This window comes from Gossypium hirsutum, chromosome D06, assembly GCF_007990345.1.
Source record: "Gossypium hirsutum isolate 1008001.06 chromosome D06, Gossypium_hirsutum_v2.1, whole genome shotgun sequence".
NCBI classification, from domain to species: Eukaryota; Viridiplantae; Streptophyta; class Magnoliopsida; order Malvales; family Malvaceae; genus Gossypium; species Gossypium hirsutum.
Window position 1 is genome coordinate 9,721,638 of NC_053442.1, and position 72,089 is coordinate 9,793,726.

Consider the following 72,089-nt stretch of genomic DNA (forward strand, 5'->3'; position numbering starts at 1 on the left):
TTTTTTTTCTAGTTTTGTTTTTTTTTCTCTTAATATTGAGGGTTAATTTTAAAATAATAAGAAAAAACAAAAATTATTATATAGGATTTTTGGGCGTTTTCTTTTTTTTATATATTTTCAATCAAATCAAGTGAAGTTTTTTTTTGAGTTAATCGTGAACGAATTCTATTTTATTATCCTAATTCGATTTAAAATTTTTCAAATTCAGTGGAATCAAATTGAATTGAGTGAAATTATTCGAGTTAAATTAAGAAAATTAAACATGTCAAATGAAAATCTTATTACAATATTTCAGAACTCTTTCAAAGCAAAATAAGAGAGAAAAACAATACTTTAGTATGATAAACTTTAGTTAATTTACGTATTTAGGTCCCATAAATTATTATTTTGAGAAAATTTTAAAAATTTTCATACATTCTTTATAATCTTTTAGAATGTTTTTATAATTTTTAAAATATACATGTTGGAATTTTTATAAATATATTGAATGTAATACCCAATTTTATCCCGGGCTCACATATGGAAGGATATGCAATCTTAGATATGATATATGCAATCTTAGATATGATATATATACAAGCTTAGAAGATATGATTTTGTAATCTTAGAGATTTAATTTGTACATACATTTTAATCTTAGCCGTTGATGTAATTGATCTGTACCGTTGAATTTGGAGAGGCTCAGCTATAAATAAAGGCCTCTCCCTTCATTGTCTAGAAAAAAAAAGAATCAATAAAAAAGGGAGAACGATTGGCAATTTTTTAAAGGTGGCTTACTGTTTTCTTTTTTTTCTTTTTCGATTATTCTTTACTTATTTACGATTTTAAAAAATGGAGAAGGTGATACCACTGCAAATTTTGTTTATTTATTTTATTTAGCCCTAATAAAGTGACGCGTTTCAAAGGATGGAGATATTTTCCCATTCGAGCCCTATAAGTTATTCGCGCCTTTTAATTGGAGCCCTTCATTTTTTTAAAATTATGTTGATTTTCAATTTAATCCTTAATCTTTCATTTTAGGTTTTTAGTCTATTTTATTAATTTTGTTATTATTATTATTATTATTATATTATATATTATTAATTATTATACCTACATATATGTGCGCATATGCATGTTAATATATATACATATATATATTAAACGTTTTAATATATATACATACTTTATTATTATTATTTTATTTTCATAGTTTTTTATACATATATATATATACACATTTATATTTCATAATATTTATACATTTGCCCATGTTCTATGATTTTTATATGTTTATACATTTTTGTAATATATACATATATATTTATACTCCATTCAAAGCTTATTATAAATATTTTCCACGTTTTAGATTATACTTATATATTTCATTTTTTTGTAAATGCATGAATATATTTTATATGTATATATTTATATTTTCCTTGTTTTCATAAATGCATTATGTATTTTATATATGTATAAGTTTTATAACCCAAAATTTTATGAGTAAATTATCTTTATGTCTTTTATTCTTCATAATTTCAAATGTATATATATTTTGTACCTTTTTCTCTTTATATTTTTTTGTTTATTTCCTTCATTTGCTTATTGATTTATGTTTTCATTTATATTCATTTGATATTTTACATGTCGTTGTTTATGTACATTAATTTCGTTTATTTCTATGCCATTGTTGTATTTATTATTACATTTTATATTTAATGTAGCATCACATCATTTTTTTTTCGATTTTAAAATTTTCAAAATTGAGATAACACTCGTATTTAGGATTTTCAAGGAAATTGAGCCATAACGTATTGGGTTCTGATTTTCTTTGTTAAATCCAACGATCGAGGGTTGCTCATTAATAAAAAAATATATAAAATAAAAAACTTGTTGTTGGGGAGTTAAATATGTTGTATCCTAACGTATTGGATGTGACATATTGATTTCTCGAGACAAATTTTTTTTGAAAAAAAATAATAAAGGAAATATTTCAAGTTTGGGATTTTGAGGAATTGTGCCCTAACGTATTGGGCCACGATTTCTTAAATCTTAAACAAATGAATATTCTTTTAAATTTTTATTACACGAGTTTTAGACTAATTCATTTTTGAGGAAATTAGAATGTTGTGCCCTAACGCATTGGGTGTGACATTTTCTTTCTTCGAAATGATAAGGGTCTTAATAAGTAACGTTTTTAAGTTTTTGCTAAGAATTATATTTTTCATATTTTCAACATTAAGACACTAATTAATTAACTAGGTACCAATTTTGGGCGTTACGAGGGTGCTAATCCTTTCTCGTACATAACTGACTCCCGGATCCATTTTTCTAAAACTCGTAGACCAAAGCCGTTTTTTTAAGTGATCCAATCACACCTTAATAAAAGATTGGTGGCGACTCCCAATTTTCATTTTTTAAAGTCGACAACCTAAATTTTTTGTTTTTAAAAAAATGGTTTCGACAGAATTTAAAAATTCATTTCGAATCCTTGAAAATTATTTTGTATTTTTTGTAATTTTTATTAAAAGAGACCAATTTACTCATTTCCAACATTAATAGGAATCAAAGGGCATTTACACTAATATGTTATTTGAATTATTCAAATTATAAAATTCAACTCAACTTGCACTTGAAACTCAAATTATGTATTTGATTTGACTCGAAAAAAAATCAAATAGCTCAATTTAATTAACTCGAAAATGAAAAATCATTTGATTTTTTTGAGTCAAATTAAATTTTACTCACCCATAGACACAATGTATAAACATTGAAGGCTAAAATTGATATTATGTCAAATTTAAAAACTATCACCATTAATCATTTGGCAGTTGAAAACTAAAAAAGAAATAAAAAATTGAATAATTATTTTATAACTTTTAATCATTAAATCTCAAAAAATTATTAATAATTTAATAACTACTTAAATATAAATGAAAAAAATATGTTGGAGACAAAACACATGGGAAGAGAAATGCACTGAAAAAACGATAATTAAAATTACACTTGAAATCAAAATAATGCAATGAGATAATTTATTTATACACATGTTAGGCTGCTCTCAACCAATCAAACCAATTAACCGAATCATAAATAACACACTTTCCTAACTTCACATTAACCGACTGCTAACTATAGTTAATTAACTGGCTACTCTATTACCACTACCGTAGTTTATCCTATAATATTATATATATATCAACGCACACTTTGTTAGAAGTGGTGTAATTTTGACTTTGAAAAACATCGGGTACAGTATATACATCCCAGTTCAGTTCAGTTCAATTCTCTCCGATTCTATTCTCCCCAGTCAAGAAGAACAAGAAGATGGAGAGAACTCTAACCCACTCATTAATCGCTGTTGTAATCTCTTCCTTTGTCGCCATTCGATCCTACAGAAGGAAGTCTCTCGATTTATCTGGAGCTCTTGCCGGATTTCTCGTCATGACTATTCATTTCGTTGCCGGATACAGGTCCTTTTCTTTTCTTTTTACATTTATATGGTGTTTCTTTGTTTGGCATGCCAAGAAAGTTATTAATTTATGGGAATTTTAGGTTCGGGGCAATGTTACTTGTCTTTTTCTTCACTTCATCGATGCTTACCAAAGTTGGAGAAGACAAGAAGCGGCGAGTTGATGCTGATTTTAAGGAAGGTGGACAAAGAAACTGGTATTTTTTTTATAATTCTCTCTTCAAATAAACCAATATACATCTTAATTTATATTTGAAGATTGATGAACTAACTAATTTAGTTCAAATGAAAAAAAAATTAGAGTTTTCTTGATTGGTTGTGAAAGACAAGTGGGAACAAATCAGTGTTGTTAATGGATAGAAGTGGAAATCTTCTTTGAATGCTATGGTTGGAGTTTTTTCTTTCTTTCTCCCCCCCCCCTTTCTAGGATTTAAAAGGGTATAGAAATGTTGAAATTCTGATGCTCAAAAGAATTTGGCAAAAATCAAATGAACTAATTTTGGTGGGTAAGGGATGAAACTTTTGATGGGACAAATAAGAGGAAATATTCAGGGACAATGATTTGGACTTCAATCTGTTGATGAATAGAAGTAAGAACTTGCGATATGTGTAGAGTAGCAAGGTTATATTGGATTGTAGATTCTTTATTTGACAGGGTAATTCCCAATTTATTCATTTCAGGATACAAGTTTTATACAATAGTGGTATTGCAGCAGTTTTGTCTGTTCTTATTGGGAACCTGACTGGATGGGAGGACAAGTGCCTAGACTCGAATGATTCGGTTCTTATCACTTCCTTAATTGGTGGTATTATTGGTCACTATTCTTGCTGCAACGGTGACACTTGGTCGTCGGAGATCGGAGTTCTTAGTGATGACCAGCCACGGCTGATCACAACTTTTAAGGTTGATATTCTTTTCCCTAATTTGATTTAACAACATATTGTTTTGGATGGTTATATATCTAGTCACACTACAATGTCATCACATCCTGTTCAAACTTAGCGACAACTTTCCGATAATATCCTGTTTCTCTGAAGATCAACTCAGCTGCTTAGATCTTTCCTCATAAATCAAAGCAACTATCTAGCTTGCATTCTACTCTAGGCATTTATGGTTGCTATGCAAACCACATAGTTGATAGTTATGATGTTTGTAACTTTTATTTTCATGTTATTCATGAAGTTGATTTGTTTTTTTCAAGGAACTATTAGAAAGGATTAGCTTTCTTGATCACTTAGATACGGTCTTAATGCATTTATCTTACCCATATAATTAACCTGATATAGCGGGTAAAGACTTTGCTTCTTTTTTTTGTGTGTGTATTTACTAATATTACTGTAAATGATTATCAGTCTGTTCGAAGGGGCACCAATGGAGGTGTGACAAAAACAGGATTTTTAGCAGCTTTGGCAGCAGGGAGTGTCATTGGTTTAACATTTGTTCTGGTTGGATTTCTCACTACAAGATGTTCAAATGAAATGGCCATGAAGCAGCTGTTGGTAATACCCCTTTCTGCAGTGGCTGGACTTTTAGGAAGTATCATAGATTCTCTGTTGGGAGCAACCCTTCAATTCAGTGGGTTCTGCTCTGTCCGAAATAAGGTTTGTTGAACACAATGCTGAAGATTTTTAGGCCTTCAAAATTGAAAACAAGCTCCTATCATGCCATGATAAACGAACCGTTCAATGCTGCCCGCATTGTGAATATTTTTTGTTTGATCTCTTTGCAGGTTGTTGGAAAACCTGGACCAACAGTGAAGAGGATTTCAGGTCTTAACTTTCTTGACAACAATGCGGTGAACCTCGTCTCGATACTACTGACCACACTGCTGACTTCATTTGCCTGTGTGTACATTTTCTGATTCCTTAATACTCTTCAGACAGTTTAGACAGTGTATGTTTTGATAAAGTCGAAACAAATCTCAGAAAAGGATCCAATTCCCATAAAAAACTTCGTATGTGATGTGTAATCAACATAAGGGGAAACGGTTTACCATTTGTGCCTGGAAATAAAGATTACCATGTTGGTCCACTGGCTAGGTTAGAATAAATTGAGAGGCGAGTTGTTCTTATCGTGGAATGATCTTTTGCAACTTCTTTTTGTGCTATGCTTCTCAATGTTTTAATTTCTCAATACAACCCAATTTTAAGGGAAAACAGAGAGAAACATTACATGACAATGAAATGCTTTGATCATAAAGGCTACACTACCCAATATCTTTTCCTTCAATGAACATGTGAAAGTATATTATTATGAAACATAGCTTGCCACATGGTACATAGTTTTGTTGGGGATTGGAATCTCATTTTTGAAAATTTTCAGAATATTCATATACAGGTGTGAACTGAAGATATAGATTTGTTATAACTAGCTTCTAATTAAATAGTTTGTGATAAATAGAAAAGATATTTAAACTAACTTAATAGTGATTAAAGAAAATTGTTGAAATTTGATTTTCTTTTTCAAATTAAATTCACAGAACATTTTTCACTTTGTACTAAATAAATAACATATAAATAAATAAATAAATAAATAAATTAAGAGCTCTTGCTAGTATAAACTTGTAGAAAAGTTTTTAAAAAAATTAATATCATAATATCATAACCAATTAATATGATTTTCAATTACTCTTCGACGCCATTGTTGTTCGAATATGATTTGAAAACAATTTAAAAATTTAAAAAAAATTAATATCATAATAATTTTATTTTACATAATTAAAAACAATTTAAAAAAACTAAAAATTATAAATTAAATTATAATTATTACAATTTTTTCTATATTTTATGCTTAGTGTTCTTTTCAAGTAATAAATTTATTTTAAAATTAATATAACTATTTTAATTAATATTTTAAATTGAATTATAATTATTTAGTGATATGATAAAAAATAAAAAATATTCTCGTCAATTTTTTTTTTCAAACTCGTATTGTTATATATTATAGACTATAAATAAAAAGAAAAGGAAAGGTAAACTAGTTTATAGTTTATATAAGTTGTACTGGATTTTACAAACTTTTATGGAATAGAGACATATATATATATTAAGTGGGTTAAGTTGGGTTTAATTATGTATTTCAATAATAGATAAGCAATCGATATAATTGACTCAACTAAAATTGATAAAATTGTATGCCACTTTTACTCACTTGGTGGAAATCAAGAAGTGAAAGGGCTTACAATTATTATTTGACAAGAACAACATGCAATGCAGTATTGAAGTACATGACCCAACTTTCTTGTTGTGCTCGCGATCCACTAGCATAAGAGAATGCCATCACAGACAGGATGAAGAAGATCAAGAATTTTCAGCAAATTTTAGACATGGAGTTTAGTTGGAGGAAGATGAGGTTTGCCCCTTCAACATTTAAGCATAAGTTGGCAGGGTTTTACTAAAGGAGGCATTGCTGTTCATATGAAGTTTCATTGCCTGTAATTTGTATGGCTTTGAATGTATAGACAAAAGAAAAATATAATGGATACAAGAGGTGTAGCAGATACATATGCTTGAAACCCAGTGCGTCTAAATCTTTTGATGGTGATGACATACAAATCCTATTGACTCGCCAAACAACATCCAACAATCAGGGCAGCTACAAATATATTTACGTTTATTTTCTTTTCTTTTCCCAACATGATTACTTGAGTGTTCAACAGGCAACCGGGCATGCAGCGGAAGGAATCACGTTGGCAGCAGTTTCCAGGCGTTCCCATATTAGTTTCCTCTTCTCAGTTGCCTCACTCGACTGGGAGTTTTCCTCCTCCATCTTCTGCCGGCAAGCAAGCACAAGTTCTTCATCCATCTCGCACAACATCTTCTTTATGCTTTGTGTCAGGTTAAGCACTGCTTGGTTCCAATGGTTCTCAGAATTTCGCTCGAGGGCGGGGAAGATAAGAGGAAATATCACCTGACGGTTATGTGTTACAAGATTAAGGATGTGCTCATTGTTCCATAGCAAGTGAGTTCGTTCAGCCACCTGAAAACAGTGGAAAGAGAAAAGTCGAAAACAGTTTCATATTGCCCTGTTGCCGCGTGACATAATGATTTCAATCAACCAAAAACAAAAGCAACACTCATAATCGATAAAGATACAGTCCAACTTAAACATTTTTCTCAGAGTGACTAGAAAAAGGAAATTATACCTGGTAATGGGAGCTGTTTAAGCAAAATGCAATACGCCGAAACAGTGGAACCATGATCTTTAGGAACTCGGCCATGCTAGTCATCTCCAAAACCTCTTCCAACTCGCTAATAAACATTAACTCCTTCTGGCTATTTGTAACTGGCCAATATTTTAACAGTCCCTTAATCACGCTATCGGCTAACTTCGGATCCTTATCTATAAACTGTACAACACAAAATGTTAATTGCTGATGATAAACACCCACCAGTTTCGGTTTGTGTAAAGGAATAAGGGATTTCCACAAAAACATCTTGTGTTCCTCTTTCAATGGTACAGCAAAACCACTAATAATACTTCCGAATATCTCGAGGAGTTCAGCAATACCATTATGCCTTTCAGTTTCAAAAACAAAACGATAGATGATATTGCTAACAGCTTTTCGTACAAAGGGCCTGTGCACCATGAGTTTCCCGTAAATTCTGTGCAGAATTGTTTTCAAACAGTCCCTTTCCCGGGGGTCCTCAGAATCAAAGAGGTCAAGTAACCTCGAAATAAAAGAATGATCTACGTACTTCTTTGCCACCTTTGCATCAAGAGAACTATACGTAATAAACCCAAGAAGTAGATCATATACGAGTTGCAAATTTGACCATGAAGGATCAAACATTGGCTCTTCATCTTCCACTTCACCACTAATGCTATTAGACCGATATTTAGGTGGAAAAACTCTGAACAGGTTAACGGCGCACATTTTACACATTGCGGCAATTGCCGGTTCATTGAACTTTGCAGACCCCGTAGAAACAAAATCAACTAGTTCTATCAGTGTTTGATGTTTAAGATCTTGCTCGGCGCTAGTTTTATCAGGATCACTGAAATCAGAAACCTCGCAGCACAGATTCAATTTACTAATAAAGAGGCTCTGTTTCTGCAGACTTGAAACATCTGTGAAAGATAAATAGGGTTCTACTGCCTCCACACCAACCATGATGCTAGCAGGAAAAACAGCTGAGGACACCCGTTTAACAACACTTAGACGACTTGATATACTATTCCCGATATTTGCACATTGAACTCCATTCCCTGAGTTAGAAGTATGGTTTCCAGAATCACTTCCAGATGAATCTAATAGGTCAGATTTTTGTAACTTCAGCGGGAGTTTGATTAAAATTTGTTTGAGCATTGTAGCAAAGCAACTTCCAGCAACACAGACTGCCGAAATCGAATTACAGTAGTTACAGACTAATAGTGATTCAATCAAAGTATACAATTGCAAATTGTAAGTGGAAATAGGGATGGCATTGATATTTGATTCAGTAGCTGGAAAGAGAAATGATGCTAAGGTTCTTAACAAGTTATAATTCTGATTGACAAGTATATTTTCAAAGGAAATACCAACAAAACACAATACTCAATGCAGCAAATAACAAATTCAGTAAAGCGATTGATATTACCCCCAAATCACAGTGTCACAACTGCCACCATCATTATTGTTTAGAGATAGCAAAACAAATCATGGTAAAGCACTCACTTCAAAAAACTAAGTTTCCCAGAAAGAAAATCATACACTTTTAGGAATAAACAAATAAGGGGCATAACAACGGCAATATTTTGATGAATTATAAAAGAACAGATAGAATTTTTGTTTCAATACAGAACAGCCATAAGAAAACCTTCAGATCCGATAAAATAAAGCGAAAAAAGAGAGTAAACCCACCAACGATCTAGTGCCAAATCACGATCATATGACATATGGAAAAAAGAACCCAGATCTTATTCATAATAAAACATTAATATAGCAACTTTTTAACTAACACAAAATGTCATCATCAAGCATAATAAATTTAGCTAAATAATTGGCCCAAAAGCACCAATAAATGAACGAATCATGTAGTTAGGCCAAAAGGAGGGGGGAAAACCTGAATCGGTTGAGCTGTCAAAGGATAAGCTTGGGAGATGGAAGACCAAAAAGGAAGTTTTTAAAGTCCCGAAATTGCTTTAGAGTTTAGATTTTATATAAAGACAGCATTTTGGTTTTTCTTTTGGGTGGTGTTGGGTGGCATGAAAGATGAACAATTTGGGTTCCTGAGTTGAAGAGAATGATTGGTGAGGCATTTTCTGAGAAAATTGAAGGCACTGCCAGTAATCACCCTCCACATGGGACATGTGATTTCCATTTCAAAGATGAAATTATTATTACAATTAACTACACTTTGTACTGTTAAACAGTGTTTAAATATAAATATTAAGAATTTTAAAATATATAAAAAAATACAGTTCTAAAATAACATAAAATCAAATAATTTAAATAAAATAAAATCTAAATATAGATTCTTTTTCAATGAAATCGTGAAAGCTTTCCTTTCTCTTTTAAGGAAAACCAAATCTTCTTCTCATCTTCATAATCAAAATCACATCAATCTTTTTGCCTTCACTTTTTCTTCCTCTTAGATTTTATTTAACCGGAGAAACCTAGAAACTTTTCCTTTGATCTTTCACTTTCTTTTTTCTCTTCAATCAACACCAACTTTCACAACAGAGGCCAATTTACGAGATGGCAGGGGCTGTGACATTTTCTTTAAACGATTTTAAATTTTTTTTATTTTGATATTTCAGTTAATGTTATTAAAAAGGGCCTTTTTTTTAATTAATTAGACATTTAGGTCAGTTTTAAAATTAATTAGGGAAGTAGACTGATTTAAAAAAACTAACTGCTTTTTGAATTTTATCATGCCAACAGTAAAAAAAATTAAAAAAATATTTCTAATGGTTAATTTTTTTTACCCTATAAATACTCCCAAATTTTCATTTTCTTTCACGTCCATCTCTCAACTCTCTCGTTTCAAAATTTTCAATATTTTAATTTAAAAATATTATTTTTTAATTGTAATAGCCAATTTTAACTCGGGCTCACATATGGAAATATAATTTTCGAGGATATACAATCTTAGAAGATATGATTTTGTAATCTTAAAGATTTAATTTGTAAATACCTTTTAATTTTAGCCGTTGATGTAATTGATCTGTACCGTTGAATTTGGGAAGGCTCAGCTATAAATAGAGGTCTCTCCCCTTCAAAAAAGGGGAGAATAAAAAAAGGGAGAACGATTGGTAGTTTTTTAAAGGTGGCTTACTGTTTTCTTTTTTTTTTTCTTTTTCGATTATTTTTTACTTATTTACGATTTTAAAAAAAGGAGAAGGTGATACCACTGCGAATTTTATTTATTTATTTTATTTAGCCCTAATAAAGTGACGCGTTTCAAAGGATGGAGATATTTTCCCATTCGAGCCCTATGAGTTATTCGCGCCTTTTAATTGGGGCCCTTCATTTTTTTAAAATTATGTTGATTTTCAATTTAATCCTTAATCTTTCATTTTAGGTTTTTAGTCTATTTTATTAATTTTGTTATTATTATTTTTATTATTATATTATATATTATTAATTATTATACCTACATATATGTGCGCATATGCATGTTAATATATATACATATATATATTTTAAACGTTTTAATATATATACATACTTTATTATTATTATTATTTTATTTTCATAGTTTTTTATACATATATATATACACATTTATATTTCATAATATTTATACGTTTGCCCATGTTCTATGATTTTTATATGTTTATACATTTTTGTAATATATACACATATATTTATACTCAATTCAAAGCTTATTATAAATATTTTTCACGTTTTATATTATACTTATATATTTCATTTTTTTGTAAATGCATGAATATATTTTATATGTATATATTTATATTTTCCTTGTTTTCATAAATGCATTATGTATTATATATATATAAGTTTTATAACCCAAAATTTTATGAGTAAATTATCTTTATGTCTTTTATTCTTCATAATTTCAAATGTATATATATATTGTACATTTTTCTCTTTATATTTTTTTGTTTATTTCCTTCATTTGCTTATTGATTTATGTTTTCATTTATATTCATTTGATATTTTACATGTCGTTGTTTATGTACATTAATTTCGTTTATTTCTATACCATTGTTGTATTTATTATTACATTTTATATTTAATGTAGCATCACATAATTTTTTTTCGATTTTAAAATTTTCAAAATTGAGATAACACTCGTATTTAGGATTTTGAAGGAATTTGAGCCCTAACGTATTGTGTTCTGATTTTCTTCGTTAAATCCAACGATCGAGGGTTGCTCATTAATAAAAAATATATAAAATAAAAAGCTTGTTGTTGGGGAGTTAAATATGTTGTATCCTAACGTATTGGATGTGACGTATTGATTTCTCGAGACAAAGATTTTTTTTAAAAATAATAATAAAGGAAATATTTTAAGTTTGAGATTTTGAGGAATTGTGCCCTAACGTATTGGGCCGCGATTTTTTAAATCTTAAACAAATGAATATTCTTTTAAATTTTTATTACACAAGTTTTAGACTAATTCATTTTTGAGGAAATTAGAATGTTGTGCCCTAACGCATTGGATGTGACATTTTCTTTTTTCGAAATGATAAGGGTCTTAATAAGTAACGTTTTTAAGTTTTTGCTAAGGATTATATTTTTCAAATTTTCGACATTAAGACACTAATTAATTAACTAGGTACCAATTTTGGGCGTTACGAGGGTGCTAATCCTTTCTCGTACGTAACTGACTCCCGGATCCGTTTTTCTGAAACTCGTAGACCAAAACCGTTTTTTAGGTGATCCAATCACACCTTAATAAAAGATTGGTGGTGACTCCCAATTTTTATTTTTTAAAGTCGACAACCTAAATTTTTTGTTTTTAAAAAATGGTTTCGACATTAATTATCTCATTTTTAGTCGTTTAAATCGATTTCCCACGAATAACTGCATTTCTAATCCACTTCGATGACAAACATATTTCTGCCACTCAATTAGCAATGGTAAGTCAAAAATTTAAATTTCGTTAATTTTAATAATGTTAATTTTTTTAAAAAAAAATTTAAATTGTTTTTATTATATAAATAGACTAATCGTGTTCTAGAAGGCTTCATTCATAATATGGGAAAGCCTGTGATCCTTGAAATTCGTGGCCACTTGCAAGCGGTTGGAATCTTACATACGTCTCGAATGTCCAAGGGCTGCAAACTTGATTTGGCACTAATCAGCGCGTTGGTGGAAAGAAGAAGGTCCGAAATATAACGACTTGATAGTTATGGGTATCGAAAAGTGTATTTTCGAGTCTTTGTTTTTGAAAAACAGATTTGTAAATATTAAAAATATTTACGAAGTTAGTTGTGTCGTTAATTAGACTTTGATTAGGTGAATTTGCTTAATTTAAGAGTAATTAGGTGTAAGGACTAGATTGCATATAGGAAGAAAGTTAAATTGTAGATTAAAGAAAAGTGAAGGGACTAAATAAGCAATTAAACCTCAAATTAATAAGTGTGTGGTATTGGTATTTGGTAATAACATGTGTAACATTTAAATATATACATTTATAATAATTATTACTTATTATTTAAGTAAATATTATTATATTATTATATTATATTGTTATAATAATTAAAATATAAAATAAATGAATAGAAAATGAAGAATAAAGTAAACGAAACAGAGAAGAAAAAGAGAGAAAGAAAAAGGAGAAAAAAATTAGGGTTTTCAAGAGTTCAAAGCTTAATTGGTAAGTTAATTTAGTCCTTTTTCTTGTAATTTTTATGTTTTTAGAATCCTAGTATTAAATACTACTTAACCTATGTTGAAATTTTAGAAAATATTAAATTTTTAGATGTTGTTCATGTTGAATAATTTAAGTATTTGTGATTAAATTGATAGAATTTTAAGTTAGAAATGAAAAAGGGATTGAATTGTAAAATAAATTATAAGTTTTGAGTATTATGGACTAAATTGTAAAAAATTCAAAATTTAGGGATTTGAGTGAAATTAGAGAGTTGAATTTAGTCTAAAGTGAAAATTGAATGAAAATATGGAATTAGTTTTGAAGAAATAAAGTTAGTCTCGATTTAGGGACTAAATTGGAATTTAGACAAAAGTTGAATAAAAATTGAAATATTCAATGTGAAATTGTATTGCGTTGATGAATTTTAATTGTTTTAATTTTTGTAGCTAACGCTGTACCAAAAACTTCGACTAAGAAAGGAAAATATAAAGTTGACGAGGAGTAGCTTAGAAATTCTGGTTTGTATTTTTGTAATCCAAATTTAATTATTAATTGTTGTATTTTGATTTAAATGTTTATAGTAAGTAAATAAGGTAAGTGTTAGCATTTTTTTTATATTGAATTGAATGTATGTGAAATTGTGATTTATGTGATAATTGAGTATTGGATAATTGTGGCATTTGAAAAGTGAATTGAAACCCTATTAATTGTATCGGGCTGAGTCGGATATAGATGGCATGCCATAGGATGAGAAGAGTTCAGGGATACTTCGACTTCGAGTCGATGAGATACTGGGTGTCAAATTATTACTTCGGATAAATTCGATGAGGTACCAGGTACCAATTTACTTTTACATGACCGATGAGACTCTGGGTGTCAACTTATTGCTTCAAATTATCGGATGAGGCAATGGGTGCCAAACTGGTGTGTTTTGGTTGGATTCGTGTATCCGTCTGAGTCCATGTCATGTTAATAGGGGTTATTGAATAAAATAGTGTTATGATTGATATTGAGTAGAGATGCTCATGGGCCGGGTCAGGTTCGGGCCGGGCCCAAAAAATTTTTTTGGCCCGGGTCCTAGGACCGGGCCCGGCCCGCCCCAAAATATGGGCCTAGAACTTTGCCCAGGCTCGGCCCGGGAAAAAATTCATAAGCCCGGGCCCGGCCCGACCCGACCCGTTTTTTAAATAAATACCAAAAAATTATTTTAAAAATTAAAACAAAAATTAAAAAAAGTATTTTAAAAATATTTTAAAATTAAAAAAATTAAAAAAGTATTTTTAGAAAATTTAAAAACTTTAAAAAATTTAAAAAAAGTATTTTAAAATAAAAAAATAAAAATATTTATTATATTCGGGCCGGGCCGGGTCGGGCCCGGGCCAAAAAAGTGGTGCCCGGGGCCCGGCCCGTTTTTTAATCAGGCCTCGTTTTTTTGCCCAAGCCCATATTTCGGGCCTATATTTTTACCCAAACCCTCCCATATTTCAGGCGGGCCGTCGGGTCGGGCCGGGCCGCCCAGCCTATGAGCACCTCTAATATTGAGTGGTGATTTGAAATATGGTTAGAGACACATGATTTGTGTATTTATGAATTGAATATGAATGAACAATATTGTTGTTCAAATGATTTGTGTTCATATTGTGAAAAGTTATCTGGGATAGTAAATGATAAAAATTGAACGTGCTATAAATACCTTATTTATGAATTGAATAATTATATGACTATAGTTATTGTATGTTATAATATTTTACTTTTAAGCATTCGGATTATAGAAATACCATTGAGTTTATACTCAGTGTACGATTTGTTTTCCGTGCGCATGTTAGGTTAAAGTCAGTGTAACAACCCAATTTTCAGTGGTGTCAAAAATAGTGGTTCGAGACCACTAAATCCGATAAGTGAGCTCGTAAATTTTATTATATAGTGTTTATGAGTTGATTGTGAATTTAGGAAGGCTTATGAATTAAAGAATTATGCTTTAGAAATATTTGTTAGATTAATTGGTTTTGAAAACGAAGTATCGAGACTTCAATTTTATAAACCAAGCTGTAAATATTTTTATAAATATTTACGGAGTATCATTAAGGTAGTATTAAAGTTTCGTTAGAAAATTTTATTGTTTCGATAGTTAATTAATTAAAAAGGACTAAATTGAAAAATGTGCAAAACTTAATAAAATGATTAAATGGCATAAGTGGTAAATAATGGAGTACTAAAAGGAAAATTAGACACCCAAGGAATGGCTGAGGCGGCATAAGCAGAAAAAAATCTTGGAATTAGGTGATTTAGGGGCAAAATTGTAAATTTGGTAAAATTAAGCTTAAATAAAAAGAAATCAAAAGATTTCTAGGCAATTCTTCTTCAATTCTCAGCCAAAACAGCCATTAGAGAGCTTTTTAAGCTGGTTTTTATATTTTTACTTCATGTAAGTTTAATTCTTGCTTTTCTCTTGAAATTTTTATGTTTTTGAGACTTTTACAATTAGGTCCAACTATCTAATTCATTAGTTTTTTATTCTATGGGTAATTTTTAAAGTTACCATTGATGAGTGCTGGATGTTTATAATGAATTAACATGTATTTTAAGTTTTAATTTTGTTATATGAAGATTTTATCAAGTAATTTCAATATAAATTGATTTTAGGACCAAATTGTGAAAAAGATTAAATCTTAGGGTTTGGTATTAAATTATGTTTATTAAGGTCTGTGTAATAGCTTATAATATTTAGATAAAGTGTTAATTGATAAAAATAATCTCATTTGATGGGTTAATTGGTGAGGGACTAAATTGAAAAAAATGTAAAAGTTGAGATAATTGTGTAATTTCGAAATTTAAGGGGTATAAATTGTGAAGTGGACTGAAATTAAAATATATGCTAATGAAAGAAAAAAATTACATTCTAGATCAAGAGCTCGTAGATCAACGAGAAAAAAGGAAAATTAGCCGAGTAGTCTCAAACTATTACCAATTTTACAATCCAACCAAGGTAAGTTCATATGGTAATACTTTCATGATTATTTGTTAATTTAGGAATGATATAATATGTTTATTCATATTTTGTTGGTGAAATTAAGATTATTGTAAAAGTATGAAAATTGAATTGAATGTTTAAAACGAGTAGAACGCAAGATTGAGTACGATCGTTCCATGGAAAAGAATGAATTGACGGATAAGGTCATGGTTGAATCATGGTAATGTTTAAATGTAAGACCATAGTTGGGCTATGGCATTCTGATGATAAGACCATAACTGGGTTATGACACTATAAATGTAAGACCATGGCAGGGCCATGGCAATGCATGTGTAAGACCATAGCTGAGCTATGACATTCTGATGATAAGATCATAACTGGGTTTTGGCATTATAAATGTAAGACTATGGTAGGGCCATGGCAATACATGTGTAAGACCATAGTTGGACTATGGCACAAAAAGAACAATGTACTCATATTTGTAAGCCGTTCTTCGATTCAGTAAGAAATGGTGAGGGACTTATGTGATTGAATTGAAAGATTTATATTGAATTGAAAGATTTATAGATTATTATTGATATTGATCTGAAGGAAGTGTGTTTATTGATTATATTGTATTTGACAGGGAAAAATGTATGATTTATTTAAAATTTAATTTATTATATTATATTAAGTTTGGTAAGATTAATGTTTAACCTATTGAAATTACTAAGCTTTATTAAGCTTAGTCGTGTTATTTAATGTTCTTGTAGATTAACATGTAGTCGGATGATCGGATCAACACATCAAGCTACACTATCTAGTTTATTCCGGTAGTTTTTGCAATGTAAATTTTGGTTTATATGGCATGTATAGGGTTGGTTTGACAATGAAATAGTTTGAATTGTGGTCGTGAATATTAAATGTTTTTATGCATGTAATTAGTAGTAGAATTTGATAAATCAATGAAATGAGTTAAATAGGTAGGTATAAGTAAATGATATATTTATGATGTTATGTCATGTTGAGAACATGTCTTAGCTTGTATTGATTGCTTGGTTGGGATATATTGGTGTATGTAAATGTTGAGTACAGGTTAATGTCAAAATGGGTGAGAAAAGTGGCCTTAAAATGACCTATTTTCGTTCACATAGGCAGAAACACGAGCATGTGTCCCCTGCTTCTAAGAAAATTTTAAAATTTTGGAAAAAATTCACTGAGTACCCGGTTTAGTCGCGATTCACTTCTAAGGTGAATATTGGGCCTCGAAGGTCCATCTAAGGGACAATATGAGTGTTATATAATTGATTCTTAATATGTGTACCAAAAGTTGGGAAATGTTTGTATTTAATTCGTAAAGTTTGGTAATGCTCCGAAACTCTATTCCGGTAACGGATAAAGGTTAAGGGTGTTACAGTCAGATTACCGATTCAGTATCCATCAACAATCTTGAACTCAAAACGTCGTGATGTATATTTCTTTTGTTGTTGGCATGTACCTAGGATGTCTTATGCTTGTCATTTTGGGAAGTAAATGTAAATGATGTTATAAGATGATATTGGTTACTTATATACTTGATTATACGTGTTAAGTTGAGGTTTAATATGGAACGTTTAAGTTGATGCATAAGTGAGAATGATATAGGCAAATTTGGGTTGAAATTGGTATGAATTTAGAATTTGCTTAAATGGTATTTTATTTGATTGTTTTGATAATATAAGTGAAGTACCTATGAGGGTACATTAGTTAGGAAACTAGGATGATTGTTTTGACATGTTTTAAAGGTATTAAATTGTGTTTTAAAGTGATTGAACAATTGGTTTTTGAGTTTCTTGGTGTTCAAGGTTGCAGGGAAAGGTAAATTTGATGTTTAAGGTTCATTTTGAGTCCACATGGCTAACAGATGGACGTGTGTCCCTTGCACCTAGGAAAGTTTTTGAAATTTTGCAAAAAATTCTTAGAGTACTCGATTTAGTCTCGATTTGTTTCTAACACATATTTTGGGCCTTGAGGGCTCATAAAAGGGACAATATGATTAAATTATGATGTGTATGCTAGATGATTATATAATGTTCATATTTGATCTGAAAAGTCTGGTGATGCTCTGTAACCCTATTCTGGCGACGGATAAGGGTTAGGGGTTGTTACACGAAACAAACACTTTCTACTTTCTATGCGGTGAGTGTAAAATCACACTCAAAGACGTAACGCTACAACTCGGTCTGCCAGTGGATGGGTTAGTTATCGTGGGATCAGCGATCGTTACTGGTAAAGTGAGCCTCTGCCAATCGCTATTGGGAAAGGACTCGAACAAGTTCGAAGGTGGTTGGATATCGATGAACGAGTTGAAGGATAATTTCAACAAGCTCCTTAAAAACCCTTAAGATCGAACGGAGGAGGTTATAACATAAGGCACAGTTCGTTCCTGATTCTATACCTTAAGGCTGCTAATTTGTGTTTGATTGGGTGTTTTTTGGCAGCAAGTGTTATTCACTTTTCGGCAATGAAAAGCACGATGACAAATTTATGGCATCCGGTTATAGGGGTCCAGATTTTAGATCTAGGGGAGGAAAGATTTATGTTCAAGTTTTTTCATAGAATGAGTTTGGAGAGAGTCATAAAAAGTTCTCCATGGACCTTTAACAATCACCTCTTGATGCTATATCTTCTTAGCGAGGGAGAAGATCCATTAAGAGTGCCACTAATTCTTGTGGTTTTTTGGGTTCAAATTCATGGAGTTCCCCAAGGTTTTTTCACTGAGTCATTGTCGCATCAATTAGGGGGTTTTCTTGAGACTTTTTTTGGAGTTTAATGGTTCTAATTTGAGAAAAGGGTTTTGGTAATTATTTGCGAATAAGGGTACAGTTAGATGTTAGACAACCTGTAACACCCCGACCCATGTCCATCGACGGATTAGAGTTACGAGGCATTACCGATCAAAATTTAATATCATAAATCAAGCAATTATCCAAACATTTATGTCATTTCAATTTACTAACTATACTACATATAATACAAATATTATTTTCAAATTAGGCTTAACTATACTAATTTATAAAACTATTTACAAATATGCTAAACACATCACACTACCATATAAATAACCGAAATTTTTGCATAAGCTTAAACATCATATATATATCAAATAGATCACAACCATAAAACCAAACTTAACCAAAATGAATAAGCCATTTTCGCATGGCTCAAATTCACACATCCCAAAATTAAACATATAAAGTAGACTATACATGCCATAGGTTCGAATTCAAAATTTATAAAATACCAAAGACAGTCGATAATGTGATAGACTATACTGATGATCCCCGAGCTCGTAACGCAACTCCAAAATCTATAAAACAGAGTAAACAAATACAAACACACATTAAGCTATTAAAGCTTAGTAAGTTATACGCAAAAAAATTTAAAATTCATTTATATATAAATGCATAATAATACTTATTCCATCATTAAGATAAAATAAACCAAATATCCTAATATTTCGTACCATCTAACACTTTAAAAAAAAATCACATTGTATTTTCATATAAACAAACCATATGGCCAAATACACATAAATATTTAGCAAAGCCAAATATTCAATAAATCATTATGTAAAAACATGCTTATATTCAAATGGTAAACTCATACTATATATTTCATTTGAAACTATTATCAAATTATAACAATCAACTTACCTTAACACTAATTAAGCAAATGGCTAACACATACCTGAATAATTTAGCTTTTACTATTACTCACATAAGATTTTTATAACATAGAGACTTGTATAAAACACCGGCATAAAGCCTGCTAGGCACAAAGCCCGATACATTCCACCGGCACAAAGCCTGCTAGACATAAAGTCTGATAGATTTCACCGGCACAAAGCCTGCTAGACATAAAGTCTGATACATTTCACCGGCACTAAGCCTGCTAGACATAAAGTCTGAAGTAATTCACCGGCATCAAGCCTGCTAGACGTAAAGTCTGAAACATCTTATTTTCAAACTATATATATAGTATATAAAATCCATGTATAGAGATTCAGCTCAAAATTCATTACTTATATTTTTAAAACACATGGATATATAAATCTCCATCACCAAATCTAACTTGATAATTCAATAATTCAACCAAAACATATTTGTATATATAACCTCATACTTTTGATTCTACTACTAATATCATAAGATTTAACTTATAATATACTATGTGTCTTTAACATTCAAACATATTAAAATAATCTAAGCTAATAATTTCATACCATTTATTCAATACAAAACTTGTACATTTGCATATACGTTCACATTTGACTTCATGTATACATATATAATTCCAAACCTAATTTCAATTCAAGAAATTATACATGTACATTTATACATATTCGAATCTACCATATAAATATATAAATTCATACTCAATTTCAAAACATAAACTTATACATATATATATATGACATATCTAAATTCAATACACAACACATATATCTGCATACTCATTCGAATCTATATATATATACAATTATAACATACATATACCACAAATCAAATCCAAGAGTTTATATATAAATGTACTTATATAATCATTCAAACCTTATACATATATATATACATATGCCTTATACATATCTTTGATTAATCTAATAATTTATACATGTATATACTTATACATCGTTTATACTTCAACTAAATTTAAAGGTTTATATAAGTATAAACCTATATATATATTCAAACATTAATAATACATGTATATCATTCATACTTTATTTTATTTCAATCAATATGCCTTTAAATTTAAGTTCAACAAAATACAATACATTTACATACCTATATATCAATTTAACAACATTAAATAGCTATTAGACTTACCTCGGATATCAGCGGACACGATCGACTACTCGACTACTTTCGTTTTTCCCCGATCTAATTCCGTTTTCCTCGTTTCTTGATCTAAACACATTTAAATTTAACCTTTTTATTCATCAAAATATTCAATTAACTCCAAAAATACATAAATGGAAAAATTACTATTTTGCCCCTGACATTTTACAATTTTTACAATTTAGTCCATTTTTGCACAAAACACAAAATACATAAATTTTGCCCACATTATGTTAGGGCCGAATATTTCATAGACCCATATAGATCCTTGCATGTCATTTATTTCACCTTTTAGTCCCTCAATTAAATATTTTTTACAAATTAATCCAAAATAATTAAATTCATCAAAAATTCAAGAACACACATTATAATCTATCACATATCTTTCATATTTCATCATCAACTATTACCAACCTCAAGTATTCATAAATGGCATGTCTCAAAATCACTATCAAATTCTAAAATTAAAGCATGGGCTAGATATAACACGAAGCAACGATCACAAAAACATAAAAATCATCAAAAACCGAAACCAAACATACCTTAAATCAAGCATCAAAGATGGCCGAATAGCTTGGTTGTTCTTCTTTTATTTTCTTTTCTTAGTTTCGAATAGATGATAAGGAAATAAAAGATGATGGTGGTCTTTATTTGTTTAATTATAATATTATAATATACTATATATTATAACATTTATAATTAATATAAAAACTATATATATTATACACATAATGCCGCCCACTATTCTTTTTAATGGTTAAATTGCAAAACTAAACCTCCATATTAAAAGAACAACCACTATTCAGCCCCTTTTTAAAAATAACCATTAAATTTTTATTTTACGCGATTTAATCCTTTTTATTTAATCGGACACTCAAACGGCGAAATTAAAGCACGAAATTTTTACACTAGTAAATTCACACATAATAAACACAGAAAATAATATTAAAATATTTTTTTGACTCGGACTTGTGGTCCCGAAACCACTATGTCCGATTAGAGTCAAAACCGGGTTGTTACACAACCTCTTAAAAGAAAGAAAAAAGTGATTTTTTTTGCTGGAGCATGTTCTTATGTCAATTTTAAGTATGAACATTTCACTCTGTTTTGTTTCTTCTGTGGACGGTTAGGGCACAATGACTCTTTCTGTTAGGCTAAAATGACATTAGGGTTTGAAATAGTTGAGATGGATCGTGACATGTCTTTGAAAGCTTAAACTCATAGAGCTCTTGCAATGAGTAGTGTGTGGTTACAAGAAGATAGGGAATGGGTGAAATTGGGTACTACTTTTGGAGATAATCATTTGGACATGAGCATTGATCCTATATTGGGTGTAAATCTAGAAGGGGATGGGGGGTCTTTAAAAATACAAGGATAATCAACAATGGGAAGATGTGTGATTGAAGGGGGGATGTAAAGAAGAGACCTAAATGGGAGGGCGATAAATCTATTGATAGGGATAGAAAGGGTTCTTCGATAGTTAGGAATAGGTAGGTGTTGAGAAATAACCATTTTATATCGGCGGTTGCTAAGGGGCAAGCCTACCGGTCGTAATGAAAATTATAAGCTGAAATGTTCGTGGGTTGAGGAGTCCACGGACTGTAAGAAGACTTCGGCACATGCTGAAGAAGCATAATCCCCAAATAGTCTTCTTTATAGAGACCAAGCTCTGTAAAATACAGATGGAACGTGTGAGAAGAAGTTACGATTTTTGGAATGGTATTGATGTCTTTGTTGTTGGTTCAAAAGGAGGTCTTTGTTTGGTTTGGAAGGGTGATATTACAGTTAATCTCAAAACTTTTTCCTCTAGCCATATTGACATCGAAGTTGTTACTGATAGGGTGAAAAATTATTAGAGGGTTACCAATTTTTATGGTTTATCGTATGCGCAAAACAAAACTGATTCGTGAAGGTTGCTGAAAGATTTGGGGTGCGTTCAAGATCTCTCATGGTTAGTATGCAGTGATTTTAATTAGATATTGTATGCTTTTGAGAAATTAAAGGGTTGCCGAGAGATGAAAAGAGAATGGATGCTTTTAGATGTGCTTGGGAGGAATGTCAACTATTAGATGTGGGTTATTCTGGGGTTTGGTTCACATGGGAAAAAGGGAATTTACCAGAAACTAATATTCGAGAACGGCTTGATAGATGAGCGGCGAATGCTAATTGGATGTCTATGTTCCCTAATGTGTTGGTTAAGCATCTCCCTAACTCCTTTTTTGATCATTGTCCACTCCTTATTCATACGACTCAATCTAGAAATAGGCGCATAAGCAAAAAATTTTGTTTCAAGTCATAGTGGGTGCTAGAGGAAGCTTTCCTTAAGGAGGTAAAAATTATTTGGTTCAAGCGATTTATTGAGTAAGTTGGAAACCCTTAAAAGAGGTTTGGAAAATTGGGCTCAACAAATTAGACTTAGTAGGGAAGGTATCAAGGAAAACTTGTCTATAAATTAGAAGAATTAAGTCATGGAGAAAGAGATGATGAGACTTCGGCGAAGGTTATTGATACAAAGGTAGTGTTGAATTTCGAGATTGAGAAAAAAGAGGTGTATTGAGAAAGATGAGATGCATGTGGGCTTAATTGGGCTCCTTGAAGTGTAATGTATAAGCTTGTTAACATCTTCCACATGTGCTTGTCATCATGGATTGAGATTTTAAGCCCACAAATAAACTTGGACCCTTTTAATTCATCATCGATCCATATTGAACTCCAAAGTCTATCATCTTGAAGCTTCAACTTTTCTTCACGAAATTTCTTTGTGATAAAGTTTTGGCTGAATAAGTTGAGTTTTGACTTCAACTATTTGGATTTGGATCTCGTTATTGGGCTTTGAGGGAAACCGAGCTCATCCTTGCCATGGGCCTTGAATTAGGTTGGGTCATTTGTATCACGAAGAACATTATAACCCCATATTTAGAATCATAAACTTTACAACCCCATATCCAACATTGTATATTTGCTTATTCGGCCTTCCACAAGTGTAATATTGCTCACATGTACATTTTTTTACGTTGAAAATGCCACATAATCCAATTTAATAAAAGTCTTTCGATGATGTTATTAATTAGACTACAATTATTAAATCATAAGAGTAGAGCGATTAAATTCTTACTATCAAAATAAATAAACTAAATTTCAAATGTACAGAGAATATAAAGACTCGGAGCATAATTAAATCTTCTCTCTCTCTCTCTCTATATATATATAAGAGATTCACTTACATTGATGTAAAACTTAAGTGGTTTTATACCATTCCGTAACTTTTTTATAGTTTTAATATTTTAACAATCCAACAATTAAATTTATTAAGATAATTGTATTTATCATGCATGTAATTTTTTAAATTGATTTACTATTTCTATCACATTGATCTAAAATGTTGTCTATATGAATATATATTTAATTGTTGAAAATTTTTTGAGTTAAAATTTTGTGATTTATGCTAAACTATACATATACATAATCAAAATCCTTTTTATTTTATTCATTCCCAAAGTCTATTCATTTGGTTAAGGCGATGAAGTCAAACTGATCTTAAACAACTCGATTGGATTATAATTTTATAATTTGAGTTTGTTCAAGCTAATTGAATTTACCCCGCGAAACTTGTTTGCATGTTAATAACCAAAACTCGTTTATTGAGAAAAACCAAACTAATTGAATGTACTCCCTAAAACTTATTTGCATGGTACTCAATTATTTATTCTTAAATTTAAATTAATATTTTACATCATTATATCATTTTAACAGATAAATTTCAAAATTATATATAAATTATGATTAATTTAATGTGCAATAGCATAAATGAATTTTAATTTTATATAATTTTATACATAAAATTTTAATTTAATCCAATTCTTGTAAATCATTAACACAATTATTGATATATCATTATTTTATATTTATATATTACACACATAAATAATTATATTTATCTAATATAAAAACATTTAAACCACGATTAGAATTTTATATGTATAAATATACCAAATTAAAATTTATGCATACAATTACATAGTAATTTTAAAATTCATGTCTTATTTAACCAGACCAGATTTGCGGTTATGAATTGTGTTGACTCCATATTAACTAATACCAAGAGTATCAAAGAGGTGAGAAATCCAATGAATGAAATACAAAAAATAAAGCTAAGAAAAAAAATGTTGGCTACCAAAAATATACATATACTCTCAAATTGCAAAATAAGATTGATAAACCTAAAAGTAGCCTCTTAAATTGAAAAATAAAATAAAATAAAGAATGAAACAAGAGCTAATTACAGCAAGCTTTGAAAGCTTACAAGCTAATATCATATATATATATTATGGATTCAAAGAACAAAAGAAAGATTCTACACAATGCGTTGACTGCTAGTTTTGACACGCAGCAAAGAGACTTCGGATCTATGCACTTTGTGCGGGAACTTGATCCATTTTACCAAAACTCTTGGCATTCTTTGGCCTCCACTGTGTCCTCCCTCTCACAATCTCAGACCCCTCTTCAAGTTGGAGCAAGTGCTGGCACTCAATTTCCCCCATATTCCCGAGGTTGCCCACACCAGACACCGCAGTTAGTGACTGCAGCACGCTGTCCCTCCCACACTCCCTCCTATACTCCAGTGTCATGGAACAAAGCTCATGACTCTCCACAATTCCCAATGGTGTACTCTGCAATCACAATGCATGCAACATAAAACAGAAATCAAAATCGCATATCAGATTCCTAGACCATTAAATCATAAGCAGATAAGATCACAGGTAAGATTAATGAATTAAGGTATCTGGAATAAACTGGTTATTTATTTTATTCAAATGTTTATCATGGGCGAAGAAACAGAACGAAGTATGTACAATCATTAAGTGTTACTAGAGTGAGCCTTACCTCAAGGATCCAACCAACGTACTTCACATTGTTGACATGCTGATTCACATCCAGGTCGCTCCATCGAGGCTGCAAATTAAAAATTAAGAAATGCAACAATTGATTAGATAGGAAGTTTACAAATGGACACAGCTACAACTATACTGAAGAAAGAGATGGGGCAACCAGTGGTTACAGTTAAACCCTTGCGCACATATTGGGCTGTGCTGTCGTCAAGTTTCACTAATTTCCGGTTATCCTCAGCCACCACTGGATCTGAATTCATAAAATGAGGTTCTATTTCTCCTCGGACCTCTTCTGGAATTTTAGATAACCTTCTGGTCAATTTATTCATCATCACCCACACACTGCAGGTCGGCAAAACCAAAAATCAAACAGAGAACCAGGATAAATCACTCCCGAAACACCATTCAATAAAGTACAAGCACACATAACATAACAAGAACAGTAGCTTTGTTTCCTGGAAAACCAAAATATTGACTAACCAAAAGGCATTGGTCATAGACTGAAGTCTCTATTTCAGATTTTTCTTTCTTTTATGATTTTTAATTTTTCTGATTAAAGGAAAAAAAATGAAAAATGAATAAAATGAAAATAAAGTAAATAAGAAAAAGAAACAAAATAATGAATATAAAAATGGAATGGATATGGCCCAAATCAAGTCACTGCCCAAAACCAATAATTGGGCCTAAAATCAAATTCAAAGTCCAAAAAGTAAAATAAGGCTCATTATCAAATTCAAAATTCAAGGGCTAGGATCGATTTAAAATATATTATACACAAATTTGAATCCTTACCTCAATCAGTATTTTATCTATATTAAGATATCTAAAATGAAATTAATTTAACACTCAAACACCTTCAAAGACCCACAGCTTGGAAACAAATATTTTTTCTTGGGATTTTGGGCTATTCCAAATTTTCTTATAAGAACAAAATCATGGCAGAACATCATGCTATATCATGAGATAGTTCAACAGAATGAGATCCTTTCATACTGGTGTCAGAAGATCATCTCATCATTTGAATAAAGATAAGCAAAAAAATAACAACCATAACCACAAGAAGCGACTTCACAAACAATGCCCTACCTTGAGGCTCTAGTTAAAATTTCACCAGTTTTACTATTGCTGACAAGCCAATCCCTTCGCATGCCATTCTTTCCTGATGCACTGACCCAAGTGTCTACTTGAACAACATCACCCCTAGAAGACATATACATAGGTAGAATGTTCATTAGTATCAAATTGGTAAAATTCAAGCCAAATTACATGCCTCAATGACATCACATAATGCACTGTATCAGCATGCTTTCTTGATGATACACATATAAAACTACAACCACACAGATAAAACAAAGGTGGCTTATCATGTGTATATCTTGTCACTAAAGGAGCAAACCAAGAACACGAAAGTATAATTTACCAAGTTGGATAACGATCAACCACAACTTGCATCCGGGTGACTACCCATATTAGGTTTTTCCTGCACATCCCAGGGGTAGCACCAAAACCATCTCCTAGCAGTCCAGCACTTTTACAATGATTAATCGCTGTTTCCTGCAGAAAAGATGTATTAGTCAAAAATCAAGCTTAGGGTACAAGTGATACTAAGCAAAAAGCTATATGTGAACCTGCAAATTTTAGTTCCTGATTCATTGCTCAAACATTCTAGCCAATAACTATAGCACACCTGTAAATGATTCATTAGCGTCTCTATGGATGCTGTACGATCAGCACCTATCTCATAAGACCTAATTGAGAAGTTCTGACGAAAAACAAGACCATCCTGAACAATCCTCCCTATCCCAAATGGGTCAATGAGCATGTCAGGCCGCTTTGGCTTCCAATCAAGCATCATCCACTGCTTCTCAGCAGCCAGGAAAATGGTTGTCATAGCAGCAAGAAGCATGCTCCAATCAGGTAGCTGATTGATAAACGTCCTGGGAGGTAGGGAACTTGCAGCATCTTCGCTCGGGAAACCTTCTACTGGAGTCATCACAACTGTGGTACCATTTATCTTTGGGGGGGCTTGTGCATTTGCCTTAACTTGCAAACTTCCAGAAGAAGCAGATGGTTTCAACTTTATACCTCCAAGGTTAGTAGATCCATTTCCAAGCTTCTTGTTTTTTGAGTCAATGGAGTCCGGGGAAGAAGTGATTGGAAAGAATGAGGATGTAGCAGCAGTGGCAACCATGATTTTATAAATTAAAATGAACTTCTGTTATCCGCTGAAATTCCCTCTTTCCGATACTGCAATGTATCACATATAGTAAGAATCAGATTATTTCAAAAAGATGAACTAAAAAACTTGGATAATCACAAAATCCTTAAATTAATGAAGGCACATTCAAAACTTCAATTCTTTCCATGAAAAGGAAGGAAATTCTAAAATGGTAAAGGATTCTTTCTTCTTCATTTAAAAAGAAAAAAGCATCCTATTAAAGTTCTACATAATCTAACCAAAATAAATATTATCAATCTAAGAAATTCTTCATTTCTGAAAACCTAGTGAAAAAAGAAGGAAGATAAAGGATTTACCAGATACTCAAAAGGAACAATTCTCTTCTAATTTAAATAATAATAATAATAAACCTGGAATTTAACAGTGGGCGTCACGGTAACTATGCCACAAAGATTCCTAACCAACGACGACGAAAATATATTGCAAAATGTAAGCGGAATCGCTATGAAACAAAAAACACCAAAGCAGATCTCAGACGTAAAAAGGTTTAAACAAGAGAAGGCCAAAAATTTTTTGAGGAAAAGACAGAGAAAGTAGCAGACAATTCATAAATGCGTATACGATTTCCTATCCATTACAATGTAGCACGGAACATCGTCTTCTTTTTCATTTCTCATTTCGCCCTCCATTTCATAAGAAAATTACAACCAAAAAACATAATATGGAAATGGCGATGAGAAAATAGATAAACGAAAAAAGAAGAATTGATTTTTAGCTACATTTGGTTACTGAGAAATGTGAAAAAAAAAATAGATCTCCTATTTCCACCACCATCACTGGATGCAACACACAAAATCTTTTCCTTTTAACTATAACGAAAAAAAAAGGCACTTTTCATTTCCTTTCCTTTCTCGGCAACATTTCAACGAGAATGCGCAGATCAGACAGAAAATAGGAGAAATTAAAATTAAGTTTAAATGAAAACAGTAAACTAAAAATTCACAAGTATACCTCAACCAAAATAAAAAAGGGAAATGTAGTGGAGAAAAAACGCAAAATGGAGAAAGTAGTGCGTTACATAGGGATCTCTAAACTCTTCTCGGTAACTTCTAGCGCTTGCGATCTACCATTACTTTTCCTTCATTTCTTCTTAGCTGCGTCTCTCCCTCTTTTGTTCTGGCTTTTTTAAAAGAAATTTATAATTTTGAAACCTCGTTCCGAGTTTAGTATGATAATAAAATAGTGAAAAGAAATTCTTTTAGTTTGCACAAAGAGATTGTGGAATTTAGGGCCAGCGGTGACTACTTTTTTCTTTTTGGTACACCTGTCCCTACTGACTCTCACTTATTTTCCAATTTTATCACCTTTATTTTCTCTTATTTACTCTCTTGCCAATATCTAGAATCTTCGTTTGCTTCTGTTATTAATAATGACATTTTGTTAATTTTTTAAAATTTTAATAATAATTAGGAGTACAATTCTATTTTATTTATATTTTTTTTATGTCTATAAATATAAATTTTAGAAAAGCATTATAAATATTTTCATTGATCAATAAAATACATTCTCTTCTTTACTCTTCATTTTTTTTGTTCTTTAGTTTCTGTCTTTTTATTTTATTACAGCACTGATAATATATTTTAAAACTAATTTTCTATTGTATTTTATAAAAATTTTATTAGTTAAAAAATAATACTTTCATTAAAATAATTGACAAAATAATATTTAAAATATATAAATATATTTAAGTTTTTTTAAAATATAAATATTTATAATATTATGAATATAATTTATACGAGAAAAAATAAAAATAAAATTGTTATAATAAATATAATTAATGGCTTGGAATCTTAATGTATATATGATATAGATAAATTTAAAAATTAAGTTTTAAATCATTTTTAATTTTAAAATAATTTTATTTTTTTCAATTTCAAATTAAAAATAAATTATTAAATAATTTTTAATTTTAAAAATAGGATAAATTACACCAACAGTCACTTCTTTAAGGTAGCTGACAAAACAGTCATATTAGTTTCGCTTCAATCACTCAACTTTGAAAAAGTGACAAAACAGTCCTTTTTGTCGTTTTCCGTCACAAACGTCACGGTAAAGTGACATGACAGATGACGGCATGCTTGGTGTCAAAAAACCCTCCTGCTGGCCGGTTACCACCAATTTAACAGCCCTATTAGTACCAATTTAGGGTTTAAGAAGAGAAGAAAAAGAAAAAAGAAGAAGAAGGAGAAGGAGAAGAGAAAAAATGGAGATGCCTCCAGTTTTCAAATCAATCCCATATTGCATCTCTGCAAGTGATTCCTCCAAACTTCAAAGATAACGATCTAGGGCCAAAGCTTTAACCCAATTGCTTCATATTCTTCTGGAGTTACTCAGGCATGGCTGTTGCAGCTTCAAATCAGAATGTTGTTGCTTTGGGGGTCACAGTAACACAAGGGGAAGGCAATTTACCCAAGCTTCTCCTCACTTTTGATCATGGCAGGTAATGTTCAAATCTTCAAATTTTGAAGAAATGACCCACTTTTTGCAAGATTTTCTTTTCTGGGTTTTTTCCAAATTTATTCAACTCCCTTACCGATTCAAATTGATGGGTCAATTTTTTTTCTTTTTTATTGATTCGGGTTTAAAAGAAATTTTATCTATCTTTGTTTTTGGGTGTTTTAGTGAAGCTGAGATTTATCTATTTGGTGGTTGCATAACATCTTTGAAATACATGGTGTTTCAATGGTGGAAGGTTACAGAGGAAGAGAGCCAAGAAGAAGAAGAAGAGCAAATACATGGTGTTTCAATGGCAAAGAATTAGACCCCACAAAATTAGGCAAATAAGACTTTTTTTACAGTATCTTCTTCTTCTTCTTCTTCTTCTTCTTCTTCTTCTTCTTCTTCTTCTTCTTCTTCTTCTTTGTTATTAAGGGGGTTTTAAGGTTTTTTTTCAATTTCTTCTTAAATTGGGTGGGTTTCCACTGTGGACATCCAACGTGGCAAGTTAACTGCCCATATCAGCAATTAACTTGCCACATCAGTGGTCCTGTTAAGACACTAACAGAAACAATTATTCAATGATTGTTTTGTCACTTTTTTATAGCGTTAGTGACTGTTTTGTTATTTTCCAAAAGTTGAGTGATTGAAATGAAACTTAGGTGACTGTTTTGTTAACTACCCTAAAGTTGAGTGACTGTTGATATAATTTACCCTTAAAAATAATATATATCCAATACAATTAAAAGAGCTCGAATTTATAAGTATTTACAATATTTGCTAGATATTAACATTATTTAAATTGTAAATCTCTTACTCTAATTTTTGTAGTATTAATTTTATTGTAGAAAAAGAAAGCAGCCAAAGGAAGATGATGAAATTACCTAATTAATTTCAATAAACTATATCTACTTCTATATTTAAAAACTTTTGGAATTTTCTTTTCCAAATACAATTTATCTTATTACAACTGGGAAACATAACAATTAAAAAACATAATTTACATTTTTATCAGATATGAAGATTTCATTCTTTAACTGATAAGAACAGGGTAATCTCTTAAATTTTATTGATAGACCTCAATGGTGTATATATATCTATACAGTAGTAGTTACGTAGGAATCAAGTTGCTAAAAAATAATATCCCATAACAATATCCTATAACATCCCATTAAGAATTAAATAATTAAATAATAATATCCCATTATAATATTCTAAACATTAACCTACTAAGAAAACGAAAACAAAAATAAATCACTATTTTATATTGAATTATACAATAATTTAATATTAAAATTAAATATTAATAACAAATAAATAATTGCTACTTTAATAAGTTAATAAAAATTTATCATATCAATGGCTACTAGAGCAACATGATTCTCTTCCCTAAAAAACCTTAATAGTAGCCTTTAAAAATTGATTTTAGTTAAAAAAATGATTCAGGTGATTTTTGGCTTAAGAAGTCGATAACAGTGGGAGGAGTTTTGAAGTTAAATTAGTTTCGAGACAAAAACCACTTGTCTCGAGACATTCAAACATCGAAGCTAAGTTAAAAAAATAGAGGAGGTTGATCTCGAGACCCAATCTCGAGACATAAGAGATAATGCCTCGAGATGTAACACCTCTTACCCGTATTCGACGCCGGAATATGGCATGAGACATTACTAGAACACATACTCTTGTAAACGTATTTAACCGAGTTATAAAATTTCATCTAAATTAAAACTTTCAAATTTTTTTAACACGCTTTTATAATTCTTCACAATATATCTTTAAAATATTATATTCATAATAAATAGGGCCTACAAGACCCGATACATACCCATGCAATTCAATGCTTCATTTTCATTTCATTCAGTTCACAATTTCTCATGCTCACAATTCAAATCATATCACTAGCAATTTCCATTTAATTACCATGTATTTCAATTAAAACACAATAATTAATAATAATTAGATTTGAATTACAGTAATACAAACTTACTAGGCTAAATTGCAGAAATACCATGATATAGGGGCATTTTGGAAATTTTCCATTTCCCTCGACTTTCCACGCGATCTTGATCTAAATTAATAATTTCATTCAATTTATTAATTTAGACAATAAAACTATTCAATTCTTGAAATTTCGTCATTTTTTCCATTTTTACAAAATTACCCTAAAAATTTAACTTTTATTCAATTTAGTCTCTGAACCTAAAACATGTAAATTAGCTATTTTTAAAATAAACTCATATTATCAGAATATTCACATATATTTTTACTCCTCCTCCACTCCATTCCACATCCTTAATATAGTTAACACTCTTAGAAATAACATTTTCTAAAGTTTCATTATTCACCCTTAAGTATATTCAAAGCTGTCTATCCTAGTCAGTATCACCAAATTATTTTTATCTAGAGCTACATAACTCCAAATTATGCAGCGTTAATTTTTCCTAAAACTAGACTTATATATATTTTTACCATGAAATTTTCAGAATTTTTAGTTTAGCCAATTGGTACAGTTTATTCTTTAAAGTTTCCTCTGTTTCACTGCCTGCCGTTTCTGACCTCTCTTCACTAAAAATCAAATATCTCTTAGTAAAATATTCTGATGGTAGTGTCGTTTATTTCTCTTGAAACTAGAATCATTAAGGAATTTAATCATATAAATTAAAAATTACAATTATTTTTGTACAATTTTATAATGATTTATCAAAGTTAGAACAGGGGATTCCAAAATCAATCCGACCCTGCCTCACTAAAATTCAAATATATCAAAATATATAACTCTTTTACTTGCTCTGTTTATTTTATGTAAAAATAAACTCATTAAAATTTCATTTCATATCTTATTCACTCTCTAATTCAATTTTCACAATTTATGGTGATTTTTCAAAGTTAACCTACTGCAGCTGTCCAAAACTGTTTTAGTGCAAGATGTTGATAATCAAATTTATAACAGCCTCCTTTCCTTTCTCTACAATATTTTCTATCAATTCCTCTTGTTTCCCTTCACTAACATATCAAGAACATAGAACCTTATATAATAAATCCCTACATTAACATCAATTCCCTACTTTTTCAATAATATCAAACTCAAAAATATATTGAAATCTTAATGTTCTTACCTTGCTCTATTGATTTCAATCTTTAACTTGATTTTCTCTCTCCTCCTGCTTTTATTTCTTGAATCTAACTTGATATTCTAGCTCCCAATAGTCTCCTTATCAATTTTCTCTCTTGGTGGCTATGGAAATTCTTTTGATTTCTAGATGAAAATGGTAAATTTTTGGTGGAAGGACCAAATTGTAAAGAAAGTAAAACTTTCTTTCTTTCTCTCTTTTTCTCACGTTGGTGCATAGAAAAATGGTGGGTTGCATGCATCTTCATCTTCCTTTTCTTATATATATACTAAATAAAATAATAATAAAATAATAAAATATCATTTAAAAATCAAATTAAAATACTAATAAACTAATATTTATTTAATTAATTAATATAAAATATCTCCAACATCATCATTATCTTTAGATTTCTCTCTCTTCTAATTGACCATTTTGCCCTTTATGATCTTTTAAAATTCCATCCTTGAGTCATCACTTAATTTGGTAAAATTACGATTTAGTCCCTCAAAATTCTTCACCTTTTTCAATTTGGTCCTAATCCATCCATTTTCCTTAGTTTCTAGATAATTCCACCCTTACAATGTTTACACCACTGGTCCTTCAAATTTTTCATATTTACACTTTAACCCCTCAATTTTTCAGTATTTACTATTGGGCAACAAAACTTTTCTCACTTTTGCGATTTAATCCTTTCTTGAACTAATATGTCATAATATACTTCCCAATGTTGACATAACTCCAAAATTTCCCCTTTTTGTCGCTTTATTTCCTTATTTTATTATATCAAAGATAATATTTTACTGTAAAAATTTTTGGGTATTACACGAGACACAATTTTTAATGTCTCGAGATAATCTAACTTCGAAATAGAAATACCTAAAATAAATTGAAGACAGGCTCGAGACATGAAACCTCTTATCTTGGGACATAATATTAAAACTTGATAATTGAGTTTGGATTCAAATCCCCACTCTTAAATTGACTTAGTATCACCTCATAATTCGATGATTTAGATTATTGCACTCTATGAATGTAAGTTTGTGATTGAAATGAATGATCGCTTTGATATGAATGATTGTGCTCTAAATGATGTGATGAAAGAAGTAAGTTAGCTTGAATTGTTTCAGCAATGTAATGTGACATCGTACATTCGGATTCGGTGGTCAGGTCAAGTGTGAGGTGTTACATTGAGTTATCATATAGACATAGTAAAAAGAAATTTATTGCAGAAGTCAACACCTATAGGCATCGATATTAACTAAATACATTTATGAGGATTAGATTTATGGTAAATGATAAAAAATTAAATAAAACTAAACTTGACATCCATGGGTATCAAGCTTCATTGAAGGCATTTATTAAGGTTAGACTTACAATAAATGATGAAAATTCAATTAAGATCAAATTCAACACATATTGGTGTCAAGCTCCATTGGAAGCATTTATTAGGGTTAGATTTATGGATGTCGAGTTTCTTTTCAATTAATATATGAGTTGTCAGCTTCCACACCATTTAATTTCAATTTTTTAAAGGCGTGTAACACCCATAACTGCTTTCGTCACTAGATTAAGGTTACAGAGTATTATTGTATAATTCAGAACAATCAATAATAGATAGCATCAAGTTTACCAAATTAATTAACAAAATTTCATAAATAATTAAGATCGAAGTAAAACATACTCTTATAGGTCTTAAATCGAACCTTCGAGGCCCTAAAAATAGTTTAAGAACAATCAGGGACCAATTCGAAGCAAATAAAAAAGTTTAGAGAAAAAACTAAAAATTTTCAAAATAGGGGTCACGCGGCCATGTGGCCAGGCCGTGTGACATAACTCAAGCCGTGTAGCATTCGAAATACCCTCACACGGTCGTATTGTAGGTCGTGTGGTAGACCATGTTCAATTCGATGTTGGGTCACACGATCGTGTCGCAGGCCGTGTGTCAGCCCATGTGAAATATGCACTTAATACGTTCAGGGCACACGCCCGTGTGGGTTGCTCGTGTGTGACACATGGCTGTCTAACAACCTATGTCCCAGGCCATGTGTGCCCAAAAATGACCAAAACTTGTTCATTTCATATCCAAATGCTTTGGTACCTAAACCAACTTTCAACAAATGAGTATAAGACCTGAAAATGCATTTTAATGACACTCAAAGCATGTTAAGACAATCAACCTAAAACCTAACCAATGTATCATCAATGGCACCACGATGCAACACTTACCTAATTCATTTCCTTAACTACATATAGAAACTACAAACATGCTTCTAATGACCTATAATGAATCTCAAAATGTCATACTTAACTCAAGCTAATCTTATTATATCACATTCATCCATTATGCTTAAGCTTAGAATTAAGCATGCATACGTAACAAAGTTATTCAAACCACAACATCATATGCACACAACTATGTAATATAAGTATTTAGGAACTATTACAGACCATAACCAAATTCCCCTATTACATGCCCTATAAACCAATAAGAATTCAAAATCTACCAAAAGATCCTCAAATGGTGTGAATTCTTCAAGTTGATCCGATTTTCACAAAACGTGATCTACAAGGAAAAGACAAAAACACAAGTAAGCTTTCATAAAGCTTAGTAAGTTCTTCAGTTAAACAATAAAACTTAATTAAATATAATAATTCAAATAACAAGATAAATGAACAGAGTTCCTGTCAACAAGGTTATTATCAGAATTCCCATCAACCACAGCTCACAACAGGTGAGTAATTTTAAACATTAGTTCAAATCAATTTTCCACATTTCAATACATTCACATTTCTCACTATCATAATGCATAATCTCTTTAACATATAAAGATAATACAACATTTACCACCTTTACACATATATGCTATTACGAACTGCTTACTGTTTCATTCCTCGCATTTAGATCCTCATGTATTTCCATCCAACGCATATTGGAAAGACGATTGAAATCCAGTTACATGTTTCATATTGCGCCATAGTCCAACTGTGGTATTACATGTGCATTGTCATGACCTTACCATGGTCTTACTTTCTTAGTGACATAACCCGGTTATGGTCTTATCATCAGGACGCCATAACCCAGCTATAGTCTTACATATATACACTGCCATGGTCCAACCATGCTCTTAAGTCTGAATAGTTTCCATAGCCTCGCTATGGACTTAAGTACAAATGCAGCTTGCCTCCATTGATATCAGGAATTATCATTTTCGTAACTTTTTATAATTCCAATTCTATCAACAAATCAATTTCATACTAGTAATTTTATATCATTTAAGGTCTAACATTCATAAACAATGAGAAATATAATTGAGTTCATATTAAATGAACTTACATGATACAAAAAACAAAGTTGAAATCGAGACAACGAGACAATGATCAATTAGTTACTTTAGCCTTTTTGCGATTAGAGCCTAATCGATTTATTTCTTGATCTAATATGAAACCAAAGCTTGACCGAAGTTTTTCAAGCCCTAAAAATGGTTATTTAGTTCTTTTCACTCGAAGAAGAAAGAAAAATGATGATATTTACCTTTAATTCATTAAATTTAACTTACCATTTAACTATTTACAATTTTAACCTTTTAATTTTCACTTATAAAATTACTATCTTATGTACATAAATGTCCATAACATATAAATATGGTATAATTACCATCCAAGGAAGGTTTAATTGCACAATTAGTTCTTCAATTATATTAAATTCCAACTAAACAAGCTTAATTTCAATTTAACCTTAAACTAATTAGGACTAAATGAGCAAATAGAGAAAAAGTTAGTGGATTTAATCACATCACCACCGCTTGGACTTTTTGACCATGGTTTAATCATCATTTTGGTCCCTTTGGTATTTTAAATCTATAGCAATTAACTTTTACCTCTTTTACAATTTAATCATTTTACCTTAATTAAGCAATTACTCGTAAAAATTATCAGACCAAACTTCAATTCACCTATAATATGACTCTGTAAGTATTTAATAAAATATTTACGACTTTAAAATTATGAACACAATGTCCTAATACCTCATTTTCAACAACCACTTGACTTTTGGACTAAACTACTTATACTAGGGTTTAGTACCAATAAAGGCTCATTTTCAAAATTATTTACGAAAGTGGGTCGTTTCTAAAAATAATAACGGGTGTGGATCGAAAACCCAAAAACACACTGACGTGGATGCCTTTTCAGGGGATAACCCAGAAAAACGCTTCCACGTCAGTACTTTTTTCCTTGTGTCAGGCAAAAGCACGCTGACATGGACGTGCTTTTGGCTGTGTAATCCTCGCTGGATTTGCTTTTCGTGAACTTATCGTTGTTATACGGGATTTGGGTTTGTCCATTGTTCATTGTTGAACCACCATTGGAAGCACTGTAACACATTAGATCTTGCATGCCATTGATGCCATTCTTGCTCTTTATTTGTTGAGCCAAGCCTTCCCTACTTGGATCTAAAATTTTCCATAAAATTGTTGTAAAAGAGGAAAAAGGGAATTGAAATTTGAATACCTTTGTTCTTTCTATAGGAGCACTTAGCTTTTATTTTTCATTTTTAGTTTTTATCTGCCTAGAGCTGTGTGAGCTAATATGCCCAATAAAATGAGTGGATTTTTGTGGTTTGGAGCCTTGTGTATGGAATTAGGTTAAATTATAGTTTTAGTCCTTTTATTATGTCAAAATTAGAGATTTTAATATATATTTTTTTTAATTTGGTATGATATTATTAGTAAGTCCTAGTTGATATCGTCGTTGTTTACTATCGCTTTTTTTATAAAGTTATTTTAAGCATTTTGTTAAAATATAATTTTATTATTGCTTAAAAATAATTAACTAAATTTTCAAGTATTTTTGGTTGTGTGGCTGAATAAAAACAAATCATGTGTCTAATTATGAAAAATTTCCCTCTAATATGTCAAAAAAAAATTCATGTCGTCAAAATAATTTTTTTAGAACACATTATGTTAAATTTATTTTTTTAGAACCCATATTGTCAAAATTATTTTTTCCAGAACAACACTTAGCAATTAAAAAAATTAAACCCTAAAACCCTAATCAATTAAAAACCCAATACCCTAATTTAAATTTTCCTAAACCCTAATCAAACCCCAAAACCCTAAACATAGACCCTAATTTGCAAATAACCTATTGGGGATTACACGGCCAAAAGCGCGCCCATGTCAACGCTTTTTTCCTTGACACAAGGAAGAAGCATGCTGACGTGGAAGCCTTGGGTTATCTCTTGAAAACGAGTCCACGTCAGCGCGTTTTTGGGTTTTTGCTCCATACCCGTTATTATTTTTAGAAACGGCCCATTTTCGTAAATAATTTCGGAAATGGGCCTTTATTGATACTAAACCTTATACTAACCATAAATCCAATTAACTTAATTTCATCAAATCAAAACTTAATATAAAAATTATTATTGATCGCATAATTTAACTATTAATTTTACGAACTTACTGATTGGATTTGTGATCTCGAAACTATTAAAAAAATAGGTTGTTACAAGGTGCGTATTTTAAATATTCAAAAATATTTTACGGTTATATGATCATTTTGAAATATTTACCCCTTATTCAAACAACCTTAAAAAGGTTAGGCCATTGTTTAAACATTTAGCCAAATTAAGTTTTTTAAAGGATAATTATATTAATTTAAAGGATGTCAGACTCCTAAGGATCTCAACTTCCATTAGGGATTAACTCCCGATCAAAATTAAATGCAAATTCATTGATTTCTTAATAAAAATACGTGACACCTACTTATGTGTGTCAAGGTACTTCAATCACTCTATAATAATTACTTTGATTCGAAGATGAACACTTGACGATGCAATAACATTAAGGTAACGATTGATTCTTCCAATCTTAAACTATATTCCGTAATATAAGATTATATGTGGAATAATATATTATTTGTTTGGTTCATTTGATTGAAATGTAAGATTCAAGCATTCGATATAGACTTGTTCATGGGCCGGGCTACTCGCTCAAGCCTAAGGCTCGACTGAAATTTGAGAGGGTTTGGGTAAAAATATTAGGTCTAAAAAATGGACTTGGGCAAAAAAAATTAGGCTTATTTGAATATGGGTTGAGTTCGAGCTTAAACATTCAAGGCCTAAGCCCGGCCTGACTTGAATTATGCTATTTTTATATATTATGTAATTTAGAACAGATTAAAAAAATAAACCTATACTAAATATATAATACAACTCTAATATAAATATTAAAATAATGTTAAGATGACTATATAAAAAAATTTAATAAATAAAAAGCGTATAAAATTATTAAATATTAAAATAGTACAATATAAATATTTTTTTAAAAAAAGTTAAAATAATATGGGCGGCCTAAAATAGGTTTGGGTTAGTCTTTTGTAAATATAAACGGGTTTGAGCAAAACTTTAAGTCTAGATTTCGAGTCGGACCGAATTTAGACAAACATAAAATATATTAATATTATGCTTACACCCAGTTAGCTATATGAATATTAAAATTGTTACGTGATTTGATAAATATTAATATGTTTTGTTTGCATTCAACCAAAATGCAATGACAACTCGGAAAGTGTTTATTTGGTAAGATTATGACCCAATGATGTGCAAAATTTAGGGTGAGTTTGGATGGGCGGTGCGTTTACCTGCGGTTAGTGTAAAAACTGCGGTGGCGGTAAGATTATATACTGTAGCGATACCGCAGGTAAACTCACCGCCCATCCAAACTCACCATTACTTAAAGAAACCCCAGTACGATTGAGGTTGATGGAGCCCTTTCAACTGTTACTGAAAGCAATACAAAGCCAACAAGTGTACCATAATTGAACTGTTCTTGAAATTGGAATTATTTTGTACTAATAAGAGGAGGAAAAAACAACACCTTCTAATAGGTTTGTACATATATCTAATTTAAATTTCCAAAAAATATATTAACAGAAATATAAAATAAAATTTGAATAATTGGAAGACATGCCATCCTCCATTTTAGGCATCTCCCCAGAGTTTGCATAAAATTTGAAAAACAATTCAGGCATTGAATTTGCATAAAAGTTTGTGGTAATTTTGTCTTGAAATCTCATATTACCTAAGAAAGAGGTCTGAATGAGGTTACACCTTATATTATAAAATGACCATAATGTGAAATTATGAGATGACCGGAATGTTAAAATCCAAATATTGTAATCTTATTTTGGAATGTAACGTTACGGGTTATGATGAGATAAAAAATGGTAAGTTAATTTACAAGAAAATAGACTTATTTTTCGTTGATATGTAAGTCATTTTTTGTTGATAAGTTAATTCTCATGAAACAAATAGAAAGAAAATTTAATGTCTTTAAAACCGAACCCGTGATCAAACCGATCAGATCACTGCTTCCCGATTTCTCATTTGTTTCTACTTTCTATTTATTCTAGTAAAAACATTGATAATAAATGCTGAACAACTCTTGTTTTAATAGACAACCCATCTCTTTTGACTCTTAATTATATGGTTGAAAGCATTTTGTTGGAATTGATGTTAATAAATTAATTTCATTAGTGCAACTCTCTAATTTTTTTTATTCTCCATTTCTCTTCTTGTTCTCATCTATTTCACCCTTCATTTTCCCTTTTTATTTGTTTCTTCCTCTTCTTCTCTTGTTTACTAAGTAAATTAAACTCAAAAACACTTTCTTTTTCTTCTCACATATTGTTCAGTACTTCTTTTCTATTGATCTTGTGTTATTTTATTCAAATCTCTCTTATCATGCAACCGAAGGTTTAGGAGTCACATTGTCTAATGCTTGAAGAAGAAGAACCAAACTGATTTTAGTGAAAGGAATATAATCTATATTATATCATATAAGTTTTTTCACTCAGTCTAACCTATTTTTAACTCGGTTTAACTTGTTTGTTTGATTTTTGGTTCTATGAGGATGATCAGACTGTCAGAACTGATTTCATCCGATTTCAAAAACATTGGGAAAAGTGCAGAAAATATTTTTCACTACTCATTTTATGTCAAACAAATGTACAAGTTACAAAATGCGGGTGCTTTCTGTTTTTTCAGCAGTCCCGTGCCAGTGCCATTGCCCCTTGAACCTGAGCATAATTAATAACATTTTATAACTTCTGGCTAATTACAAGAAGATGCCTATTCAAGTAACGAAGGCTTAAGAAATAGTTTCACTTGATTTATTAATGAAAATTTTATTTATAAGTTAAAGATAGACAATTACAATTACAATTAAAATAAAAATACGATAAAATAGATCCAAATTAGGACATGAAATTATAACAATTGTATTTGAATATTTTAAAATTTAAGATTACGTTATTATGCTCCCGTAAGAATGATGGTCGATAGAGCAACAATCTTGGATAGATGATGACAAGAAATCCTAAAATTACATTATAATGTCCTGCAAGATTGATCTTCGATTGACGATTACGATAAAAAAAAAGTAGATTTTCCAACTGAGGACTTGAAATGACATACTCTTATTGTTAGTTATGGTAGCATAAAACTTAATTTAAGATGTGATTTGACATCCATTAGGTAAAGTCCCTCAACCGACTACTAAGATAATTGGGCACGAACCTCACCACTTTGAACTAATAGATAAAAGCCAATGGTTGGTTGGTAATAAAAAAAATAAATTTGTTGGCTTTGAGGAATAAGAGCATTGTTTCATCTGGAAAAACAAGAGATAAATAGTTGGAAATATATGAAGATCCAAAAATAGGATCGTTTGAGAGAAAAGGTAAAAGAAAAGCATATATCGAAAATAAAGTTGTTCATGGGTCGGGCCACTAGCCTAGGACTGAAGATTCTCCAGAAAAATAAGAGGGTTTGAACAAAAATACAATGCTCAAAAAATGGGCTTAAGTAAAATTTATGACCTATTTTCTATATAAGCCCAACCTTGAACAAGATTTATTGCCCCGAGCTCGACCTTAATATATTATATTATAAAAATTAATTATATTAATTATATATGTTAAATAATAATTATATATATTTATATTGAATCACTAACCCAAAACAATTAAACTCATTATCCAAAACTCAAAAAGTCCTACCCAACTAAATTACTTAACTTAAAATATAAAGTTTTAAAAAAAATTTTAATAAAGTAAAAATTTATTATATTTATTTGTGTTTTTTAATATAATAAAACATTGGTTAGTATTTTGTATACAGGCAATATACTGTCATATTTTTTTTCTTTTAAATATTTATATTTTTAATATCATACTACACCTGGAGGACACTCTCCTTGACCCTGCTTGTGGAGTTGAAAAACTGCACTGGCAGTGTACCAAATATTATTCTATAAAATATTTATTATGTATTTTTTAAATATAAATACTTTTTAATGTATTTTTAATGTGTTAGATAATATTTATTTTAGGGTAAACTAAAAAAATAACCACTTTTATTTGCCTTAGATTACATTTTAGTTTTAAAATGTTATGTTTTAGTCACTTACGTTATCGTTTTGTTACGAAGTGGTCACTCTGCCGTTAAGCTCCATTACCTCCCTAACGACAACCCTACGTGGCAGTCCAAATGGACTTTAAATGGCAACTTGGATGTCCAACTAAGACGATAAGAGGTTTTTAATTAAATAAATTTAATTAATTAAAAATTTTAAATTAGTTACACATTGAACTAGAAAAGAAAAACCGTTCGTCTCTTTTTTCTTTTAATTTTCTTTTCTATTTTGGCTGAAAAAACTATTCTCATCCAAGTTGGCATTTAAAACCTATTTAGACTACCACGTAGGATTGTTGTTAAGGAGGTAAGAAAACGATAACGTGACTAAAACGTAACATTTCAAATATAAGCGACTAAAATGTAATACAAGACAAACAAAAATGATTATTTTTATAGTTTACCCTTTATTTTAATATTTTTAATATATTATATTTTTTAAATTGGTTTTTAAGTAAAAAAATTAAGCCCATTTTTGAGTATCCAAACTTAAAAAAAGAAATTGGTCAAAATTGACATGAGTCCAACTCAAACTCATCTAGGCCCTTGAATATCTCTAATTGAAAACCATGTCATTAAAGTACTAAAAAGCTTATGAGATTACTCCACTCTATTTATTAACAGAAGTAAGGATAAATAATTACAAAATAATAATCTAAAACAACTCAAAACTAGGATAAAAAATAATAATAATTTTATTGGAATACTTTAAATCTTAAAATTACGATATTACCCAGTTCCTATTCTTCAAACGAAGCAAAAATTGCTATAATAAACTCAACAAAAAATGACCTCAACTAATTTGATGATATTATTGGACAACACAGACAACAGTTTCAATTTACAATCATATCTTCAATTCTTTTTTTCTTCTTTACAAAAGGGAAACTCAATCCTTTCTTCTCCTTTTTAACATATAGAATATAAAGCATCCTTCTTCTCACTGGAAAAATTCCAACTACCCACCTCTGCTTCAATCAAACCTTCGCTGACGGAGTGAATCAAAGAGGAAGAAAAACAAAAAAATTAAAGACTGTACACTGAGCTATACAATGTATAATTCTTCACTGAATATACTCTTTCATGCCTCTCAAAATAATTTATCTTTAATCCCTGCTTTAAGAAAGCTGATCCTGGCTTCCATTTGAATCTGATACTGTTGATGCAGGTATTCTTGACTCTGTGGTTTGTGGCGGAGCTGTGATGGCATAAACCAGTCTGGATGAGGAACTCTCGATCAGACCAGCAACTCCGGCAGCCGCAGATTGGGCATTTGAAGGCAGGAAAAGGTCATGTTTCTGATCTTTATATGCACTCCAAACCTACAGAACACACATGATAACCACTAGAGATGAGATGCACAGAATGAATAGATGAAAACAATACGAGAAACACATTCAAACTGTCAATAAAATGTCCGTTCTAGAGGTTCACCCCCCCCCCCAAAAAAAAAAAGATTCTACGGAAACCATGCGTGAGGACTTACATCAGATGCATTCAATATTTCGCGCACTTTAATACAATGAGCCCCTTCCGCTGCAAATGCATGCAAAACCTGGATCGAAAAAATTTAATACGTAATTTCAGATTATTAACTCCAGCACTTCAAAGAAATGAAAATAAAAAATCAGCTTCAAAAGGAAAAGAAAAGAAAGAATTCCAATGTAGATAAAAAATTAATCAACTCCTCCTAGAATTATACACTTTAAACAACTAATCACAAAAGATGGCCAAAATAAAACAACTAAGCACAAAACATAGGACAGTCGGATAACAATGATGGTATACTCAGACAAAAGATGAAAGTTCGCCAAAAATGATAGCAATCTAACCTCAATAGCAAGCACTCTGCCAATGGATGCTTCTGATTCATTCCATTTCATCTGAGAGCAAAGTCCGTTCCTTCCCCCAGCTCTCCAATCAAGAAGTCCCAGAAGTACTTCAAGCAGACCAACCCTGCATTATTTACCGATTTTGTTTCAACATCAGAAACTATACAACAGAGCTAACACGACATAAAACTCATCCAATGATAACACACACAATATGCAACTCTGAACCCGAGCAAATCTGTTAGTATTGCATGCATAATTATTAGTAGACGAATCAAATATGGAACTCACCACGAAAGTTTCTAAGTAAAATGCCATAATTCTGGGAAACAATTTCTTCAACTACAAGAGAAATTACCCATACATGTACACATGCTCGTTTACCATTTATTCACATTAGTTAATGCCTAAGAATTACTGCTTACTTAAGTCCTTGGGCAACAAGTGCATCCCTAGCTCGATTTCCAGCACCCACAACACGCTTTAATGTTTCTAGGGCTAGAATGCTTCCACCTTGCCATCCTATAGCTTTCATTAAAAGGGGAACAACCTGCAATTATATTTTCTTGGGTAAATAAGAGAATAAAAAGTTCAAGGGCGGATTCAATAAAATGACCAAAAGTATATAGACAAGCTAAACAACCCAATCTCCTTATTAACGGAAATTTCAAAGAAGATTAAAGAACAAGGACAAAACAAAGTACCATGAGAACCTATTACAATCAAGAATGCTTAAATGATAAAACTAAAAGGGTTGAGTTGCAACAAACAGTAAGAAAATAACAAATAAGGCTGTTATTAGAACACATACCTGTGTTGTTCCAACACTAGTAGCTGCCATAGCTTCAGCACATATTGTGCTGGCAGCAAGTTGATGCAGAACCCGCAAACAACTAAGGCGCACACGTTCTTGTGGAGTTTGTGCAGGCTGCTCATCCGATTCATACTTTCTGTCTGCCATATTACCGCCATCTTTCATGTCCCCAGATGACATTGCTTCTCGCCTTCCCTCGTAAGCCACGGCAGCAACAAGTTTGGGCACATATCCAAGATAACCCACATGGTCTGCAAGTGCAGAGTGCACTCGCAATAATGAAACCAAAGCAGCAGAAAGAAGCAAAGGAAGTTCAGGGTCAACAGATTCCAACTCATAATGTGTGGCAGCAATAGATGACAAGTACTGATCTAGTAGCCCTTCCAGGAATCTCTTGGGATTTCTAAGAGGAAATTTGGGATCTTTAAGGAATAGCCTGACATAGATTCCACTAACCTGCATGATTATGAACTCATTAGTTCCCCAGCAAATAACAATAGAAAATTTTGACAAGATAATATCAAGTAATACCTGGGGCTCATCTCTCATTTCCTGCTGCGCAGAAGCTTGCTCAGGTACATCCCAGTCAACGATACGGCCCTTCACCTGTTCACGGTACAGGTCTGATACCATAGTAGCAATTTGTGCTGACAGTGATGCTGCCATGGCTGGAGTCCATACAAGTTCTGGTGTTTCTGTGTTCTGTTCAAGGGCAGACACAACAGCTTCACCAGGCCCATCCCTTATGACTGATACTAGGCCATCTGGAAGAAACCTAGCTAATGTTATAGCAACTCTAGGCCCATGCATTGGCTGCGCAACAAGTTTACCCAATAAAGAGGCTGCTGCCGCTCTTTGCTGCAAGGGAATTTCTTCTGCACACAGCCATTTCTAACATAAAAATGATTGTCTTTCTATTAGAAAAGGTAAAAAAAATACATGAATACAAAATTACCTTGTAAAGGCAAGAGAAGTTCGAGAATGTACACAACACCACCATGCTTGGCTGCTGCCCAAGCAAGTTCAGGTGTGCTTGCCAAAGCATAGAGGACATGAAGTGCCCCTTCACGGCAAGCTGGGGCAAAGTGGAGCATTTGCAACAGCAGAAGAAGACTAGATCCATCTGCAACCATGGCCTCCAAGCAAGGTGCATATGTAGTCAAAAGAGAGAGAACATTCAGGCAAAGCTGAGGAATGTTGCTTTCTGATGCAACAGGCACGGAAAAGCATTCAAAAAGTGGTAATAGCCTCTCTTTAGTGGAAAATATGGATGCCAAATTAGGATATGTTGTCAGCAAGTTCTGCAACAGGAGAAGTGTCAGAACTCATGTATTAAATTCTATATGACATGGTAGACACAAGAAAGTAAGTTACCTGCAGTGATGTCAGTCCAGATTGAAGGTTTTTAATCAGGACATTTTCTTCCTTATCTTTCACTTTATTATCAGATGCAGCCAGAGAATCATCATGAACTTGCAGTTCTTCTACTGATGCACCAGTTGCGTCACTTTGATGCTCAGACTCGAGAGTTGAGTTGCTGATGTTAAGTTTTTCCTGAACATCATAATCCTCAGAGTGATTGTGCACCAGAGAAGCTATAAAGTCAATTAAAGCCACACAGAATGCTCCTGGTTCACTGATCTCAAAGTCAGGTTGATCATTATAAACCCTCAAATAAACATTGCCGACAAAAAGTTCCTTTGACAGTGCTTCGTAGGCAAAGATATGAGAATCTTTCAGGTCATACGAACCATCTGGGCCTTGGCTAGATCTTTGCTGGTCCACAAATTTCAGCAATTCTGCTCGAGTTGAAGAGTTCCAGATTATCTATGACAAAGAAGAAGTTAGACTTCAACCAATACCAAGGTAATTGAAATGAAACAACAGAATAAGTACACTGTCCACCTCTGGTGACTCTAGGTTTGTATTCAACTTCGACAGTAGGTCTTTTGGTACTTGATCTCTCAACATACTGGCAAGTTTTGGAGTTAGCAAAGCTCTGAGTACATTGACTACAGATTCATTATAAGGTGTTCCATTTTCATCACAGCATAACCCACTAAGCCTAGATAATGCCTGGGCTGCTCGTACAGCATGCATATTTTTCGCAATTTGAACACTAGCACCAACACCATGGGACTCTGCTGTATCAGATTCCTCTGCAGTTGAGTCATACTGAAGTAACAATGGCAAAAGGTACCTAGCCAAACCATATTATCCAAATGAAACAAGTTAAGTAATAGAGGATTATGGATTTAACTCATAAGATTGCCAAATATCTTATCAAGATATTACATCTAAAACCTGTTAGCAAACTAGTAGAAACATAAAGAATAACATCTTCAGCAGCAAGAAAGCAAAACTGATAATGGCACGAACAATTATCTCACTTAGTCTCTTGTCTACAGTGCCATTTTCATGCACATCCAATAGAGAGGTTTTACATGCATAGTACAAACAAAAACATTGTAATAAATTTATAATAATAGAATATAGAGAAAGTAATGCCACCAAAAAGACTTGAACATGAAGTGTGCAGCCACAAGAAACAAATAGCAGACAATTTAGTATCTATTATATTCTACAGTGAAGAGGATGATCCCTGGGAATTTATAAAGAGTAACTGGCTCCAAAAAAAAAAAAAGTAGAAAAGAAATAGTCCCAGAAGGCGGCTCTGTATAAACTTAATATTTATTTAGCAATGGAAGACTAAATAGAAGATGCAAAGTAAATACTTTGAATAGTGTAACTTTGTAAAAGACTAAGAAGAGATCACGTATTTCCCAGAGGACCCAGACGAAAATATGGCCATAGATAAACTAATCGACAGTGGTGCAAACATGCATTTGAATCATGGTACATAGATCAAATACTGAAAGATAAGCTACTTTACCATAACACTCCAGCCTTTATCAAGGCCTCTTGCAAATCAGGGGACACAGAAACATGAGCAATAGTCTGGAGGGCACTATCAACAGCTGCAGGCACAACCTCAAGTTCAGTGCAGTGCACTATGTCATCAACAAGTCCAGAAAGCTCAAGGATCTCAAGTCTGGCAGTCTCAAACTGACTCAGAACAGAAAACGTTCGCATCACATTTGTAACAATGATAGCAGAAGGTTCATTTGCAGGAGTAGTTGGTTGAACAACACACATGCAACGAGAGAGAAGTGTAGCAAGAAGTTGCATCCCACCATCTCTAACAAGTTCTTCACCATTCAATGAGGAAGATGCACACCTAACAGTAAAAAGGGGAAAAGAAAAGAAAAAGAGATGAAATCTCCAAGCCCAATTTAACTAGTAAAACAAGATTTACAAGAGTATATGTTGGTAGGAGAGGAATTTACGTAAGCCAAACAAGCTCTGACGCTGCAACAAGAAGAGGTGCTCTATCTGAGGAGAGAAAATTGTTATCTTCCTTGTCAACAGTTACTGCATTGAGCAACATGGGATAACCTGCATATTTAAATGGTTCCAACACATCTCCATATCTTCTATACAAGATGCATTGTCCTTTCAACAGAAGCAACAGCCTCCAAGGCTGAGGACCTTGCAAACCTTGCATCGTAGCCTACATAAAGAGGAATGATTAATTTAATTCCAAGAACGTCAGTATGCACTTCTCTGAGGAGCAAGCATCTACCTGAAGTCGTTCATAAGCCTTTTGTACAGCAAGAAATTTCTCCCTCCCTTCAGGATTTTTGTCAGGATGATATTTCATAGCAAGTTTTCTATATTGTCGTTTAAGCTTTTCTTCATCAATGTTCTCAATTTGCTTGGATATGATAGATATATCTCCAGTCTCATTGGGAGAACACTTCTGATCAGCATCATCACTGGATACATCTTCCAAGGAAATCTCTAATATTTTGCAAGCTTCCTCCTCAGAAAGATCCATTGGTTTCCGTGTCAACTCTTCTCGCCACATTACTAGCAAGGACTGTAGAAACTCCACATGCTCAACAATCGGCCAATTTGGAAACCGAATTTCGTCGCACAGATTTCGAAGGTAATAACGGTGACACCACATTTCATCTCGGAGCTCTGGATAAGTCACCGGTGGCATAGGAGCATACTCATACAAAGAATGACAGTGTTGTGACAATTTCTGGGGGAAATCACCAAGATGCTGCAAAACCTTTGGAAAGGAATAAACAATGTATCATATAATTGTAGTAAGTAGAACAGTAACCTTTATCCTTTATAATTGACCTTGAAAGATATTATATCTTCTAGCCATAGTTTGGTTAAGCAAGCAGTTTCCACTCATCTATTTTCTAAACATAATTTGGTTTCTGCATTCAGGAGAGGGGGAAAAAGGGAAAGAAGGTGGAACAATTGTTTGTGGAAAAAGCAAAGGAGAACAAAAGAATCTGTCACACACACACACACACACATATAGACTGGCAGAAAGAATTTGGAATTTGGGGAAAAGAGAAATAAGTATTTCCATTGTCTCGCCAAGTCATTTACATGCTCCAGTTTCTAACTTTATACAGAAACTAGTTTATCTATTTTACTTCAGGAAACCAATTGCTTATGTGTCAATAAATGATATACTTGGGAGCGTAAATTCTTCAATATCATAAACCATTGACTATTCCAAGCTACTTTATATTACACTATAATCTATAGGACTATTCTTATGTTTCAGATGGGTCCCTACAGAAAATCCTACTTCTATACTGCCAATATATCATTTCTGCATGTGGAAGTGCAGAGTAAAGACATCAAGATAATATACTATTGCACAATTAAAAATATGATTCACCTGACGAATCAGATTTTCAGCTCGCATTTTATGTGTCCAAATGATCTCTGGAGTATCAGACTCAGAAACCATTGCTGCAGCAAATGCAAGTGGGCCACTACGCTCCAATACATACAGCAAAGATGCAGGGAGAAGCCCACCCAATACGCTACGTTTAGCAAGGGGTAATGAAGAGGAAACTGCAGCTTCTTCGCCACCATGGAAAGCTTGATGTACATGAGTTGCTGAGAAGAGTTGTGCAATCGAAAGGAGGTTGGATCCAGGGTAAGCCAGGGCAAAAAAAAATGCACCTGTGCTGTACAGACGCACCATGGCCTTGGGATTTCTGGTAACAATAGCCTTCAGCAATGCAGCAGCAGCTTCTACAATACTTGGCTCACCAGAAAGCATAGCCTTTTAAGGAAAAAGAAATACATGCAACTGTATGAGTGGAACACTTAAGACAAAAAATTATACTTCTTATCAGGGGAACACATCCTATCATTCTTTCCTGAAAACTAAAAAGTAGAGTGCAACCTTTTATTTGCAACATCTGGAAACATGATTAAATATCAACTAAAACAATACCTGTGCAATATGTGGAAGGCAACGTGGACTTGACAAAATCCGTTTTACCCTAGGAGTTGGGGTAACTATCTCACCAGCATCATCCAAGTCTGAATGTGCAGAAACCATACTATGTAAAACAGACAATGCAGCCTCCCCTACCTGAAAACAGGATTACCAATTAGAAGGTATCAAGAAAATGATTCAAGGTTATACGAACATTACAAAGATAGTCTACTACCACAGTAACAGTCAAAGCAACACATGTACATCAGCCATTTAGTGCTTAATACAGCAGCTGCATCATAAACATGTACAATCATACCATTTCAATGTATCCAAACATTAAATTGGCTCAAAGAACCCTCACATAAGAAACTAAAATACAAGCAACACATCATCAATGCCCACTTAAAAGTGCTTTTTAAGTGAGTCTAGTACATACAACATCTCCAAAGCCAAATTCTATATAATAGAGTGAAGAAATCCAAGCATAATTGAAAGTGCCATAAAGAAAAGAAATATAAAAAGGAATAAAGAAACTCAACAGATGATCACAATAATTAGAAGAAAAAGGTGTAGATTTTCAAGCATTTGACAAGCAGAAGTTGAATAATAAGTAGATTGCAACCAGTTAATAGACCAAAGTTATCACTATTTAAGTAGACACTGCAAACCACTTCCATGATGCAAATGTACTTGTGCAAGAATGCAGACAAGATAATCTGTAAGACAATACCTGAGTGGGTGTAAGGACAGGAACCCGAACAGATAGTGCCCAACGAAGCTCACGAATATCTCGTAATCTCTTCCAGTCCAGCATACCTGAAGCCCAGCACCTCGTTGTCCAATCAATAGCTTTTTTTGACCACAATCTTCTGACAGCATCCTTCTCTAAAGGTCCAACTTGCATACCATCTTTGTCAATATACATCCACTCCTTGAGTGGCTCCATAAAAGCAGTAGCAGCAATCAAATTTGATTGTAAAGGGATAGCAGTCCTCTCAGAAGCTTCATGAACCACAGTTAGCAAATCAACAGCTAGCACACACCCTCCCACCAAAACACAAGATTCCACATTTGCTAAAACCTTCATTAAAACCTGCACATACAGAAATACAGAGTTGCTATTACTTTCAAAATGATCAAGACTAGAAATCAAAATCTATTTTGGAATTAAGATCAAGCCTTCTCCATCACTTGCTCCATCACAAATCTTACAAAGATTCTCTTAAGGCTTGAAATATGTAATGCACCTAAAATTCATTAGGGAAGGCACCTTCAAAAGTAGTAGTAGACGGTGTCTCAAAGCTCTGTCATCTGTTCTGTCCAAGAGAACAGTAATATGTGCAGTCCCTTCAAAAGGGCCAATTGTATTGCAATGTTGTTCATAAACAATTGCCATTGCCCTTGCACAAAGCTCCCTAACTGAAGAGCCTCCACCTCCTCCAAAGCCATCTAATCTTCCCATATCACACCAATCATCAGAAGAACCCATTTCATCTGGAACAGCACCATCCACTATAAGGCCTATGTCAGCATCACATAGGAACCGGTGATAGAGTGCTCTGAAGAAGGCAACGGGATCACGAAGTGGAAAATCCTGTGCCCTACCACTACTGCCACTCTCAAGCAACAAACGCAGATAGTATTGACCAACACAAACTTCCTTGGACAAACTAGGATAACTAACAAAGAATTCAGAGTAGTTCCAAGAGATCCTAGGAACACTATCCTGGCCACTCATACTCTCTACCATAGCATCTCCTGGAACAATATCTTCAGTGCGCTCCTTCTCAACATCCAATTTATGAACCTCAGCTTGCAGAGCTTCCCGCAACTCTTGCCTAGTACGCTCATTCCAGATCAAATCCGCACGGTTATGGTCAAGGCTAAAAGCACGCCAAAATTCAGGCCAATTGCAAAGTAGGCGACCAGAACCAACAGGCGTGTTCTCCACAACAACCTGAGCAGGTGCTGGAAGACCAGTGTTATGTGACCCAACAGCATTGCCACCAGAATCAACTGAATTTGAAGGATTTGTTTCTGATACTCCATGCACATTTGTTGATGGAGCATCAGCGGAAGCTGATATAACTGAATGCCCATTTTGAGAAATTCCAGTGGAATATGCATCAGTTGTCGAACTTTCGACAGTGTGAGCAGCAGAAGATTGGTTTAAAACTTGACTGGAGTTAGGGTCTGCAATTGATTTGTGATAGTTATCTGCCACCCTATGAAAACCAGAATTCATCTGCCTAACTGCATCACCTGCCTCAAAATTATTAACAGAAGGTAAGGACTGCTCTTGCGATGTAATCGTCTGCCCTGTACGACCTCTCCTTTGCTGTAGTAAACGCTTGTGTCTTTTACTGGTCAATGATCCTTCCTGGATGGATTCTTCAGGTGCTCCATCAGATCGTGTGTGCAAATATGCAACAAGTCCAGGTGGCAAAACTCTAGACAACAAGTCTAGAGCTGGTTGGTAGGAATCTGCCCATAGGGCAACAAGTTGGCGACTAACCTCACGGCGCTCACCTGCAGGAAGGAAAAATGCATGTAATAAATGCCTCAACAGAGCACCATCACGTAAAGCAGCATCACGCATTGACTCTGCTGCAATTGCATCTTCTTCCGCAATTGTACGCATTAGCACTGCAACCGTTTCCCTAACACTCTCTGCAGGATGGGCAAACAAGGCAAATAGACGGCGCTTCAAACCAGCTACTTGGCGCAACAGCTCAACAAAAACTGTGTATTGGGTAGTTTCACCATGTGGATCACATATCATAGCCTCCAGAACTTCAACAACAGCCATGGACAATAATGGGGATACAGACATGGGTTTTAATCTGTTGACAAGGATAATAACATAACCATGCTGAGAGAACAGTATGGACTTAGTATGCATAATTGTGGCATGTTGCTCTCCTTTAGAATCTGTTAGCACATTCGTATCCCCAGGACCACCTCCAATGAGTGCCGCAACAAGCCTTGCAGCTTCAGCAGCTACACCCTCAGATCCATTCCTGAGTAAGCCCATTATTCTTCCAACAGCAGCAGGAAAAGACACAACATGAGAAGCAGCATTTTTGGAAGCTAACAATCTACGTAAACATGAAACAAAACCCATCACTGTTGCAGCTGCTTTAGGAGAAGGAGGCGGCAAGGGAGGGGACTCCGGAGGAAGATTTGGTGTTGCTGGAAGCATTGTTATCAAGGCCATCAGAGTCACCTCGGGAACTTCAATATTAGGAGGCACCCCACTATATGGAATGCATGCATTGAACTCCCTAATTCTGCGCCATAGCTTAGCTCTTGAACCAGGAATAGAACCGCCTTCAGCAACAGCATCTTTGGCAGCAGCAGCTAAGTGTTTCAAATGCATGGATGCACTTTCCACATCAGCAAAAGTGCGTTGTTTTCCAAATTGCAAAGCAACTCTCCCGCAAGGTGGATTAATGCGATGACCAGGCATTGTCAGCCTTGGCAATATAGGTACTGGGCACTGACCCTGGACAAGCAGATGGTCAAGCAAACCACATTAACCATTTATCTAGGAATTATAGAACCAAAAATAGAAAGCATGATGATTAGAGAAAAGAACCCTGTTCGTATGCTATACAGAACAGGTATACCTACTTCTGTTTGCAACACATCACAAATTGCTGCAAGTAAGCTATCTCGCGAGGTGCTTGCATAGACCTGTGAGCCATAAAATACGGGTAAGATGCAAGCTCTAACATATTAAGCTTTCAAATATAGAGATTTTATTCTCACATGGATAGAGCATCCATCATTGAATTCAATTGCAAACATCTGGGGCTCCTCTGAAAATCGAACAAGTGAACTCACTGCAGATAAAGGACGAACAATAACTGCCTGCAAACATCTAAGGAATATTCTCAGCATGTGATTAATCCTACTTCAAACAATTCTTAAAAAAGATAAAGCACATAACATTAGCCATATGCATTGTGTGACACGTAACACTTTCCTCTAAATGTTGAACTATCAGTTTGACACTTTTATCAGTCATGCAACATAGCAATTAATTTTTGCCGCACCCTATATTATCCAAAGAAGTATCTGGTAATGCCTTTAGAACCATAAATGGAGAATTGCCTTTCTCAATTTTGAAGTTCTTAAAAGCCTTACTTCACCAGCAACATTCTCGAGAACCTGAATGATTGTTAAATGATTCAGGGGTCAACCACACTCTGTCTTCGCTTAACATATTAGCAAAGACGGTCATGTCTAGCATTCAGCTAGTCCTACATCAAGCAATTCCTAATTATAACTACAACCAACCAGAGAAATAGTTGAAATCAAATAAGTGTAACCCAAATAGACTTGTAAGGCAAGTTATGCAGGTAATATACAGCATCTACACAATGAGTGTAATATACTAATTCTATTTTTTTATCAATGGATGAAGCGCGTTAGCTTACTTCATAGTTATCTGGCCGTCTTTCAACAAGGGAGGCTTTTGTAAGGATAAGTTGACGAGATACAGCATCACCATGATCTCCAAGTCCTCCTTTTGGGCCAACAGTGAAATTCAATCCAGGGATATTTAAAGTTCCGTGAGCAGCAGAACGCAATCTTGTCACAGACCAACCTCCACAAGGGGTTTCTTCTGCTCCAACGGCCTCTTTGGCTGTGAATTACATATTTTTCCATATAAATTAATAAACACTAAAACAATTATATCCAAGAAAGAGTAGGCAAAAAAGAGGTGATGAGGAAGAAACAGAATAATGTTCTTTTTAGTAAGGTACCTCTTTGGTTTATATACTCTGTTACAGTGAGAGATTGTGAATTGTCTACAGAAAGCGCCACTCCAACCATTGATTTTGCAGTTTTAGTCTGCATAATATATTTAATAATTATCAATGGAAAATGTAAAGAGAATAATAATAATTAATTATCGATGTAAAATGTAAAGAGAATGATATGACTGAGAGGGATATTTAACTATTCAATATGGAGCAACTTATTTAAATTGGAAGATTTCAAGAGAAATGCAAACATGAGTGCTACATTTGGAAATATGAATTTTGGAGAATGGATCTGGATTTGGTTTCTTTTATAAGTAGAGCAAGATAGCAGTTAACTATTATCTAATGGATAATTATTTGGTACACTTGCGGTGGAAATTTTGACTCCACAAGCATAGTTGAGATTTTGACATGTGTCCTTAAATTGTGTTTAAAAATTAAAAAATAAATAAGACATGTGGAAAAATCTCAACTCCGCTTGTGGAGTTAATCCCACTGTCTTTGTACCAAAGAATTACCCTTATCTAATAGTAATAACTAGTTAAAACTATAGGTCTAAAAAAGAGGGGGAAAGAACTAGTTAAATCTAAATACACGTACGTATTTGGAATAGTATATTAGATGAACTTCAAATTTCTGGAACTATTAGGGTATTCCAAATTCACTATAAAGAGAGACCTCGCAAATCCATGAACTTGAATATAATCAAGAAAGTGTTTTTATGTGCTCTTTCACCTAATGTGTACTGATTGGAAATCTAAATCACTTCTTTCAAATTCAACTTCCCAAAAGCAACCAAGGTAGAAGAATTAATAGAAGTAAATTAACGATGTTAGTATACCAGATTTGAAATGATAGCAGAATTAGTTGTCCCTGGAGCAGCTTGAAAGGCTTTAGATTTCCTCCCATACAGAGGGCAAAGAACGAAACTACCATGATCAACGTTTTTCTTCCCATAAGCATCTGCCAACAGAACAATGGCTGGGGAAGACATATCTCTAAAATCTAAGCACCAGCGAGGATCTCCAGATGTTAAGTCTATAAGTTCAACCCCACAACACGTGACCTTCAATTTCTATACAGACAATCAGTAGTTAAAAGCTTGAATATGAAATTTTAAAACGAAAAACTGAAGTAACCAGTAGTAAATAGATACCATAGATAGTTATAGAACTACCTCTTCCGTTTAGAAATACAATTGATCCTCAAACAAGATACTTTCTGGCTAATTACAAGATAATTAATCTCTATGACCAAAATCTCAATAGTCAAATCTTGAGTCTTAATATCTTCCATTATCAACAATGTGAACATTCAAAACATCAATAACTCAAGTCCCACTGATTCCGAATACTCCAAAGCTACCAGAAATCAAAACAAAATAAGCAAATCTAAACTAAACCCTAAACCTATATAACCAAAAATACTATTTAATTAATCAAACAAAATCCTAACAAAATTTAATTCTATGATCAGCTTCTATTTATCTTTGCATCATTCTCCCCTTATCGCACAAGCGACAGTTTCACAATTCCAAAATCAAAGTTCGCAGCAATTTAAGTCACTTTAGACTAATAAAGCTGTTAAAGTATCATCTAAAGACAAGAGCCAATTTAAGTCAAATTAGTAACTAATTTCATCGAAATTTTAACATCAATAACTGCAAGAGCAAAACTTAAATCTAGCAAAAACTTACAAAAGGAGACCACTCGGCACGTCGTCTCCGTAGATGCAACACTGGGAACTCCGCCACAGCACCCAACCGGTTCCACCTGATCCTGTGCAATTCAGTTAAAATACTAGCCCGATACTGCGAAGAAAACTTTATAGCCTTATATTTCCCTTTTCCATCAGTCCTGACGCTCAAATTAAACTCAGTAGAAATCTCATCCCTGCCGATAATCGGCGTGGCAGCTTCAAAATCAGTAGAGACATCGTATGAGTTCGTTACTGACAGAGTTGAGGGATCAAGCGTGATAATCGCGACATTAGAAATACAAAGGATTCGCTTATAACGGCCGCGCCAAGAGTGCTTGATGACGATGTAACGGGCAAGGTACTCAGGCTCTTCCTGGGGAGGAGGGTTTGCTGAGTGATGGTGTTGGTCCATGGAAGAAGTGGGCCGGGGATCGGATCGGGTTGTAGGCAAGGGCCGAGTAGGCACGGAGTCTAGGTAATGGAGAGTGTGGAGAGGAGAAGCATTGTTAGGGCGGAGGAAGTACCAGAGTCCCACACGTGAAGCGGGGTGGGTACGGTGAGGCAGTGACTGATTAGCCCCCAGCTTCTAACCGTATTCACCAAATCTGCCACTCTGGCCAGTTCCTTGTTTCTTTTCCGATCAATTATACCCTAAATTGGCATCGGAGAAACGAGATCCGGCTCTCAGAGTGTGCGATATGAGCTTGAAAGGTGTTTCTGGATTAAAAAAACTGCTAATTAAGGATTAAAATTCAAAGGAAAATGAGAAGATAGAAGAGAAATGGGATTGAAGCAAGCCAAGAGAGAAGAGAGAGAATGGACAGCTCGGAGGAGTTGTTTGCTTTGTTATTCTGACCGACCTTCAACACTATCGAAACAACAATACTGCCGTTCCCACATAAAGTTACGGCTCGGTGACTCACGGCTTTTTCTTTTATATTATATTTGTCTTTCCCGTCATGATTTTTCTCTACTTGATTAATACTTAAATTACACTAGTTCAAAAATAAGATATAATAACACATACCATTTAAAGCTAATTAATAATAAAAATAAAATATGTAGGATATTAAAATAAAAGATAAATTAAACTTTTGAGTAAAATAATATTTAAATATTTAAATATATCCCATTAACAATATTAAATGTATTGTAATTATTTATCAATTATCATTAATCTTAAATTAGTATCGAGTTAATTTGTGATATTATTTCATTTAACAATATTATTAACATATAAAATTGATAGAGATAATAAAATATGTATAATACAATTAAAATATAAATATTATATTAAAATAAATCTTTAGTTTAGTGGTAAGTTAATGTTTTAATAATAATACATATTATGGTTCAAATTAAATCACATACAATTTTTTATTAAATTTTTTAAAAATAAAAAGAATAAAATATATTTAAATAATATAATTTATTTTAATTACGGAATGATATTTTCATAATTTTTCTAACTAAGTTGATAGTCGATTAATTCGTAACATCAACCCATTTAGGTACTTAAGTAATAGTATACGTATTATTTTCTTTTAAATACTAAAATTTTCATATAAATAATTAAATTGTTAGTTTTTAAGTCAGCTATTAATAATCTGGTCGAATTTCTTACTTTTTCAAAAAGTATGAGAAATAAATTTTGACAATTTAAAATAAAAAATTTAAATTTTCATTTTCCATAAAATAAAAGAATAAAATTCATAATTAAATCACTATTTTGTACTTAAATATTGTTTTTAGCTTAATTTAGAGAAAACTCACACTTTCTTTTTTTAGAATTTTTATTGAGAAATTAAATATTATATTTGGTGTCAAGGTAAGAGTTTTTTTTCTTTCTTTTTTCAGATTTCTAACAAACCTAATACAAATTAACCCTAGCATCAAGATTTATGAGTATTGAGCTCAAGCTAATGTTCCACTAACCATGGTAGTTGTGTCGACCGTATAAATCGACCTCTGGTTTCGGTTCTAAATTAGTATTAAATATTTTATGTTTTGTTTCAAGTAAAATTTTGGTGTGTTTTGGTCCGTTTTGGTCAATTCTAATACATATTAGTTGGTGCAAAATTTTAATATTTTAAATCAACTTTTAAAATTTTCATTATAACCATTTTAAATTTTCTATGATTAGATTTAAGATTAATATTTATTAAACTATTGAACCTAATTAATAATTTTAGACTAAAGGGGTATATAAACCCCTAAACTTTATCGAAAAAATCATTCGAGCCCCTTCACAAAAACACACTCAATTAAGCTCTCAAACTCTTAAATTATATTAATTAAATCATTTGACCAACGTTTTCAATCTATGATCATCACAACGTTGACGTGGTGCTCTACGTCAACGATAGTTGCTAAAATAAAATTTTATATTTTTTTAAAAAATAAAAAAAATTTAAAAAACTTATTTAAATATTTTTATTGGAACAGACGGTATTGTCCAAGTTCATTTCAAACTTAAATTTTTTAAAATTATAAATTTTTAAAATATTAAATAAAATTCAAAACATTCAAAAAAATAAAAATTAATAAAAATCATTTAAAGTTAAATCCAAAATGAATCTAGATATAATGAATCTAGACAACTATATGTCCAGATTTATTAAAGATGATTTTTTAAAATTATATAATGTTTAAAAATATTAATTTTTTTTTAAATATGAGATGCGTATCAATGTTTCAATTATATTAGTACCTTTTAGGATATATATATAATTTGTGGAGACATTTTCAACGAGTGCTTAGACCAATGCCAATTGGGAGTAGCATTGGCTACACAAAAATCTGTCATGTTTTTGTTGGCAAATTTTGGCAATAAATATCTTAAGATTGTAATTTCTTTTGATACTTGGGATATATGTCAGCCAATCCTGGATATCCATGCTTCACTTAGCAAGAGATCTTGAAAATTTGTTTGGATTGGATCGGAGCAATTATTATCCCTTAACTTATGAATCGGATCAAATCAAGCTATAAAAGGAAGGATATCCAATTGATTCAGGCTTTATCTTATGTTGTTTACAAGATATTATGTTGTGTATTTTATCTTGCTAATTTGAATGGATAATTTATTGTAACAGTTTTAGTATGTTAGCAAGTCTCGTTTGCTTATATACGGTGAGGACTTGTATACGATTTATATGGAGAGAAAACACTTTAATTTGTTTAGGGACTTGTATACCAAGTAAGTGACTTGGTTAGAGTTCTAAATTTTCAATGAGAGAACTTAGCGAAGAGATACTTAAATTTTAGATACAAAAATGAGAAGTCTAAATTGGTGAGTGTTAAAAGCTTAAAAACATTTGTTGTATGTAGGGGTGAGAAAAACTCGATTCGACTAGAAAAAATTGAAAAAAAATTCGAATTTCGAGTTAAACGAATCGAGTTATTCGAATCAACTCGAATTTTTTTTCGAATTTCGAGTTCGAATTGAGTTGAGTTTTCGAATTCGAATAATTCGAATATCAAACTATAATATTTTACATTTTTACCCCAAACTCCCAAACCTTTTTACTTTTCCCTCAAAACTTTTACTCCTTCCCACTTCCCCCCAAAACTTTTACTCCTCTCCCCTCCCAACCCCCCAATCTACCCAAAATCCATTTCCCACCAAAATTTTACTCTCCCATTTACTTTTTCTCAAAATTTTACTCCCAAAAACCCTCAAAACATTTTATTTTCCCCCAAAATTTTTACTCCCTCCCACTTTTCCCCTAAAACTTTTATTCTCTCCCCATCCCACCTCTCATCTACCCCAAACCCTCCCCCCTACAAATTTTTTTTAATATTTTCCCTCCAAAATTTTACTCCCCATATTTACTTTCCCTCAAACTTTTATTCCCCAAAACTTTTTATTTTCCCCTCAACTTTTACTTCTCACCCTTTACTCTCAAATAAAAAATCAAAATTATCCAAAAAAAAATTACTAAACATAAATAGTAATAATTTTATTTATATCTACTATTTATATTATTAAATTAAATTTCACATTTTATATTATTTATATTATTGAATTGTTTAGTCGTATTGAATATTTATATTAAAATTGAATTATTAATTATGTCATAAAATATTCGTGTTAAAATTTTATATTGGTATCAATTTCACATTTTATTTTTAAAATAACTTTTATTAAAAAAATCATATTTTTACATTTAATATATTTTTTAATTCCAAAATACATAGTGACAAAAATCTGAAGATAATTGAAACAACTAACCAAGCAAAGAAGCTAACCAGTATATAAAAAATTAATAAATAAATTATGAGGTGATGAAAGTTAATAAAAAAATTGATTAAGGTGGACAAATTTTATTACGATGGGTGACAATGGTTACAAAGATCCAAAATTATTTTTTAAAATTTTACTCGAACAAATATATTCGATTCGAATTCCATCTCACTCGACTCGATTCGAGAAAACTTCAAATAAAGTTAGGATAATAAAATGAGATTCGAAAACTCGATTAACTCGAAAATTTTCGATTCGATTCGATCGAATGCTCACCCCTAGTTGTACAATGTGCTAAGATAGTAAATATTCTCTCTGAGCCTACAGACGTAGAGAAACTGCAGTGTGTAACATCTTAGTGTTCTTTATTTTTCTGCACTTTTCATTACTAGTACGTGAAGCAATTGGCATTGCTTTTAAACATTATTTGTAGCATGCTAGTGTCAACCCTTAAATACAATTTTGACTCAACAAAAAAATTATTTTAGAAAATAAATAGATAAAATTATTTTAGATTTTATTAATTGTATGTATAATTTTTTTTAAATGTGAATATATCCAATTGAAAAAATGTATCAATTATTTTATTACATGTATAGGCTTAAAAGGTTCAAATAATTGCATATATTCACACTTTTTTAAAAAAACTTTATACATACAATTAATAAACTTTTATTTTATTTTATATATTTATTTTCTAAAATATTTTTTATTTTTTTATATAGCCTAAAAGATACCGATATAATTAAAATATTGATACACATCTAATACTTTTAAATGAAAACATTTTTTAGACTTTATATAATTTAGAAAATTTGTGTTGAATGAATTTAGATAACTATATAATTCGTTATGCACTTAACTTTTAAATTATTTCTATTAATTTATATTTTTAACATTTTAAATTTTATTTAATATTCGTATAAATTTTAATAACTTTTTAAAAATTTATAAAAATTAAAGATTAATTTTTATAATTTAAAAATTGAAGTTTGAAATGAACTAATAGATGGTTGTCGAGGTTTGAACCTAGACAATAAGTTGTTCAAGTTCATTCTAATAAAAAAATTTAAGAAAATTTATACAAATGGTCACCCAACTGTACCTGTGTTCCTGTTTTGGCCACTCAACTTTTAAAATATTCAATTTAGACACTAACATTTGTATTTATTCCTGTTTTGGTTACTCGTCATTAAATTGATAACGGAAATAATGATATGACATTTTTCTAACTAATATAATAACACATTTAGTCATCCATACATACATATTCTATCAATTTGATCCTAATTCTAAATAATTCAATAAATTTAACCATTCATATTTACAAAATTTATCAATTTAATTCTCAAACATCTCAACTAAAACTTTCAACTTGGGGTTTACAAATTCCTACTTGTTCTCAAATCGAGCACACCAATTTAGAAACCAAATAGCTACAAAAGATTAGAGAATCAAACACTCAAACTCTCACTGATGCTTAACCCAATGATCAGCGTTTGGTGCCCTCCTTCCCCCTCTCCCTATATAGTCCCTTTCATTGTTTAAAAAAACAGGTTTAATTCACACTTTAGTCCCTAAAGTATACCACTTTTCAAACTTTGGTCCTTAAATTTGTTTGCCCACTTTAGTCCATAACGTTATCAGACATTCTCAATTTAGTCCCTAATGTTATCAGACATTCTCAATTCAGTCCTTTGGACGTTAAAAGAATTAGCCAGCTAATCATATGCTGCCACATGTCATACAATGACGTCATCATAAAAACCCTTAAAAATTGGAAAAAATTATTAAAATAGGAAAAAATTATAAAATTACAATAAACATTATAAAAATACTAAAAATTTTACAATATATTAGAAAGTTTAATATTTTTAAATTTTTATAAATCAAATTTACTAGAGCTTGAACAGAAAATCATTGTTTGTTGGAAGGATATCGGTATCACCTACGATTGTTGTTTTATAATTGGTAGATCTTTTTAGGTGATAAATTTGGATAATTTTTTTTAAATTATTTACATAATGAAAATAATATTATTTCAAATAATAATCATTTAAATAATAAATACCATTTTTTTCATTATTTAAATAATTTAAAAGAAAAAAATTATCCAAAATTTATCACCTAAAATTTTAAAAATATTAAAATTTCTAATATGTTTTTTAAAAAAATTTGTAAAATTTTTATATTTTATATACTTTTTGTAATTTTATAATTTTTTTCTCTATTTTCTTAATAATTTTTGTAATTTTTTTCATTTTTAAAGACTTTTTAAGGTGATGTCATATTATGTTTTAATGTCCAAAAGACTAAACTAGAGGCGAATCTAGGGAGGCTGGCAGGGCCTGGCCTCCCCTAAAATGTAAAATTACTATTTAAACCTTTAAATTTTTAAAAAAAATTTAAATTAATAAAGTAAAATTAACACTTTAACCCTTACTAAAATTATAAAAATTTGATTTAATCATTTAAAAATTATAAAGATATAGAGTATAAAAAATTAAAATTTCATTCAGCACCTAAAAACCCTAAACTAAACTAAAAATGTCTAATAACGTTAAAAACTAAAGTGGACCAAAATAAAAAAATTAACTATCCTGAGTTTGAGCTACCAACAAACCAATCAACCACCAAGTGTCCCCTCCTTTTTCTTCTTTCATTCATTCTTTTAAGCATTACTTTTTAAAAGGTTTTTAAGTTAATTAAACCATTCTTTTTCTACCCAATAGGGACTTCTTGCACTCCTGCCCAATTTATTTCCATGTGCACACTACTCACTGCTCCACCGTTTCTCAATTCTAAAGTTTTACTTTCATCAGTAATTGTATTATCGATTATTTTTATGGACGTTGAAATATTCGACACGTTACATGATGATGTCATCATCATTATTTTTTTTAAAATTTACAAAAATTATTAAAAAATAGAGAAAAAATATAAAATTACTAAAAGTATATAAAATATAAAAAAATTACTAAAAACTTTTTAAAAAATATATTAGAAATTTTAATATTTTTATGTGATAAATTTTGGATAAGTTTTTTCAAATTATTTAAATAATAAAAAATAATTTTATTTATTATTTAAATGATTATTTATTTGAAATAACATTATTTTTCATTATTTAAATAATTTGAAAAAAATTATTCATATTATGAATACTGTTGAAACCATTTTTTTTGTTAAAACGGGGTCGACTTGGATTTTAAAAATGAAAACGAAAATAAGAGTCGCCACCAATCCTTTTTGATGAGGTGTGATCGAATCACCTCGAAAAATGGTTGTTTTTAATAAACGATTTGGTTTTATTAAAACAACGATATTGGTCTACGAAATTCAGAAAAACAGGTTCGGGAGTCGGTTACCCACGAGGAAGGATTAGCACCTTCGTAACACCCAAAATTGGTACCTAATTGATTAATTAATGTCTTAATGTCGAAGATTTAAAACTTTAAAGGGATTTAAAATACGATCCTTTATTGAAATATTAAAAATTTTCGAGAAAATGGCATATTTCATGTTAATCAAAAAAGAAAATTATATCCAATAAGTTAGGACACAATGTCTTAAATTCTCGATGCACGAATGAATGCAAAAAATTTACTTATTTAAAAAGATATTTAATTATCTCGGGTTTAGAAAATGGGTCATGCCCAGTAAGTTAGGACACGATCTTTTCTTAATTCCCGAGATCGTTTAAAACTTGGGAAAAAAATGGATCATACCCAGTAAGTTAGGACACGATTTCTTCTTAATTCCCGGGGTCGTTTAAAACATGAGTTTGAAAAGATTCGTGTATTTAGATTTATCGTGAAAATCGAAACCCAGTAAATTAGGGTACGACCTTCTCGAATCTAAACATGAGATTTTGCTTATTCAAAAATCATAATTTATGCATTGAATAAAATTAATCTAACACGAAATAGTAGAAAAAAAACGATGTTAACACTTGTAACAAAACAATAATGAATACGATGATGTAAGTATGAATAATATGAACAATCATCCAAAAATGAAATAAATAAATGTAAGAGACAAATCAATCATATAATTGCAAATAAATAAACGAATAGAATTAAGACATTCTTTCAAAATAATAATGAACATGTAAATAACAATAAAAAATGAATACAATTAAAAATGTAAAGAGATATATATGTATATAGATATAAATTAAAAATATGTATGTATATATGAATTATAAAATATATATTTTAAAATATAAAGAATATATAACTATGTACATGAAGTAAAATATGTGTATATATATATAGGTATATAAAAATTATGAAATATGAAAATAATAAAAAATATATAAAAAAGTAGGTGTATATGTATATATTTACAAAAGTTAAAATATGTACATATATATTATAAAAAAGTATGCGTGTATATATGTATATTTTTTGAAGTCATAAAATATGTAAAAGAAACATATGTATGTATATATATAATGAAATTTGGAATTAAAAGATATACATAATAATAATACAATATTAGTGATATTATATAATAATAACAGTATTAAAACAATTAATTTAGTAATAGAATAATTAAAATAACAAACAGAGGACTAAAATGAAACTAGACAAAGTCTTAGGGCAAATTAGTAACAGATAAGAGAAAAAGGACCAAAATGATATGCGTGACAACTAACGAGGTCCAAATAGGCAATAAAATCCAAATCCGCACACGCGCCATTCACTGGGGGAGGTCAGCATACGAAGGACTAAATTGAAAAAGAATTAAAATTATGTGGTAAAATAGAAAAGTAAAAAAAGGACAGAAACGAAAACCACGAAAGAAGCGGAAGGACTCGCCAAGCAAATATCCCATTAGCATGGAAACACGCGGATCTTAGGGCATCTGGGTCGTATCTCGGGTCAGGCCCAAAACGACGCCGTTTTGGCACCTAACCCTTAAAATCAAAACGACGCCGTTTCATTTAGGATATTTAAGCAAACAAAATTTTTTTTACCCATTTCAGCCATCACTTTAAAAAAAAAACTTCAGAACCCTTTTTTGAATTTGTTCTTTTTTTTTTTATTTCTCTCCGAAAAAAGAAAAGAAAGGGGAACCCCTCTTGTTTTTACAATAATCGGCTTTACAGCCGAAAGAAGAAGAGAGAAGAGGAAAAAAAAGAATAAATCCCTCTTTCCCCTGTTTGTGGTATGTTTCTGTTCTTCGTTGCGTGTTTCTTTTGCTTTGCAGGTAACGTCGGTAGCAGGCGGTGGCAGAGGAGTAGGTGCTGCACTGGTCAGAGGCGGTGGCAAGTGGGGTGATGGGACAATAGCAGAAGACCCTAGGTGCGGCGCACCTAGGGTTAGGGTTTTCTGTTTCTTTTTTTTTTCTGAGAATGGGTTTGTGGGGCTAGGTTTGGGTATTGGGCCTGTTGGGCTTCGAGTTTTGGTCTAAGCTATTGGGTTTCTGGTTGTAATTAGGTTAGTTGGGCCCCGGGCAAAATGGGCTTGTACAGATACGTTGTTAAGTGGATGTCCATCAAAATCAAGATAAATTTTGATGTACTTTAAATTCTTATAGTCATTAGAAGTAGATCTCTACATTTATACTTCTTATGTCTATAAATAGATACTTTGGAGAAACTTTGTAAATATTACAATTGATCAATAAAATACGCTCTATCTTGTTCTCTCATTTTCTTTGTTCTTTACTCTTTGTCTATTTATTTTATAACAATCTAAATTTATCACCTAAAAAGATCTACCAATTATAAATTATGATTGGTTAAATTATAAAACAACTATCATAGGTGATACTAATATCCTTCCAACAAACAATGATCTCCTATTCAAGCTCTAGTAAATTTGATTTATAAAATTTTAAAAATATTAAAATTTCTAATATATATTTTTTAATTTTTTTTGTAAATTTTAGTATTTTTATAATGTTTATTGTATTTTTATAATTTTTTTCTATTTTTTCCTAATTTTAAAATTTTTGCAATTTTTAAATATTTTTTTGTAATTTTGAAGTATGGAATATTCAAAACTTTGGTTTAGGTTAATGGCATACACATAGGTGAGCAATAGCATAAGAAAGGGGATGTTTAGTTATACTTGTATTATATATTAGCCTTGGTTAATGTTTGGATTGATTATGAGCAAATTTGGTTTGGTTTAGAAGTGTTTGAAAACAGAAATTTTAGATCCCCTATCTCAGGTCTCAAGACATGTGAAATGTGTCTCAATACATTAAAATTTCGAACCTAAAATCGACAGTAACAATGTCATGTATTGAGACATATTGGACATTGTCTCGAGAAAAAAACCCTATTGCCTCAATACCTACACCTTATTGTCTCAAGATAGGGCAACTTTAGAGTCAAATTTCTATAGTGCCATGGCAATGTCTCAAGACATGAAGGCCATGGTCTCGAGACATACGGATCTGTAAGGCGAAATTTTTAATTAGGTGATATAAGACTCGAAGCAAAATTTACATGAAATTAATTTTTAATATTAGTCAAATTATGTTCCTAAAAGCATAATAAGGCCCTGGAATCATTCTTTAAAGTCCAATTTAAAAGTATTTGAATTTGTAAGTGAATGTTCAGTGCTAAATGTAACACTCGTTGCTTGAGTTTACTCGGATAAAGGGTATTACATTTTAAGCTTTCATGCATTGGATGCATGCAATTAGTTCCATAGGTTGGAATATATAGGGTACTTGAGGATGACAATTGGTTTTTATTTAGTGAAATAAGTTAATAAAAAATGACCCTCTATGAGAACTTCACTTAGTAAAGTCATTAAGTGCCTAAGAAATATGTTCTGATGTGACTGATTTGTAAATTAACTTTTAGACTTACAAGTCATCTTATATGAGGAATGTTACGCTTTGATTCATAGCAAAACAAATCCTCAATGACATATATTTAAAGTAAGATGTTTGGGCATAACATGAATCATTTGAAGATGGATAAGTCATCTAGAGAGGATCTATCACTCAAAGTGATACTATAAACATATCTCATTCACCATGGTTAATTTGATCAATACTTTGGGGCATAACATGAATCATTTAAAGATGGATAAGTAATCTAGAGAGAGGATCTATCACTCAAAGTGATACTATAAACATATCTCATTTGCCATGGTTAATTTGATCAATACTTTGATTCATAACATGAACCATTTGAAGATGGATAGGTAATCTAGAGAGAGGATCTATCACTCAAACTGATACTATAAACATATCTCATTCGCTATGGTTACTTTAACCAGAGCATTTCAGATTGAGAGAAATGGTTAATTAACCATGATTATTAGATCCAACATGTCTTATCATATAGGTGACATTGAACCAATCTCATGTGATTATCAATGATATTTGATAGAAGGATCGTAAAGCATTGTTAGACCGATTGATGAAACTTTTTGTTGAGGTTATCTTAATTTCATAATAATTTGAATTTTATGGCATAAATTGCCCGTAGGAAAGTTGTTTTGCAGTTATTGGTAACTTAATGAGTCACATGATATGAAAATGTTTATAGAAAAAGATAAGAGGTATAAAGGACAAAAAGACTATAATTGAAAGGCTCAATATCTGAATACATCTTAAATTAAACAAAGTAGACATGTTTAATTAATGCATAGATTGGATGTAAGCATTAAGACAATATCTTGATTCAAAAACAATAACAAATTTTTTTTTTTGCCGATTGATTATTAGTTCGATTGATATCAGCATTGTTGTCAGTGTAGGAGGACATGTTCGAGTGCGCTAAAGCGCATTATTCTCTTATTTAAGGGTTAGGGAGGGACTATGAGTAGTTCTGGATTTTGTATCATTAAGAGCAGATATGATAAAGAACATGTAATGAGATTAGTGTTTTAAAAAAAAACAAAACATTCTTATTTTAATTTCTATAATTTTATAACAGGGTGTGAATATTTTCGGTTTATATTTTTAAATTAAATTATTATTTAAATTTGTTCATGTATTACTTTTTCTTCTTATAACTTTGATTTATTTATGTTTTTTAATTAAATTGATATTTTGTTAATTGTGACATCAAACTCTATTAAAATTTTAATTTAATATAAATAATGTTAAATTAATTAAAATAATTATTGTATAAATATTTTTTTGGTATTTTATATTTTCCATATCTTTCTTTCCTTAAATAATAATTTTATGTTTTAATTTTATTAATTATTAAATAAAACTCAACCACATGTCAATTTTGTTCATATATATATTCTCGAAATAAAATGACAAACATAAATCAAATGGTAAAGTTAAAAAAATGGCCTATAGTATGACTATAACTCTTTCTTTTTAGGGAAAGAAATGTAAAAACCTAATATTTCATTTTTTATTTTATTTAATTTATTATAACCAATGATTTAAAAAAATATCATTTTATCGAATATTGAGTCTTAGTTTGAGGATATAAATTCGAGCGTGCAGAAGCATATCATCGTTCTATATGAATAATTTTAGACATTAATAGTAAAAAAATATACATTTTACAAAATGGTTGAATATGGTACAAAGTGGTTTAATATGGGCCTGTAGTATAATTTCATGATGAATTTATTAATGGTAGTGATTAAGCAGAGCTAACACATTGAAAACTATGGCATAAACATATTATTAGAGAAGTTTTCATTCACTTTCATCATTTGAAATCAAATCCTTCAAACATAAAAAAAACTCAGTAAATTTATGGGTGGCAGAGCCGGGCAAGCAGATACAAACTACCGTTGCTCCACTACATTCAGCGCTTCCGTCCGGCAAGAATACGCAAACCTGTGGTGTTGGTGTCAGGTCTATGGGACCAGCATAACTTGGTCTTCCCCATCCAAAATCAGCTGATTCATACAATGAAAATCTAGTCCATTGTGTTATACTCAATTTCCCTCCAAATTCAAGCCTGTTTGGCCTGTCTATTTCCATATAGTCAACCGTAGATCTTACGTACTCCTCCGATATACTGAGCCTGGCTTCACGAACCAACCGTGACGTCTCCGAGAGACTCCCTTTGATAAGGTTGTTGACAGGGCTTGTTCCACATGCCACACAAACAACATTGCCATAAAAACCTTGTTTCAATGGTGGGTTTTTCAGTTTGGGACGAGCATTGACTGAGAATGTAAGCCTAAGTTCATAGTCGACTGGTTTTACATCCAGTGCTTTCACCCATGATCTCCAAACATGAGCTGCCATTGCATCAAAGGTGGAGCACCCTAGCATGTCATTAGGTTGAGCTAGAGATTTTAGTTGAGCTTGGAACTGTTGGCTAACCTTGTAACACTTTTGAACAGGCTTGGATTTCCATAGGCTCATTGTTAAGCTCGAACCTTCTTCGATTCTCATGAATTCGGGATGTCGGTATTTTATCGTCGGTGGATTTCGGGGCTGGAAAAATTCCCTGTCCCAACAAGGCTCAGGGTTGGTCACCAATGTACCTGTTTTTGCAGTAGCAGCCCATGCAGCAAGAAACTGCATAGCACCAATGCCATCACATATGCAATGACAAAGTCTCAGACCAAGGCTAAAGCCACCGCAGGCAAAAAGGGTTACCTGAGCTATAATTAAGGGCATGTCAAGTACTTTATATGGCTCTTCATTGGGGAACCTGTAGTTTAATGGCGCCCATGTAGGGTTTGGCACTGCAAGGTCCCCTAGTTCTGCTAAACCCATATCAGAGTGTGCCTCCACCATAAGTGCACCCTGTTCTTGACCGAAAAACACTTCGAGTTTCCCATTCGAGGCCTCTCTGAGCCGACCGGATAAAGGATAGTAGGGAACCAAAACTCTGGATAGTGCATCACACAGAGTTTTTGTGACTGGTTTTCTATTGGAACTCATATAATTTGATTTGTAAAAATACACAGTTGGTGTGAAAACTCGAGCTCCGATCATATTATCAAGGTTTGACAAGTACAACCTGCTTCCATGGACCGCAGGAATGGGACCGGCCGGCAAGACTGGAATCATTTGATCAATGGTTACAGGGATGTGTATGTGAGAGAAATGAAGTTCTTCAACACAAGAAGCCATAGATGGGAGAGGTAATGCAATTGACTTGAAGAATGCTTACATTATATCAGGAGATTTTCAAGCACTATTTGTGTGAGACAATTGATGGTCATATCTTCATGTTCTACAGAAATGGATCCAAGATTGTGGCATACTGGCCCTATATTTATTTGTTACCAAATGTCCATA

At 31.8% G+C, this 72,089-nt stretch overlaps 5 protein-coding genes across 11 annotated transcripts; 1 reads left to right on the forward strand and 4 right to left on the reverse strand.

The window, feature by feature from the left end:
- The first annotated feature begins 3,179 nt into the window (after positions 1-3,179).
- Positions 3,180-5,483, forward strand: LOC107901207 (protein PGR). Its single transcript, XM_016827108.2, has 5 exons — positions 3,180-3,452; positions 3,535-3,648; positions 4,133-4,355; positions 4,805-5,053; positions 5,182-5,483. The coding sequence occupies exons 1-5, from the start codon at positions 3,307-3,309 to the stop codon at positions 5,311-5,313; spliced, it is 864 nt and encodes a 287-aa protein (XP_016682597.2). The 5' UTR covers positions 3,180-3,306; the 3' UTR covers positions 5,314-5,483.
- Positions 5,484-6,863: 1,380 nt separating this feature from the next.
- On the reverse strand, positions 6,864-9,758 carry LOC107901208 (serine/threonine protein phosphatase 2A 57 kDa regulatory subunit B' kappa isoform). 2 transcript variants are annotated; one of them, XM_016827109.2, is made up of 3 exons: positions 9,497-9,758; positions 7,597-8,789; positions 6,864-7,430 (listed from the first exon to the last, which is right to left on the reverse strand). In XM_016827109.2, exons 2-3 carry the CDS (start codon positions 8,758-8,760, stop codon positions 7,104-7,106), a joined length of 1,491 nt encoding a protein of 496 aa, XP_016682598.1. In that variant the 5' UTR covers positions 8,761-8,789; positions 9,497-9,758; the 3' UTR covers positions 6,864-7,103. The 2 variants fall into 2 exon arrangements, with proteins under 2 accessions (XP_016682598.1, XP_016682601.1); XM_016827112.2 differs by lacking the exon at positions 9,497-9,758 and adding an exon at positions 9,295-9,465.
- Positions 9,759-25,260: 15,502 nt separating this feature from the next.
- Positions 25,261-29,463, reverse strand: LOC107901209 (palmitoyl-acyl carrier protein thioesterase, chloroplastic-like). 4 transcript variants are annotated; one of them, XM_016827114.2, is made up of 7 exons: positions 29,196-29,463; positions 27,626-28,185; positions 27,359-27,492; positions 27,025-27,138; positions 26,109-26,280; positions 25,934-26,002; positions 25,261-25,719 (listed from the first exon to the last, which is right to left on the reverse strand). In XM_016827114.2, exons 2-7 carry the CDS (start codon positions 28,127-28,129, stop codon positions 25,456-25,458), a joined length of 1,257 nt encoding a protein of 418 aa, XP_016682603.1. In that variant the 5' UTR covers positions 28,130-28,185; positions 29,196-29,463; the 3' UTR covers positions 25,261-25,455. The 4 variants fall into 4 exon arrangements, with proteins under 4 accessions (XP_016682603.1, XP_040951197.1, XP_016682604.1 ...); XM_041095263.1 differs by having other exon boundaries at positions 26,127-26,280; positions 29,196-29,398; XM_016827115.2 differs by having other exon boundaries at positions 29,129-29,392.
- A 14,523-nt stretch (positions 29,464-43,986) lies between these two features.
- Positions 43,987-58,532, reverse strand: LOC107901210 (dnaJ homolog subfamily C GRV2). Of its 2 annotated transcripts, XM_016827116.2 has the most exons (22): positions 57,639-58,532; positions 56,784-57,017; positions 55,943-56,030; positions 55,613-55,821; positions 54,942-55,043; positions 54,804-54,866; positions 52,441-54,675; positions 51,901-52,263; positions 51,183-51,323; positions 50,616-51,008; positions 49,488-49,982; positions 49,192-49,415; positions 48,738-49,082; positions 47,750-48,044; positions 47,219-47,671; positions 46,800-47,145; positions 46,376-46,719; positions 45,842-46,300; positions 45,456-45,580; positions 45,031-45,154; positions 44,685-44,753; positions 43,987-44,520 (listed from the first exon to the last, which is right to left on the reverse strand). In XM_016827116.2, exons 1-22 carry the CDS (start codon positions 58,050-58,052, stop codon positions 44,317-44,319), a joined length of 7,725 nt encoding a protein of 2,574 aa, XP_016682605.2. In that variant the 5' UTR covers positions 58,053-58,532; the 3' UTR covers positions 43,987-44,316. The 2 variants fall into 2 exon arrangements, with proteins under 2 accessions (XP_016682605.2, XP_016682606.2); XM_016827117.2 differs by lacking the exons at positions 56,784-57,017; positions 57,639-58,532 and having other exon boundaries at positions 54,942-55,053.
- Positions 58,533-70,435: 11,903 nt separating this feature from the next.
- Positions 70,436-71,991, reverse strand: LOC107900298 (omega-hydroxypalmitate O-feruloyl transferase). 2 transcript variants are annotated; one of them, XM_041095264.1, is made up of 2 exons: positions 71,442-71,991; positions 70,436-71,360 (listed from the first exon to the last, which is right to left on the reverse strand). In XM_041095264.1, the coding sequence occupies exons 1-2, from the start codon at positions 71,919-71,921 to the stop codon at positions 70,524-70,526; spliced, it is 1,317 nt and encodes a 438-aa protein (XP_040951198.1). In that variant the 5' UTR covers positions 71,922-71,991; the 3' UTR covers positions 70,436-70,523. The 2 variants fall into 2 exon arrangements, with proteins under 2 accessions (XP_040951198.1, XP_016681443.2); XM_016825954.2 differs by having other exon boundaries at positions 70,436-71,985.
- Positions 71,992-72,089: the final 98 nt, after the last annotated feature.

Coding starts and splice junctions, on each gene's coding strand:
- LOC107901207 (XM_016827108.2), top strand. CDS start 3,307: ATGGAGAGAACTCTAACCCACTCATTAATCGCTGTTGTAATCTCTTCC. Junction 3,453..3,534: donor CATTTCGTTGCCGGATACAG/GTCCTTTTCTTT, acceptor TGGGAATTTTAG/GTTCGGGGCAATGTTACTTG. Junction 5,054..5,181: donor TCTGCTCTGTCCGAAATAAG/GTTTGTTGAACA, acceptor ATCTCTTTGCAG/GTTGTTGGAAAACCTGGACC.
- LOC107901208 (XM_016827109.2), bottom strand. CDS start 8,760: ATGCTCAAACAAATTTTAATCAAACTCCCGCTGAAGTTACAAAAATCT. Junction 7,431..7,596: donor TAAACAGCTCCCATTACCAG/GTATAATTTCCT, acceptor CACTGTTTTCAG/GTGGCTGAACGAACTCACTT.
- LOC107901209 (XM_016827114.2), bottom strand. CDS start 28,129: ATGGTTGCCACTGCTGCTACATCCTCATTCTTTCCAATCACTTCTTCC. Junction 26,281..27,024: donor ATTTTAACTAGAGCCTCAAG/GTAGGGCATTGT, acceptor GCCGACCTGCAG/TGTGTGGGTGATGATGAATA. Junction 25,720..25,933: donor ACGTTGGTTGGATCCTTGAG/GTAAGGCTCACT, acceptor TTGTGATTGCAG/AGTACACCATTGGGAATTGT.
- LOC107901210 (XM_016827116.2), bottom strand. CDS start 58,052: ATGGACCAACACCATCACTCAGCAAACCCTCCTCCCCAGGAAGAGCCT. Junction 49,083..49,191: donor TCAGAGCTTGTTTGGCTTAC/GTAAATTCCTCT, acceptor TTTTACTGTTAG/GTGTGCATCTTCCTCATTGA. Junction 47,146..47,218: donor CTGGACTGACATCACTGCAG/GTAACTTACTTT, acceptor CTCCTGTTGCAG/AACTTGCTGACAACATATCC.
- LOC107900298 (XM_016825954.2), bottom strand. CDS start 71,921: ATGGCTTCTTGTGTTGAAGAACTTCATTTCTCTCACATACACATCCCT.